Raw genomic sequence first — 69,983 nt, 5'->3', positions numbered from 1 at the left:
TTTAGCATTAGCTCTCTGTTCAGCTTCCCTAGACTTTTGTTTAAGAGTTTGAGACAGCTTATAGACTAGAGAGCTAACTGTGAAATTTTTTCATTTTCCCAATCTAATTTTCTGTGTTTGGCTAACTCAGTGAGCTCTGGATGGAGGCCATTGACAAAAAGGGAATTGAAAGCAATATGGGATCCAGACTCAAAAACTAGAGGATTCTCGAAAAACTTTAGTCAAATGGCCCCTATAATCAAAAACATTTTCATCTTCATTTTGTTTGTAACTCTGAACTGTGGTCCAATCTATTTTTCAGGGGAAAACCTTTAGGATCGCTTCAAAAAAGTTTGTGACACTAATTCTGGTGGAAAAAAAAAACAAAAACAAAACAAACCCAGTGCCGTCGAGTTGATTCTGACTCATAGTGACCCTATAGGACAGAGTAGAACTGGTATGTGCTGTTAACTCCATGCCAGGGACATTAGGCCAGATGGTTAGGGATTCTGTAGGAGTTTTCCATCAAGCCTTTCCAGCCACCTTTGAGTGTCACCTGGTCCTATCAGTGAATTTATTAGATATATGTATCTACCAGACCAGGTTCATAGGCATCAGCTAAGATTCTAAATTCTTGAGTGATTTTGTGAGAATCTTCATGAAGGTTAGGAAATTCCTTAACAATAGCACAAACTTCTGCTTTTGACCAGAGAACAAAAGTAACTTGTGGTGGTTTTTGAGCCTCTTCAGGGAATTTAATTTTAAAAAGCATTTCACAAACAGGTTTTACTTCTTCTGGAGATTCCTTGAGGTAATAGGTAAGTTCAGTAGGGGGGTTTTCAGTGGAGTAGGTAGGTAAAGAGGGGTTTGGGAGAGTAACTGCTGGAGGGCCAGAGGCAAGGAAGGGTGCCAGGTGTTGGAGACTGGGGGTGGACTACAGGTGCCAGGGACTTCATCATTTTGAGAAAGGGAGCCATTTTGGGAAAGGGAGCTATTTTGGAGAGGAAGGATATAGGAGCTGTTGCTGGGGGAGTAGTTATTGAGGTTACAGCACTCTGACACTGTAATTCTTTAATTTGTTTAGCTTGTTTCTAAATGGTCTCCTGCAAGGAGGCAAATTTAGCATTGTGATTTCTTTCAGAAGCTTCCAAGTACAAGTTAAAAAATGCTTACTGTTGCTTTAGTTTTATTCATAAGTCCTTAGCCTCTAATCTACTGAGCAGAAAATTCAACTTAGTTAACTCAAATGGCCCCACAATAGCCATTGATCCTTTAAATTTCTCTCCATAAGTGCATGCCAGACTAGAACGGGGCCATAATGTTTAGTCTTATAATCATAATCTGTAGGAGTTCCTTCAGGGGGTCCTGCTTCAGCCTTGCACATGACATTTCCCATATTATGGAGAAAACTGCAAGTATTAAAGACCTAAATGCGTGTGAAAATCTTATGGTCCACCAGAAAGAAAAGGGAGTTCAGTGAAATATACTGGCCATGAGCTGGCAGCCCCAGCAAACTTAATTTGGTAATGAACCCAGCAAGATGCTCAGGAGATGAGTAGAAAATGAAAATATAGAAAAAAGAGAGCTAATAAATCTCTCAAACAGCCACCTTAGCAATAAGCAGAGCCTTCAACCTGAGAGGCTTACTTCCAGCAAACCTGGAGAATTTGAGGAGATATTTCTGGGCACAAGGGGCCCTTGCTAGTACCAGGGTAAGCTGGTTCCACGACTTCCTGGGAATGCATAAATAATATGCTTTCAGAATCCTGCTAACTATACCAATGAATGTCGAAGAGTAATAACTGGTGCTCTGATTAAAGTAAAATTGAGAGATTTCTTGAAAGTAAAGAGAGAGCTTGAGCTGGAGATAGAATGAATTCCACATGAAGGAATCCAGCAATCCAATATGGCAACTTATTGATGACATTTTACAAAGGGGGGGACAAAGGACATGACACACATTACTTGACTGGCAATTACAGGCTTACATCATTAAAAGGCATTACTTGATTGATACCCATAAACTTGATTGATAGTAGATCATTATAAGGCAGGACATCCTGTCACAGGAAGTCATATGGTGATTAACTTAAACAGACACAGATATCTTTCTTAGATTGGTTACCCAGCACCCCCGAGTCAATTCCGACTCACAGTGGTCCTACAGGACAGAGTAGAACTGCCCCAGAGTTCCAAGGAGCGCCTGGCGGATTTGAACTGCTGACCCTTTGGTTAGTAGCCATAGCACTTAACCACTATACCACCAGGGTTTCCTTACAGTGTGGTAATTACAAGGGTATATGATGGGAGGGGAGGTAGCAGAGTAATTGTGTCAATCATTACTGGATATTCCTCTCTTAGAAACGCCATGAAAGATGGCTGCTGCTAGGGCGAAAATGGAACCAGCAACCAAGGAATCACATCCAAATCTCAAGCCAGCCATTTCAAATCTTATCAGGTACCTCAATTTTTAAAAAATTCCCTTACACATACCTGCTTTCATGAAACTGAAAACCATATACAAGTACATATACAATCAGTAATTAATAAAGTCTAAATCCATGTGTCTACTACACCTTTGCATGCAACAAGTTCAGCTAGGTTTGTGGTGATCAGACAGGGGTGGATTTAGGTTTAGTGGGACCTGAAGTTTATACAATTTAGAGAACCCTCTTTTAAAAAAAAAAAAAAAAGTAGAAAATTATGAATATAAAATTAAGTCCAAAAGTTAATGTTTAGGTTGAGAAAATGTTACAAATGTAACAAATCCAATCAAAAAAATCCAGAAAAATAATATTTGTAGTAAATCACTGCCCAACACACTTCTACAGTACTTTTAGCTCCTATCTTTTTCTTAGATGTACATATACTTTTTGATCACCTCTTTATATAATAACAATTTGGTAACATTTTCTATTCTCTATATCTCAGTCTTTGCTCTAGTATGGCTGATTAACTTTTTTCTTTTATTATTGAGAGTTTACAAACATTTCTTTGAACTTCACAACTCATTACTGATAATGTCAAAACTTTTAAAACACTTCTTATGTTTCTTTTCACATAAGAGCTGTAAGGTTTCAAGCCATTTCACATCTTCTCATGCTGTGACTCACTTGAAAAACCATTTATATTTTCAATACTCACTGCTCAAGGCTGTGAAAGAAGCCAGATAAGTGAGGGGTACTGAACCCAACTTTGTGAGAGTCAAGGTAAACTCAACCCTGGGCCTGACACGGTTAGGTGGGCCAGAAGAGGGGAGGCGGGATGTAGGAAGAGGAAGAACAATTTACATAATTTACGATGAAAAGGGATGATTCATTGTTTTTATTACATATAGTAAAAGTCCTAACTACAAAACTGCTCAAAACGGCTGTAGCAATGTGAAAAGCAAAAAATACAACTCACTGGCTGTTCAAGGATGTCCACACAAGTACTGGCAGGAAGCGTGTGCTGGCAGCAGATTGATAGTGGACGAGGAACAGGGGTGATGCCTAACATTTGGGGTGGGGGGACAGTGAAATGTTCTAATAATGAGGAAAGGGAGGGCCCCGAGATTTGTTTGGGTGGCAGGGATGCTCACCTGTGTAATTAATATCCACTGGAGTCGCTTGCCTGGGAAGTGGTCCTGTGTGGTCTGAGGGTTGAGGTAACAACCTCATATCCAGAGGACAGACCTCACACTTTCTGAGCATTAGAGTAAAAATCTCATATGTCATCTCCATGGAAAGAGGAAACGATAGGATTTCTACCACAGTATGAGATCTTTAGAGTGCGTGGGTAGTACAAACTGTGAACACAGGACTGATAATGAAAATGTTGGAAGTTCCAATCCACCTAGAGGTACCTTGGAAGAAAGGCTTTACCATCTACTTCTGAAAAACCAACCACTGAAGACCCTATGGAGCACGGTTCTACTCTGACACACACACAGGGTATCCATGAGTCAGAGCTGACTTGACGGCAACTGTTTTTTTTTCGAGGGGCATTGGTGGTTTAATAGTAGAATTCTCACCTTCCATGTGGGAGACCAGAGTTTGATTTCCAGTCAGTGCATCTCAAGTGCAGCCTGTCGTGTCAGTGGAAGCTTGTGTGCTGCTATAACACAGACTGGGTTTCAGCAGAGCTTCCAGACTAAGACAGACTAGGAGAAAAGTCCTGGGGATCTACTTCTGAAAGTCAGCCGATGAAAACTCTGTGGATCACAATGGTCTGATCCACAACTGATCACAGGGATGGTGCAGGACCAGGCAGCACTTTGTTCCATTGTGCATGGAGTTGCCTTGAGTCAGGGGCCAACTTGAGGACAGCTAACAATGACAACATAAGATCTTTGAGACTAAGAAACATGTTTTACAAATCTCATTCTACATGTTTTACAGAGTGATCAGCTGGCACATAACCAAACCCATTGCCAGTGATTTTTTTCTGACTCATAGTGACCCTGTAGGACAAAGTAGAACTGTTCCATAGGATTTCCGAGTAGCAGCTGGTGGATTTGAACGGCCAACTTCTTTGTTAGCAGCCATAGCTCTTAACCACTGCACCACCAGGGCTCCAGCTGGCACATAATAGATGTTTAATAAAGGTTTTTGTGTTCTTTTATTCCTGGTGGTGTAGTGGGTAAGTGCTATGGCTGCTAACTAAAAGATCGGCAGTTTAAATCCACCAGGCGCTCCTTGGCAACTCTATGGGGCAGTTCTACTCTGTCCTACAGGGTTGCTATGAGTCAGAATTGACTCCACGGCAAAGGGTTTGGTTTGGTTTGTACTAGGTACTAGGAACTGGATGACATGCTGGGAGGCGGGGCCTGATGACCCCACCGTATGGGACAAACTGGGCATTTTCTAACCTAGAGCACCATCAGCCCTCTGGTGAGGGGGCCTGGTCCCCAGGAGTCAGATATACAGGTGAGCTGTCACCCTCCTCACAACTGCTGATACCTCTTCACCTCTCTCCCCACCAGCCTCATTTCTTTGAAATTGCCCGTCTCCCCACCATTTGGGCCATGTTTCTCACCTCCCTGCCTCCCCTAGTCCCCATGATAAACTGCATCCCCACCAAATGAAAAGTTCAAGAGACCAAGGGCCTGAAGGGGTTGAGGGCAGAGCCTGGGAGGGGAGAGAAGACACAATTTCTAGAGGCTAGAGAATCAGGGGTGCTGACTCTCTGGGGAGGAGGGGGTGGATAACCTGGAGAGAGACGCCGAGTAAGTAAAGGGGAGACTGGGTTTAGAGCAGGTTGGTCAGGAGGGAGGTGGGGATTCCCAGCCTCAGCTTGGGCTGTCTGGCTCCAGAGATGCCGGCTGTTTCCTGCCCTCGGTGACCCCCCCACCCTAGAGCAGGACCCAGGCAGGGCAACGAGGAAGGCCAGGGGTGTGGGGAGCACCTCTTGTGACAGGAAGATAAGTGCGCTGGGACAAGAGGTCATTGCAGGCCTGGCTGTCCTTTTTGGAGGGTTGGAGGCACTTGGCAGCTCCCCAAGCATCTCGAGACTCCTCCTTCCCTCTTTCTCAGCTCCACAGCTCCTCCAGATTCTGGCCGCCTAAATCACTTTCAGAATCTAAGCCGTTTCCTTCCAGACCTTCCACAGGCAACTCCTGTAGTGATCCCCATACACCCCACGCCCACGCTTTAGGTGCCCTGCAGGAGAAGGGGGCTGGTGGGAGGAGCGCTGCTTTCCTGGACCCTCCCCGTTAACTGATAGGACTGGGGTGGGGGGTGGAATTGGCAGTGAAAGGAAGGGCCCCTCCCAGCCATCCCGAGGGCCCCCAGGAGCCAGACAGGAAACAGCTCCAGGAAAGACAGCAGAACCAGCCACAGCGACGCCCCCCCGGGGTCAGGGCTGCTGGCAGCGGGAGAGCCCCCTACAAGCGCGAGAGTGAGAGGGGAGTGATTTGGAAGTCGGTACCCTTCGGATCTACACGACCTTTTACTTACCCTCACTTCGTCGACTTTTCTATATTCTTTCTCTCAACCCATTTGCCCCTTATCCTCCCCGGTTGCGCGCACAGTAGGTCCCTACTACCTACTGTTTATTGGAAGATTGCGCGAAGCTTTACTCCAGGGTTATCTAAACCAAGTTCACTGCCTCGGGGCCTGCTGGGCGACTCTCCATCATCAAAAGCTTCTAGCCCTTTCTCTTTCCCTCCAAAGTCCCCTGCACCAACGAGAGGGTAGTGGGAATCCAGGGTTGGAATCTGAAGTCCGCAGGAAGTTCAGAACTGGCTTTGTGTGTGTGGTGCACATTTTCGCGCACGCCTGCGCGGCCCTCAATGTCGCTGGATGTGTTTCTCCGCTCCCTCGTGTCTGCTGGGTTCGGACCTGCCACGGAGGGCCCCGGCCCCGGCCCCGATACGCGGTATCCCGGGCCAGGCGCACGGCCACTGAGCACGTCTGGGCGGCCCCCGGGCTCTTTGCCCGCCGCCCCTCCCCCTTCTCCAAACTTTCTCCCAACTTCCCGACCTGCTCCGCTCGGCGCCCCGCTCGCTTTCCTCATGAATTATTCAGCAGTGCGTGCTCCAATCAGGGTGCCCAGGCCCCCTCGCCGAGCCCGGGTCTGCGGGAGGGGGGCTCGCCACCGCTCCCCGCGCGCCCCTCCCTCCCCGGCCAGGCGCCGCCCGGCCCAGTCCCCGCTTGGCCCAGCCCCGGCCCGGCCCGCCCGACCGAGCGCCGCAGTCTCCCTCCCTCCCGCTCCAGCCCAGCTTGGGCTCCCACCTTCCCCGCCGGCGCAGCGCGCACTCGGCTGGGCGGCGCAAGCACCGCGACTTTAGGGAGGGGGGGAGAGCGCGAGGGCCGGCCCACCCCCAGCCAGCCGGGGCGGGACCCCTAGGCCCCAAAGGGACCCCCGACTTCAGCCACGTCTCGCTCTGCGCTCCTCCGCGCGGCCGCTGCCAGGACGTCCCCCGCCCGCGCGGCGGAGACGCGGGGCCACACCTGGGCGCCGCCGCCGGGTGCCCGGCGCGCCCCGCATGGCCCCGCACTGAGGGCCCGGACGGAGAGTCTCCGGCGGAGAGTCGGCTTCGTACCCGGTCGGGGGGGGGGGTCAGACCTGGGGGGGGCTAGCGCCCCCCAAGCTAGGATCAGATCCAACCGGAGTGAGGCGGCGCCATGGAGCTCCGGGCGCTTCTCTGCTGGGCTTCGCTTGCCGCCGCTTTAGAAGGTGAGTCTGCTTAGGGGCACCCCGCGAATCCTGGGGCCCCCAAAGTTGGGCCTGGGAGTGGAGGGGCTGACCTCTGTCTACTGTCCTGGAACCACAACCCCAAACACTTCTGACCCGTGGTGCTAGAACGGGAGGGGGGCGGGGAGGAGGCGGCCCAGCGGGGGAGTGGAGTTTTCTTTTGTTTGGGAAAGAGATGGAGTCGAGCTCTGTCCCGGGACATTCCCCAACCTCGCCTCCCCAAACGCTTACTCCAAACTCCAAACGGCCCTGGCAGCCTTTCCTTTTCTCCCCACCCCAATCTTCAAAACTCCCCCAAGTTTCTGTTCCACTTCCCACCTCACGCCAAACATGAGGAAACGTTTCTGGACAAGGCAGACCTTCATGCTAGGCCATAAAACCACCCCCGCCCAGTTTCTGAGGGTTCACACCTTGATCTTACAATTCCATTCCCCTCCGCACCAGGCAAGAGGCCCACCTTCTGCACTCACACTGCAAAACTCCCCGACTTCTCTAAAAATCCTAGGGCTTGCTGCAGAGGGTCCCTCTCCCTGTTTTTCCCAGGCTGCACCCCGTCTCTTTAAAAGCCATCTAGACTCCAGACCAGCCTGAGTCCTAGAGAAACTGGCTCTTTATCCAACACTACAACCCAGCAGAGACCGACCTACACAGCCCCCCAAGTCTCACTAACAGCCCAATTACCACCTCTTGCTGCAATCAATGGCAACGGGTTTGGTGTTTTTTTTTTTGTTGTTTTAATTTGGTCTCTCCAAAAGAATATTGTTTTCCATATTCCCCCAAATGTTTCTTCCTTCATGTGTGTCTCTCTCCCCTCCTTATTCCCTTGAGGGGGAGCCAAGAACCCAGCAAGCCCTCCTATGTCCTTAATCTCCATTCAGTGAGCTGCCTCCTCCCTCCTTTCACTGCCTGGAATCAAAGGGGGTCTCTGGGGAGTGGGCCATGGGGGGCTGCTGAAGGGGAGGAATCAAAGGCTGTTAGAAAACCCTTTTCCCCTAGGCTGGGCAGTACTGCTTTGGGCTAGGGATCAAAGACTGGGTGTGGGGAGGGAGCGAGGAGAGGCTTTCCCAGCTCACAGAAAGGAGAAGGGGAAAAACTGGTAGAGGGAGAAAAAAAGGCAAGCAGGAGAAGAAAACCCTGCCAGGATGAAGTATGGTGAGAGGGAAAGAAAAATGCAAAGTGGCAAAGGGAGTAATACTTCCAACTCATTACCCAAGTGCTTTCTAAGCCCTAGGTCTGTGCAAAGCACTTTACAAGTGTTATTTTTCTCATTCCAGTAACCCAGGGGGTTGGAGGTATTCATGGCCCCATTTTACAGATGAAGAGACTGAGACTGAGAGAAGTGATTTATCCAAGGTCATTTGCTGCAGGACAGGTGAAAAGAGGGAGACAGAAAATGGAGCGATAGTTACAGTCGGAAAGGGAAATGGAGACAGAGAGAGACAGGAAAGAGAGGTGAGAAGTAAGAAGACAGAGCTCTAAGAAGGCTTGAGGCAGGCAAGATTGATACAGGGTGAGATAAAGTGAGTGTTCAGAGCTCAGCAGACAGTCCTGAAACAGACAGTGTGTAAATTGGAGACCGGAAAACACTATCCAGGCTGGAACAATGGAGGGTGGAGACAGCTGCCTCTATCCACCCCCTTCCCAGAACCCTGGCATCCTGTCCCCAACCGGCTGGGCTGTCTCCCGCCACCCATGGGGGCCCTGGGACTCACCTCGGGCTGGCCAGGTTCCCCCCGAGCCCCGTGGACACCATTTGGTTCCGGGGAGGAGGCTACATCGCCTGCCCCACCTTCCCTCCTTTCCTGCAACCTCCATGGGGGAGTCCTGGGCCCAGGTGTGGTGCTGGCCCCTTGCTGACTGCCCCAGGCCCCGGCCTCTGCCCCCCACATTGCCTGGCTTCTGAGGGGATTCCTCTACCTGCCCTCCTGCCCTCGCTGCCAAGAGCTGTTGTTTCTCCTAATCCCCTCTTCCACCAGCACCCTATCCCCTCCCCCAATCCAGAGCAGACCCAGGTGTGTTCACCCCCCCAAACACCCCTAAAATCACCTCCCCTTTTTCTTCCCATAACCAAATCCAGATGTGGGGCCTCAGTGGGGGCCAGGGCAGGAACCCAAGCATCCTGGCCTCCAGTACTTCCTCCTCTCCTGGCCAAAGAAAGGCAACTAACTGGTGGGAGAGCCTTGGAGTAGGGGCTGGGGTGTCAGCAGGGCTGTGCTCCAGGCCTGAGCACCACCTCCCAGGAGAAAACCAGGATCTGAAGGACCTGTGTATTTTGTCTAAAAGGGGGTGAGGACTTGGAAGAGGAGTAGAAGTTGGGGGGTAGGGAGGTAGTGACTTTGGTGCAGAGAATGTGGGGCCAGAGGCAGGGAGGGGTGTTCCCCTAGCCAGCAGCCCTTTGCCCTTCTCAGGGTCAGGGCCAGGTCAGGGATCGAATTTTAACCCTTTTCCCTTCCTACAGCAGTGGTCTCTCAATTCAGGAAAGCTTAGACCTTGGAGTTCTGGGTTGATGCTCAGAAAAAGAGGTGAACAAGGAGGGTAGGCAGAGGGTAGGACTTGCTCCCCTCCTTGTCTCAGCTGCCTCCCAAACCCTCTAACTTGGAGCTAGAAGGATCCCCCTATCTCCGTTCCTGGGCTCTGATCTTCCTGGTCTCTCCCCAAGCACTGACTGTCTGTGGGTCTTTTTGTCTTAGAGACCCTACTGAACACAAAATTGGAAACTGCTGACCTGAAGTGGGTGACGTACCCTCAGGTGGAGGGGCAGGTAAGGGCTGGACCCAGGGCCTGGGGCTTGGGAGGGACATGGAGGAGGAGGAATCCTGAGTGGGTGCTCCTCTAAGCCCTTGTTCCTCCGAGGTCCCCCCAATACTGCTGCTCCTTCCTCAATCCCTCCCCACTTGATGAACCCCCTCAGCAGCCGTCCCTTCTGCAGTGGCCCTCTCCCCAGCATCCCCCTTGCTGACACCTGTCCTCACAGTGGGAGGAGCTGAGTGGCCTGGATGAGGAGCAGCACAGCGTGAGGACGTACGAGGTGTGTGACCTGCAGCGGGCCCCAGGCACGGCCCACTGGCTACGCACCGGCTGGATCCCACGGCGCGGTGCAGTCCATGTGTATGCCACGCTGCGCTTCACCATGCTTGAGTGCCTCTCCCTGCCCCGGGCCGGGCGCTCTTGCAAGGAGACCTTTACTGTCTTCTACTACGAAAGCAATGCTGACACGGCCACGGCCCTCACGCCAGCCTGGATGGAGAACCCCTACATCAAGGTGCCTGGGCACCTAGGGCAGGTCATCTAGAGGCTAAGGGACGGCTTTCAAGGCCCCTGGCAGGAAGAGCTGGGGGCTGGGAAGCAGGAGGCTTAAGTTTGGAGAGAGAAGAAGGGGGTCTCCAAGGTGGTGGATGTTGTTAAGTGCCATCCAGTTGGTTCCGACTCATACCGACCCATACCGACCCTATAGGACAAGGTAGAACTGTTCGGTAGGGTTTCCAAGGAGCAGCTGGTGGATTTGAACTGCCAACCTTTTCGTTTGCAGCCAAGCTTTTAACCACTATGCCACCAGGGCTACCTGCAAGGTGGAGCAGCAGAATAACACCCAGCTCCCTGGCCTGGCACCTGAGGAGGCCCAGGCCTCAGGCTGCTCCTCCATCCCACTGTGCTTGGGCCACACTACACTTCTCCCGTTCTCTGGCTCTGCCTGGCCCTTTTACAGCCCCACGCCTTTGCTGGTGCCTTCCCTAGAATGCCTTCTCTCTGCCTTTGCTACCCTGCTCCTACCTGTCTTTTAAGCTCCAGCTCAGAGGTCTCTGTGACGTCTTTGCTGATAATCCCTGCCCTGGGGCCTACATCACTCTATTCATATTCCTGCCCTAGCACTCAGCATATTTTATAATTTATTCGTGTTTCATTCATTTTCGTTTCCATGGCACTGAGTTCAGGGCCTGGCAAAGAGTAGGTGTCAGTAAATGTTTGTACAGTGAGTGAAAAGATGGCAAAGGGGGTGCAGGGCAGGGGCTTGACAGATCATAGGTGCTCAGCAAGTCTTAATAGATAATGTTGGAACATGCAGGAAAGTGCATGTTGGGAAAGGTGGAGAGAAGGTTCCAGAACAGGAACGGAGGAGGCTAGGAAGAGGGTGAGCTGGAAGACATCCTTGGGGAGAGTGGAGGACAGCAGCAGTGAGTCTCTTCCCCATCCTGGCAGGTGGACACAGTGGCTGCTGAGCACCTGACCCGGAAGCGCCCTGGGGCCGAGGCTACAGGGAAGGTAAACGTCAAGACACTACGCTTAGGCCCACTCACCAAGGCCGGCTTCTACCTGGCCTTCCAGGACCAGGGCGCCTGCATGGCCCTGCTGTCCCTGCACCTCTTCTACAAGAAGTGTGCCCAGCTGACCGTGAACCTGACCCACTTCCCGGAGACTGTGCCTCCTGAGCTTGTGGTGCCTGTGACAGGGAGCTGCGTAGCCGATGCTGTACCTGCCCCTGGCCCCAGCCCCAGCCTCTACTGCCGGGAGGATGGCCAGTGGGCCGAGCAGCCTGTCACTGGCTGCAGCTGTGCTTCAGGGTTCGAGGCAGCCGAGGGGAATACCAGGTGCCGAGGTGAGGGTTGGCGACTCCCTTATAAAACTTGCTCCTATCCATAGTGGGGGAACCCTTGGACCCCCAACCCCAGACCCACTTCTTAAATTTCCATTTCGTACATTTTTCATTTCCTTGGCCCTCAGCTAGTGGAGGGCCTGTTTTCATAACCCCCACCGTAGTTCTGAGTTCTTCCTCACTTCTGTATTCTTCCCTCAAACCATTTCCAACTCTTTCTCTTCATTCTGGACGTAGGAGACTGACCTGGGATACAGGATTGTGCTCAGGTTTGGGGCTCAGAGGACAGACAGTGGCATCATGGTCTCAATGCTTGTTTGTTAGGGGGTTTTCTCTAATTTATTGGTATTTGATTTCTTTTTATTATGATTGTGCTTTAAATGAAGGTTTACAGAGCAAATCAGTTTCTTGTTAAACAACGAAAACATATATATTGTTTTGTGGCATTGGTTGCCAACTCCACGACACTTCAACACCCTCCCCTTCTTGACCTTGGATTCCCCATTTTCATTCATCCAGCTTTCGTGTCTGTCCCACCTGCCTTCTTGTTCTTGCCCCTGGGCTGCTGTGTCCATTTAGTCTCGTATACTTGGTTGAGCTACGTGTATTATTGTTTGTTTTCTGGGCCTGTCTAATCTCTGGTTGAAGGATGAACCTCAGGAGTGACCTCAGTCCTGAATTAAAAGGGTGTCCAGGGTCCATACTCTTGGGGTGTTGAACATTTTCTCTAGAACAAGGTTTCTTAACCTAGGTTTTGTGGCTAGAATTTATGGGACCTGTGAACTTTGATGGAAGAATAAATGACTTTTTTTTTTTAATTGTGGTAAAAATATATGTAACAAAACATTTGTTATTGGAGTATAAATGACTTTTTATCTTCACTAATCTCTCCGTGGAATCTGGCTGCTCCTTCCATGTGGATTATAGGGCCAGCAGCCCTAGCACCAGACTGGACACCGTACAAATCACAGACATTCCCACCTTCCGGTACACGTCCCATTACAGCTACTTCAAGAATCTCAAAGTACTGTTTTCACTCATCGTAACTCCAGTATTATAGTGGTGGTTAGATCAGCAGCTGTCTCTTATTAGTAAAGAAAGTCGTGCATTGTTATATCATAAACTTGTTTTCTTAATGTTTTAGCAATTATATTTCATAGTGGGTCCTGTGTATTCTTACGTGTTTTGTGGTGTGCATTTAAAATCCTTCTGAGCAGGAATACGCGGGCATCACCAGACTGCCCATGGGGAGTCAGGGTCGAAAAAGGTTGTGACCTCTGCTCTGGAGGGAGGGTTATCCTCTTAGAGGTGAGGTTTCTGAGACCCTTCCTCCCTGCTCCCTCCTTAGAACTTCATGCAGCCTTCAGAGCAGCTGAATCTTCTTGGGGACTAGGGGTGCGTGATTTTGATGAACGCTTTCTCTTTCTCAGCCTGTGCCCAGGGCACCTTCAAGCCCCTGGCAGGGGAAGGGTCCTGCCAGCCATGCCCAGCCAACAGCCACTCTAACAACATCGGCTCATCCTTCTGCCAGTGCCGCATCGGGTACTTCCGGGCTCGTACAGACCCCCGGGGTGCACCCTGTACCAGTAAGTGACCAATGACCAGGTTTGGTTCGCTGGGGAGGGAGCTCGGACCCCTGGGATGGGCCCTCAGCCAACACCACAGGCCCCATCCTCCCAGGACTTCTCCCTTGTGACCCTGGCATGCTGGTCCTTCCAGCGGAGAAGCCATGAAATGGGCCACTGCCAAGATAAGGCACCAGAGTGGCCAAGGCTCTCCCACTGCCCCCTTCCTACCCACCTGGTGGGCCTCCCTGACTCCCTGGTCTCTCGCAGAGCCTCCCTCCGCACCTCGCAGCGTGGTTTCCCGCCTGAACGGCTCCTCACTTCGCCTGGAGTGGAGCGCCCCCCTTGAGTCCGGCGGCCGAGAGGACCTCACCTACGCACTCCGCTGCAGGGAGTGCCGCCCTGGGGGTTCCTGTACACCCTGTGGAGGAGACCTGACCTTCGACCCCGGCCCCCGGGACCTGGTGGAGCCCTGGGTGGCAGTTCGGGGGCTGCGTCCTGACTTCACCTATACCTTTGAGGTCACTGCCTTGAACGGGGTGTCCTCCTTAGCCGCAGGGCCTGTACCATTTGAGCCTGTCAACGTCACCACCGATCGTGAGGGTGAGATGGGGAGCTGGGGTAGCCTGTGGTCAGACAGAAGAGGTCAGTGGGAAAGGCCAGGGCGGGAGGTGGACAGACTAAAGGCCTGAAGGAGAAATGGCAGGAGCTGGGGAGTGGGATTCCTAGGAGAATGGAAGGGTTAAGACTTGTAGGGTAGAAGATGGTGGGGACAGAAAGAAAGCGAAAGAGAAGCAAAGGTAGGCTGGACAAGGACAAGGGTCTTCCTGAGAGGACTGGGGTCAGAGAGTCAGAAGGAACTACTGAAGCAGCCAGAACACTGAGACAAGTGTACCCAGCAGAGAAGGAGTTGGAAAAAGGTAAGGGACAGACCTACCCAACGTCTTTGTCTCTTGCAGTGCCTCCTCCAGTGTCTGACATCCGAGTGACACGGTCATCACCGAGCAGCTTGAGTCTGGCATGGGCTGTCCCCCGGGCACCCAGTGGGGCTGTGCTGGACTATGAGGTCAAGTACCACGAGAAGGTGAGGCCAGGCTCTGGCCCTCGTGGTGGGGGTGGGCAGTGGGCCGAGCACTGAGAACTGGGACAGTCCCAGCTCTGCCCCTTACTAGCCACGTCGCCTTGGGCAAGCCCCTTGGCTTTGCTAAGCCTCAGTATCCCCATCTATAAGATAACAGTACTTACTGTACTGAGGTGCTGCAAGGGTTAAATGATACAACGAATGTAAAACATGGCGTGGTGCGTAACTGAGCACAAAAGCCTTGCCTGCCCCACAATAGGACTGAGATGCTAGAGATGGGGGGCAGAGAGTGGGGGGCCACAGGAACAGCAGTGGAAACTGAGGGCCCGGGCTTACGGCCAGCTCCTCCTTCTGCACAGGGTGCAGAGGGCCCCAGCAGTGTGCGGTTCCTGAAGACATCGGAAAACCGGGCAGAGCTACGGGGCCTGAAGCGGGGTGCCAGCTACCTGGTCCAGGTGCGGGCACGCTCTGAAGCTGGCTATGGGCCCTTTGGTCAGGAGCACCACAGCCAGACCCAGCTGGATGGTGAGTAAGCCTGGGGAGCAGGGCAGGGCAGATGTGTGGCGGGAGGCCTTGCCTGTGCACTGCAGGACCCTCAAAGTCACACTGTCACGCGCCTCCCTTCTCAGCCGCATGGCATTATGGCCTGTCAAAAAGAGCCTAGAGACCACTGCTCAGTGTGAGTCCTGCTCATTGCTTACCTGCTGTGCGGCCTTTAGCCAAAACTTGACCTTCTGATCCCTATCCAATGAAATGGTATATAATGAAGCCTCTCCTGCGGCGCTTTGAGAGTTAAACGAGATAACCCATGCTTTGAGAGTTAAACGAGATAACCCATGTTAGTTGTAATGTGCTGGATCAGTGGTTTCTAATAGCTTTAGTTTAAAAGCTTTATTGAGAAGTAATTCAAATACCATAGCATTCACCCATTTGAAGTATATAATTCAATGGCTTTTAGTACATTCAGAGTTGTGCAACCATCACCACAATTAACTTTAGAATGTTTTCAGCACCCCCAAAACAAACCCCGTATCCCTTAGCCTTTCATTCTCAACCCCTCCATCCTCCCAGCCCGTCAACCACCAATCTACTTTCTCTCCCTATGGATTTACCTTTTCTGGATATTTCCCATAAATGGAATCATACACTATGCAGTCTTTGGTGTCTAGCTTTTTTCGCTTAGCATGTCTCCAAGGTTCACCCATGTTGTAACATGTGTCAGTACTTCATTTCTTTTTATGACTGAATAATATTCCGTTGTATGGATATACCACATTTTATTTATCCATTCCTGGGTTAATGGACATTTGGGTTGTTTCCACTTTTTGGCTATAAACCCAATTTTTAACCTTTGGAACCTTTCACTCAAATGAAACCTATTGTGGACACCAGTATGTATAATAGAATAAAATCAAAAGTGCTCTGGTGGTACCACAGTTGGGAAATGTCCCCTCCTGCTCATGGGCCTGTGAGAGAGAGTTTGAAAACCACTGTGCACTTCTGAACCTGCCTGGCTTGTGTCCTCTATCCCCACCGTCACAGCTGCTGGGGCCTCTTCTCAGGGGGGCATGCTTAGTCCTCGGAGGCTGCAGCTGGGACCTCAGAGGGCTTTTGTGCCTTCCTGACAACAGGCTTTTTCCTCCCAGAGAATGAGAGTTGGCGGGAGCAGCTGGCTTTAATCGCAGGCACAGCAGTCGTGGGTGTGGTGCTGGTCCTGGTGGTCATCATCATCGCTGTTATCTGCCTCAGGTGAGGGCTGTCGGCACTTGGAGTCCCCTATGAAGCCCCCCTGTAGGTGGCCCCGCCCTCTTGCTTCAGGACAACCATCCTGGGTGCCCATGAGCCAGTTTCCACTTGGAGTCCTCTATGACCCCACCCCTTCCTTCCCACCCTGTCCCTCTGGGAACATAGAGATGTGTGGCTCAGTTTACCTTTTGCTTCTATCCCGTGGGCTACAGGAAACAGAACAATGGGAGAGAAGCTGAATACTCAGACAAACACGGACAGTATCTCATTGGGCATGGTGCGTGGGCCTATCCTGGAGGGAAGAAGGGTTGAGGGGAGGGAGCTATGAGCTAGGAACCTGGGCATCTGAGTCCAGTAGGAAGTTACTTCTTTGCTCATGGGGCCCTGAACAATTTCTCAGGTACTAAGGTCTATATTGACCCCTTCACTTACGAAGATCCTAATGAGGCTGTGAGGGAATTTGCAAAAGAGATTGATGTCTCCTATGTCAAGATTGAGGAGGTGATCGGTGCAGGTAAGAGGAAAGATGCTGGGCACCTGGGGACAGGGACGGGAAGGACGATGAGGGAAGGAGAGCTGACCCTTAGTGCCCCTCCTGAAGGTGAGTTTGGTGAAGTGTGCCGGGGGCGGCTCAAGGCCCCGGGGAAGAAGGAGAGCTGTGTGGCCATCAAGACCCTGAAGGGCGGCTACACGGAGCGGCAGCGGCGTGAGTTTCTGAGCGAGGCCTCCATCATGGGTCAGTTTGAGCACCCCAACATCATCCGGCTGGAGGGCGTGGTCACCAACAGCGTACCTGTCATGATCCTCACTGAATTCATGGAGAATGGCGCCCTGGACTCATTCCTGCGGGTGAGCCCCCAATCTGTGACCTCTTACATCCACCCCCTGCTCCCTCCCCTGCTGGCTGGAGCTGTCAAGGAGCAGAGGCCATGGACAGATGGCCCCATGTCACTCTCTCTCCAGCCTTTCTCCTGCTGCTGTGTTCTGACCCTCCAGTTGCTGTTGAGTTGACTCCAACTCATGGCGACCTTGTGTGTATCAGAGTAGAATTGGACTCCATAGGGTTCTCTTGGCTTTAATCTTTATGGAAGCAGATCGCCAGGCCTTTCTTCGTTGGTGCCGCTGGGTGGGGTCAAACTACCAACTTTCTGGGTTAGCAACCAAGCGTGTTAATCGTTTGCACCTCCCAGGGACTCCTGTGGCCCCCCCAGGCCCTCCCTTTTCCCTCCAGAAAAGCTTGAGTTCCTGCTCCAGGCCTTTCCTTCAGCAAGGGTTGGACTGGCCTCTCCAGGGAACAGCTGCCCTCGGGTTACTGAGGGGTTGTCATTTGTTCTTTTGGCAAATATTTACCAAGAGCCTCCTATGCATTTAGCCACCGATCTCAGCACTGGGGTCAGAGCCCTGAACAAGACAGACGGAGTTATCTGCTCTTGGGGAGCAGTCAGTCTAATGGGGAGACTGTGAATTCAAAAGCAAACAAATGGGCATTTTAAAAAAGTAAACAATTTCAGATGTGAAAAAAAGTTAAGATAATGGAAAAGTGTCTGGGGATGAGTTGGGTAGAGCTTATTTTATTTTTGTCACTTGATTTAACAGGCCTTACTGAACGTTAGTATATTTTTAACTTTACTATGCAGCTTTTTTAAAATGTCAAAACCTTTCCCTCCATAGCAAAATAACATTATTGAACTGAATAAAATTACAGTGATTCCTTAGTATCATCTAATGCCCGTTCAATATTAAAATTTCCTCAGTTGTCCCCAAAATGTTCTTTACTCCTGGGTTTCCAGTGGAAGATCCTGTCAGGACCAGGCATGCAGCTGGTTTTTATTTTTTTACGCCTCTTTAAACTCAGAGAAGTTCCTTGTCGCGACACTGATGTGCTAAGGAGCTGGGCCAGTCGTCCCTTTGGATGCTACCTCTGGATTTATTGAATTCTTCCTTGTGGGGTCATTTAGCTTGTTTTGCTGTATTTCCCGTATGGCAGTTATAGCTGACCTTTTGATAAGTTCACAGTTGAGCACTGTGGCTTGACTGTTAGAGGATGCTGTGCTCTGCAGCCTGGGTCCCATTGGGAAAAGTACTCTTGCTCCACCATGAGCAATGTGGAGACAGGCCCCTGGAGTAGTGTAATGTCACCTGTTCCTCCCTTGTGTGTTGTTACGTTGGTACCATACAGAGGCCCAGTTGTTGGTGTAGAGGGAGGCCTATTTTAGAAGAGTTGACATTTGGGTAGATGAGAAAAAGCCACCCTTGAGAACGCTGAGGGAGTGTATTTGGGGCAGAGAGTAGAGACCCAAGCGGGAAGGAACTTGGCATGTTTCAGGAACAGAAAGGCCGGGTGGCCACCATTAGTGAGCAGAGGAATGCTGGTAGGTCATGAGACAGGTGGTAGCCCAGGCCACAGTGGGCCTCATGGCCTTAGTCAGGAATTGGATTTTATTAGGCGTGGAAGAAGCCATCAGTGGATTTAAGCAGGAGAGTGAGATATTTCAGGTGATCCTTTTGGCTGTGTGCTAGGGCAGAAGCAGAAAGGCCAGTGAGGAGGCAGTTACGGTCATTCAGGCAGTGGGTTTGCAGTAGGGTAGAGAGAAGTACATGGAGTGGGGATGGGTTTTGGAAGCAGAGCCAGCAGAGCTTGCTGGTGGATTGTGAGTGGAGGGTGAGGGAGAGAGGGAGTCACGGGAGACTCGGGTCTAGGCCCGAGAAGCTGGGTGAGTAGTTTCCAAGAAGTGAGATGCAGCTGGGATGGGGGTAGGTTTGGAGGATAGATTAAGAATTCGGGTTTTGGACTCTGTGTGCCTGGCCCTGCAGGGTCCCCTACATCTTAGCTAAAACCAGAAGATGGGATTAGCTAACCATCTGGGACTGGCTGGTTTAGCTGGTAAGAGTAAACTCTATAAAGGTCAAGGTTGAGCTTTAGACCCTTGGTTTTGGCTCTGTGGGAAATGATCATACCCCAGTTCCTTGATAAAAACCAAAACCGAACCTGTTGTCATCAAGTTGATTCCGACTCATAGCTACCCTATGGGACAGAGTAGAGCTGCCCCATAGGGTTTCCAAGGAGCGACTGATGGATTTGACTTGCCAACCTCCGACCTTTTGATTAGCAGCCATAGCTCTTAACCACTAAGCTACTGGGGTTTCCGGTTCCTTGATGCTGTCTTGTAAAACCATACCCAGTCGGTCCATGAGGGCTGAGCGAGGTTGCAGCTGGATCAGCACAAATCCATCTCCACCTGTAGGCAGGTAACTCAGAGTACAGGAGTGCACACCTAGCTGACAGAACTCTGTTGCTGTCAAAGGAGCTTATTAGATAAAAAGCCCTTGTTGAGTGTTTCCTGGGTGTAAAGCACTCACCTAGGTTACATGAAAGAAAAATTGTCTCCTTATGATGTGATTAAGAAAGACTAAATATAAATGCATATGTTTGAAATCGCAACAATTACAAGCATTGTGATAACACAATAAGAGAAAAGAGCAGGACTTTTCTCACTGTGTGGGCAGGTCTCTCTTACAGGCGAGCAGGAGCGGGGCCTAGAAGTGAGAGATACGGTTTAGAAAATAGAAAGAAGAGGGACGGTGGGTGGGCTGTCCTCACCATGCCCCTCCTCCACGTCCAATCTGCAGCTGAACGACGGACAGTTCACTGTCATCCAGCTGGTGGGCATGTTGCGGGGCATTGCCTCAGGCATGCGGTACTTGGCTGAGATGAGCTACGTCCACCGAGACCTGGCTGCCCGCAACATCCTGGTCAACAGCAACCTTGTTTGCAAAGTCTCTGACTTTGGCCTTTCCCGATTCCTGGAGGAGAACTCTTCTGATCCCACTTACACGAGCTCTCTGGTAAGGCTTGGAGATGGGGGTAGGGGTGGTATGAACTGGGTTCTTAGGGCCAGGTGGAGAGGAAAGTGGAAAGGTGGGAGGCTAGGGCATGGACAGTTCTGGTCCAGGCAGCAGAACCAGGAACAGACCAAGAGGTGGACCTGAGGAACCTTAGGAATGTGGACCAGGGAGCAGGATTCCTAGGTGTCTTGGATGAGAACAGAGTTGGGTAGCTGGGTACTTGGGTCCCAGAAAGAATGGAGGTCTGAACTAGGGGAAAAAAGCAAAAGGAAGGGGCGGTATGCCTGGGTCCTGTGAGTCCCTCAGCTCACCTTTCTCTCCCCCTTCTGCAGGGAGGAAAAATTCCCATCCGATGGACAGCCCCCGAAGCCATTGCCTTCCGAAAGTTCACATCTGCCAGCGATGCTTGGAGCTATGGGATTGTGATGTGGGAGGTCATGTCATTTGGGGAACGGCCATACTGGGATATGAGTAATCAGGATGTAAGTGTTCCATGATCATACCAAACTTTTCTATAATATTCTCTCACCTGGGATGTGAGGTTGGAGGAGATCACAGATTGCTCATCACTGCTGGGTCCTTGAGATGGTGAGCGTGGCAGGAAGAATTGATCTTTGTATCAAAGAGCTTGATACAGCATGTTTGGATCCCAGAAGGACACAGAGAAGGAGGGTAGAGTTGGGAGGTTAAATGTCTCAGGCATCCAGTCACAGGCAGCCTCAGCCTCAAGGATACACTGATCTGACATTCTGGGGGGCTCTGGCTCCCATCCCAATATCTGCTAAGTCCCCATTTCCTTGGAGCCCTTTGGCATCTCCGTTTTCCCCAGGTGTCCTTACCCAGTGCTTCTTTCTGCCACCCCAGGTGATCAATGCCATTGAACAGGACTACCGGCTGCCCCCGCCCCCTGACTGCCCTACCTCCCTGCACCAGCTCATGCTGGACTGTTGGCAGAAGGACCGGAATGCCCGGCCCCGCTTCCCCCAGGTGGTCAGCTCCCTTGACAAGATGATCCGGAACCCTGCCAGCCTCAAAATTGTGGCCAGGGAGAACGGCGGGTGAGGACCCTAGAGAACGGGCCCACCACCCGAGAGCTCCCTCTCTGGAAGTATCCATCCCTTTGGTGGTATGTGGGATGGTCTCTGTCCGTCTCTAAGGTTGGCCACGGGGCTGGGCTCAACTTCCCCACCCTGACTCAGGCCTGGTGCTCAGGGTGTCCTCCCATCCCCACCTCTCAGGGCCTCACACCCGCTCCTGGATCAGCGGCAGCCCCACTACTCAGCTTTCGGCTCTGTGGGTGAGTGGCTTCGAGCTATTAAGATGGGAAGATACGAAGAAAGTTTTGCAGCTGCTGGATTTGGTTCCTTCGAGCTGGTCAGCCAGATCTCCACCGAGTAAGTCATGGCAGGATCTCGGGGGGAAAAGGGGCAGTGGTCAGTGCGGAGCAGCCAGAGGGAAGTCTGGGAACAAGGAATATGGGAACCTGAACTAGGCCCACAGATTCACAGGGGTCTTTGGGGTCACCTCCTGTGGCCAGCTCTGTTTTCTCAGTGGAGCAACGCTAGGGAAGAGTTGTTTTGCACCATACCCAGAAGAGCCGCAAAAGCAGTAATAGCTGCTGGGACTGAGAATTCAGAGAGTCTTCCCGGCAGCCATACCCCCTTCTCCTCACATCACAGCCCTGAGCCATCTCCCCCCGCCCCCCCCATCCATATGTATCTTTGTGCATCTATCTACATTCCAGGCCCAGCTCTCACGTTAACAACGTGTCAACACTGGGTCTGCTTTCTCACCCATAAAAGGAGAAGATTGGTCTAGGTTTTGGAGATGCTTTTCAGCTTTAGAGTTAAATGGTTTTATGATTCCTCATCTCCCAAACAATGTTTTTCCCTTTTGGCCTCTCTCTGGCACTCCTCCTTCCTGCTTTCCGGTTTCTCTCCTAAAGTCTCTTCTTGCCCCATGGTAGAATGATAGAAATAGAAGGAATAGAACCCAGAATCACAAAGGTCCTGGAGGCCCTCTTCAGGCCAAGCAAGGTACTGGGGCTGAGCCTTTTATCCCCTGGGCCTGGGCACTCTCCTTCCTAAATTTTTCCAGCTTCCTCTTGACCGAGGGCCTTTCTTCAATTTCTGCCTCTTCTTTTTCCTTTGTGTCAGTCTCCAGGCAGCAGGATAGGAGGGGGCGGATGGTTTTTGCCCCTTCCGTCCTGGCGCTGGTGCCTCCCCTTCCTCCCCTCCTAGCTCTTTTTCCTTCTGGCTTTGCCTTTCCCCTGTAAAGTAATCTGTGTAGCCCCTTTCCCCAGCCTTATTTTGTGGGCCCTTCTCTGGCCTGTCTTTTTTGCCTCCCTGTCTGGTTGTTACCTTTTTGCCCTTTCTTAATCCCTGCTGGAGGATCTGGCCATAGCCCCCACCTCCTTGCTTTCTCGGCCCTGCCCCCTGTGGACCCAACCCTGGAGAGACCTAGCCTCACCTTCTACTGAGGCTATGCAGGACCGTGGCCCAACTGCTGACTCCTTCAGAAACTGCCTGGCGACTATTGACGTTAGACTCTCCTCCCCGTTAGCCTTTCTGATTGGCTGGCAACTTGGAGGGGACAGCATTTCTGGAGCTTAAGGTATCTTGCTAAGGGCGCCCTATGGTCTCACCTAGCTTTCCCTCTTCCCACAGGGACTTGCTCCGAATTGGAGTCACTCTGGCAGGACACCAGAAGAAAATCCTGGCCAGTGTCCAGCACATGAAGTCCCAGGCGAAGCCTGGAGCCCCAGGCGGGCCAGGAGGACCAACCCCTCAGTATTGACCTGGCCTCCTCACGTGGCCCGACAGCCATGGAGCGGCAGGAGCTCTGAACCCCGGGGACGAAGCCTCCCCTTCTTCCTGGGGTAGAGTCGGGTGGGGACTCATAGAGTCCCCCATCCCTGCTCTCCACTGGATTGCACTTTGAACCCATGGGGGTGGGAGCTGGCAATTTGGAGAGACTGGATTTGGGGATTCTGCCATATGGGAGTGTAGAAATCACATGCCCCCAAGGTGGGGAACTCCAGACTACAGATGAGGGAGCCTTCCCTCAGGATTGGGTAAGACCAGAGGGAAAGGAAGGGCCCATAATCTCCTAGCTTCCACAGGGGTGGTTGGGCAGGGATCCCCACAGCACCCCTCCGATCCCCAGTCAGGGCTTCCAGGTGCTCCCCCTCACCTTAATGGGCCTTGTCCCTGCAGACCAAAGAGAGGAGAGTGACTAGCCTGCACGCCCAGGAGTGGAGTGATGTCCCAGGAGGAAGGAAGGGGTGTCATGGCCCAGTGACAAAATCATTGGACTTTGATGTCTTGACCTTGCTGCTGTCACCACTGAACTCATTTTTCCCCCTTGTAAATGCCCCTCCCGCATCTGCTGCCTTCATATTGAAGGTTTTGAGTTTTATTTTTTGTTTTTGGTCTTATTTTTCCTTTTTTGTTTTGTTTTGTTTTTCTATCGTCCTTGTCCTAACTTTTTCTGTTGAGGGGACCTGTTTCACTATTGCCTCCCTTTGCCCAAATTGAAACAGGGACCCATCGTTGTGTCTGTTTCCAGAACAGTGCCTTGGTCAGGCCACAACTCTCAGACGTTTCCCTGCCTCCCAACTCCCCTCAAACTGTGTCCTTGGGGACACAGGGGGATGAGGTAGTGAAGAGGGCAGTGAGGTGGTGATAGAAAAGTCAGACACCGGTGCTTGGGGGGCTTCATAAATTATATTTAAAAATATGTTTTTGTATAAATAAAAGAAAATGGGAAGTGTCCCAGCTCTGGGGATGATTGGGAATTGGGGGGGAGGACTAGGTTTCTGAAGAGAGTGGGGTATGATTAGGGAGGGGCTTGATGGCAGACAGAGGGGTCGGTGGTTTGGAGACAGCAGGGCTATCGGGGGCTGGGTGCTTGTTTCCCAGCCCCAGGGTGTGTTTGAGGTGGTGGGGTGGGGGCAGTGGGAGATGAGTCATTGGCAGCTGCTTCTAACGGCTCCAGCTGGCTCTGCCAAGAGCCTGGGGCACCTCTGGGGTGGGGCAGCCCCCTCCCTTTTCTCCCCTGGCTCCTTAGCCATGGCAAGGGGCTGTACAAGGAGCGGAGGTCTTGAGCGCCTAGCCCTGCACGATAGCCTCCTGAAAAGGAGGGGGAGCGGGGGAGCATAGGCTGGAATAGGGGGCTCAGATGAAGGAGACAGATGTGGGCCAGATGTTGACAGCTGGCCTTGGTTTTGAGGAAATGGGAGCTGGGAGTGGCAAAGGTGGAACCCCGTGTGTGTGTAGACACACACGCATGCACATGCACACACACACACTGCTGGGTTGGGAGGACAATTCCCCCATTCAAGATGCTGCCCAGGCAAGTTTCCCCCAGCCTCTTGGGAAGGGGAGGGGAAAGCACCTGAGTATCTTCCCCAACTTGTCCCTCCCAAACAGGACGATGAGGATGGGGTCAATCCCAGGCACAAACTGCCCATTTTCTGTCTCAATGCCTTCTTTGCTTCCCACTCTGAGCCCCTGAGGGGCACCTGCAGGGGCGGGCCTTGAAGCAACCAGCTTTGTTTAGCTGGAGTGGACTTTCCCATTTCTGCATCTCAGTCACTCCCTGTCATGTTGAGGTTAGTGCAGGACCCCAAATCAGAGCTCTGCCCCCCTCCCCAGCTGAGGGAGCCTCACCATCATCCTGTCCCAGATTTCCTACCTCTACAAACTTCTGGAGTCCCTAATGCTCTTGAGTCCTCTGTCTCCTCCCTTCCTTGATGATATACCCATGTTTTATACCACGGAGAGGGTATGGGGTGGGAGAAACTCAGTCCTCCCAAGGAAGGTGGAGATCTGGGTCCTGAAAGTGGATGTCTTATCTGAAGGATGAAGGCCTAGCTCAACCTCCTGCCAGTCAGCCTGGGGCTAGATAAGGTGATCTTAGGCAGCTGGTGAGGAGAGGCACAAAGGTCAAGGGAGCAGGGCAGAGATTAAGAACAGAGGCAAAGAGTCAAAGACCAGGTGAACAGAGCCAGGATCATCATGGCGGTCACCACGAGGCACCAGGGATCTCCCTGACGTCAGCCCAAAGCATACCCAACCCAGTTCCAGAAGCTGCCCAGAGCCTTCCTGCCATCCCCCAGCCCTCTACCCCACCCTGAATGTGAGCTGCGCCCCCAGCTAAGGGAAGAGAAAGGCAGGGTGGCCTGATTGGGGGGTGGGCACCCCTCCCTCCCTGGGGCCTTTTCACCACCCAGGTTGGGTCTCACTTCCTCAAACAAAGGTGGCTGCAGGGCTGGCTATCCCAGAAGGCCCTCAGGGTAAGGATACCTTTCTAGAACCCAGCGGCCTGTTTGCTTATGCATCCCCAAACCCAAGACCCCTTTCTTTTGGCTGTCTACATCCAGATCCCCAGTTCACAGCCTCCTTTTACTTAGAGCTCAAGCAAGAACTCAGCCTTCTCCCCAAGCAAGGACCTGCCTGGTTGGAGGGGTTGAATATTGGCCCCTTGGGCTCACCCTCTGGTTAGTGGTTTACTCCTACCTGGACATAGCTCCAAACACCTCAGCAAGCCTCCCACCAGATCCCATTCTTGGTTACCATAATAACCATAGGCCCTTTTGGGGAATGGACAAAGGTCAGTGGGATGTGACCTCCCCAGAGGGTCACCGGCCAGTTCATCTTTTGGCAAAAGCCACATTCCCATCCTAGGCTCTGCTTAGAATCACCTTTCACTACACTTGGGGTGCTCAGAGGCCTGGGGTAGAGACTAGAAAAGTGAAGACATTTCTGTATCCCAGACGCCATAGGTGGGGGGCTACACCCCAACCTTCATTCCTCTTTTCCTTCTGCCCCTTCTGCCTGTCCCACTGATAGTGGACTCCCCAGGGCTACATGGCCCACACTAGAGACCACCAAACTTCCGAAAGACTGCCCCACCTCCATGTGGCTTTGTCTAGGACACCCCTCCCCTCCTCACACCTAGGTTCCTGGCCCCCACACACCTCCCTCCCTCATATCCCACCCCAAACCTACTTCACAGACCCAACTCTCTTCCATAATCACACGAAAATTCACACTCCAAAAATAATTTTATTTTATCTCTTCGTTTTTGAGGACAACTCAAAATTGAATGACCTTAAAGGCTCTCTCTGGAACAAAATCTGAGGCGAAAACAAGAAAACTTATATTAGAGGCAAACTCAGCTCAAGATTGGAATCTCTGGCTTTCCCCTTAGCCCACCCCTATTTGGGATGGCCAAAGTTTGGGACTGGGGGGTTGGTTCTCACCCATGTCCACCGGCCCGTCTACATTCTGGCTGGTCATTTTCTCCCTGAATGGTGTTGGGGAACTGATGGCAGCTCAATGTGTCTGCTTCCTCATGCCCTAGGCCACAGCTTGCTCCCCTTGTTTGCTCACCCTGGCCCTACCCACCGCCCCCCCGTCCTAAACTCACCTCCTCCTCCTCTTCTTGCGAAGGTACTTTCTGGTCATGGCCAGCACTATGAATGCCATGGGCACCAGCATTCCCAACAGCACAGCCACAAAGTTAGATGCTTCTGGGGTGCAGGGAGCAGAAATATGGACTTGGGATAGGAAGGGGTGGGGGAGGAGACATTCCCTCACCCTAAATGGACAACATTTCCCCTAAGTCTCTGGGTGTGACTGGTTCTCCCTCCAGGAGGCTGTGGGGGGAGCACTCCAAGGCCCTAGCCACCCCCTCGAGAACCCTGTTTCCGGGCACAATCTCATAAGCCTTTTGGGGAGGCTGCTCCTCCAGCTAGTCCTCTGGAGACCAGGCTGAACTATCAGCTTGGCCCCTGTCTCCAAATGTAGCCCTACAACTGCTTCCGTTCGTCACCTGGGAGCTTGTTAAAATGCAGGTTTCTGGGCCAACTCCAGACCTACAGAATCTGAATCTCTGGGGGGTAAGTCCTGGAATGTATGTTTTAAACAAGCCACCGCTACCCTCCCCAGTCTTAGGCAGGATAAAGTTTGAGAACCACTGGCCCAGAGAATCAAGGAAATTCTGTTTTGGAATAGGTAAAAACAAAAATTCTGTTTTGGAATAGGGAAAAACAGTCAACAGTGTTGGAGAGGCATGGAGGGGTACAAGATGGGGAAATAACAGCAGGGGTGTGGCATTTAGGTCACAGAAGTGGGGAGCCAGGGTTCAGAGAGAAGATTCCAGAATATGTGAGTAGGAGATGAACATGAGGACTCTGATTCTTTGAGAATCCTTGTCCTGTTTATCTCAAGGGATTGTCATATTAATACGTATAATGTAATTCTGTGGCAGTATTGGTGGGAAGGAGCTGTGAGGAGACAGGGCCTGGGATGAAGTTCTTACCTAACTTTTCAAGGGGTGGAACATCCCGTGGTTCAGTGCAGAGGTCTCCCCTGTAACCAAGTTCACACTCACAGGTGAAGTTGGTTCCTTGCTCCCGACAGCGTCCATCATTCTGACAGGGATTCTGTAGACATGGGCTTTCTGCAAGGATGAGGGAGTTGTAAGAAGGTACCAAGGGGAGCCTCCCAATTCTGGCGGGAGACTCATAGCCATAGTCTGGCTGGGGGCTGGGACCCTGGGAAGGAAAGCAGCAGTGCATAGTTAGGAGTGACTGGCAGGGGTCAACTGGCCTGGCTTCCAATCCTGGCTCTGCACTCACTTGCCCTGGGCTTTGGGGAAATTGCTGAACCTCTCTGAACCCCATTCTCTTTACCTGTAAATGGGGATGATATGCTGATCAGCAAGCACTGAAGTAAGCTTAAAGGGGATAATGGAAAGCTAATGTGAGGAAGGAGCCCTGGTGGTACAGTGGTTAAGTGCTAAAGCTGCTAACCAAAAGGTCGGTGGTCCAAATCCACCAGCTGCTCATTGGAAACTCTCTGTCCTATAATGTTGCTATGAGTTGGATTTGACAGCAATGGGTTTGGTTTTTCAGTTTTAATGCTAGAAAAAGGATATAGTGCAGTGCTTGGCAGGGAACGGATGCTTAGGGAATGTTTTGTCCTTTTTTCCCTTTGCCCCTCCCTAAAAAAGGAAGGGACCAAGTGAGAAAGAGCAGATTTAAACAGCACAAACTTTCTGACATCAGTGTGGAGAAGTCCCAGGCATGGGACAGGGACGGCAATTGTCCAGGGCGTGGGGGCAGCTTGCACCCACCTCGGACCAGGCTCACCTCGGAAGCAGCCACGGGTGAGGTTCCCCACGGTGCAGATCTCTCCAGCACTGCAACTAAGGGGCTTACACAGGAGGACCCCAGAGCTGGCACAGGTACAGCGCTGGGAGCAATCCTTGGTCACAAAACTATCGCCCCGCTGGAAAAGGGAGTAGGGTTAGGAACAGAAGATCTGGTTTTCATCCCTAGGCTGGCTCTATGTTTGCATCTCTGCTCCCCCGAGTCCTTTCACACGCAGCCCGGACCTGGTAATACATGCCGTCGTTGATGCAGCCACAGTCGGCCAGAGGAAGGCTCTGAGCACCGCTGTAGACATAGCCAGGGAGGTTGGCGCAGCCTTCCACGCATGGGCCTTCACAGTCCCTGGGCGCCGCTAGGTTGGCACAGGAGGCAGGGCAGGGGGTCATGCAGCTCTGATACACGGTGTTGGCTGGACATGCCAAGGCTAAGGGGACAGAGTCACAGTCAGAAGGTGGCTGGAGCTGGCCAAACAGGTACGGGCAATATGGGGGTGACAGTTGGAAGAAGGGGAGCGGACAGAATGCAGAGCTTGTTACAGGCAGGGAAGCCAGAATTTGTGGCTGGCTCTGTGTGTCTTTTTGTCAGAGACTTCAAGGCCTGTGAAGGAACTGGATGCACAAAGGTGGGCTTGGAGAGAAGGAGCAGGAGGGGTAGCCCCAGTGGGGCGAGGCTTCCCAAGTGGCACTTTAGGGCAACTAGAATGGGGGGCAGAGCAGGAGTCAGGTTGGAAAGGTGTGCTGACCTTAAAATGGGGAGCTGGGGGATGGGGAAATGGAGGGGAATCAGGGTTGAGGGGGGAAATGGAGGGGAATCAGGGTTGAGGAGAGAAATGACAAATGGGGTTAGGGGCCAGCATCCAGGGAAGGGCAGTGCCTCACCACAGCTGGTGCGGTCACGCCAGCCAGCCAGGGCAGCACCTGCCTCCTGGCAGATGAGGGCATACCCACTGAACAACTGGCAGCGCCGCTCCTCCCGTTCCCCAGGGTCCCGGGCAGCACATAGATCAAACACGCAGTGCCTGGGGGGGGGGACAGTGGGGCGGGGGGTGGCTGTCAGAGAGGGAGAGGCAAGGTTACTCAACCCCACAGAAGAGGGCCTGAAACTGCCAAGCAGAAGAAAATTAGGCAGGGGCAGGGAGAGTCACCAGGAAATAAGGCCACAGAAAGAGAGAAAAGCATACTGAACCAAGCACAGGTCAGAGCAGGACAGCAGGACCTGCAGAGAGGACAGGGCAGGAGCCTCTGCCTTGCCCACACACCCTGGACTTCAGACTCACTCCTGGAAGGGCTCCGGGGCCACAGTCTGGTGACACACAGCAAAGGGGCCCTGGGGGTCAGCCAGCACCCTACAGGTCTGGGTGCTGTTTAAGAATTCCAGCTGCTCCGGGCTGCACACTGACGCATGGAAGCCTGAGCCCCCTTCTTCCTCTTCTTCCTCCTGTATGGCCCTGAAGCAGAGACAGCAAATGTTAACTCAGAGGAAGAAGAAGAACCGGGGACTGAAGCTAAGGGTCAGGCATGGGCACATGGCCCCTGAAGGCCTCTCCCTCCTCAGACTGGGGTTTCCACAAAGCAGGTGCCTCTAGTTAGTATGAGAGGAAAGGACAGAATTAGGGAAACCAGGGCAAGTCTCTTTGGGGCTCTCTCCCTCGTTCGTCCTCCTTTGCTGAGGACATGAGGGTACGAAGTGTGGACAAACACTGGGCCGTGGCTCATTTCCCTGAGGGCTGTTTTTACCAGGGCCTCCCCTCATTGCCCAACCCCTCTCACCTTGGAACGCGGGCAAGGGTTGACTGGGCTGGCTTCACCTCCCAGCTGTTGCCAAAGATGTTAACGTTGTGGGTAATGGTGCCATCAGGCAACATTAAGTCATTGCTCTGGTTTCTGTCAAAGTTTCCGCACATGCCACGCACGAGGCCTTGGTACATGCTGGGCATGGAGATCACTGCAGAAGGAAGGAGGCGCACAGAGGTAAGACACCCTGTCCGTGCTCTGCAGCTTCTCCCCTTTCCCACATCCTCCCAGCACCTCCCCAGCTTGCGCCCCACTCCCTGGCTTCACAGGCCCTCTCCCTCTCACTGTCTCAGATGTTGTTTCCCCTCCCCAACACTCAGGTACCGCCATTTTTGTTCCCATCAAAGCTGATGGACAGCCCGAAGTCAGTGATCAGGTACAGGCGGTGAGATCGCAGGGAGACCTGAAGGTGCTCACTGGGCTTGTAGGGAATGGTGACCCTCTCATAGTTGACCTGGAAGAGAAAGACAGAAGCTGCAGATGTCCTTGCCATCCCATGTGGCAGAAGCCTCCTGAGTCTACTCCTGGTGCACCCCCAGCTTGGTCCCTTCAAACACCTGGCACAGTGGGGGGCCTGGTACTTCTTCAGCCCTGGCTCACAGTCACACCAGGTGCTGTCTCCTCCTCTCTCTTTCCATATCTCTCTCCAGCCTTTTGTTTCATCCCACTGCCCTCCTCTGCCTCTCCCTATGAGGTAAGCTTGGTACCGATTCTGACTTTTACACCCAGGCTGCCCCTGCCAGGAACTTCCCAGGAAACAGGGGGTCCTGGCTTCCCTGCTCCAGGCATCTCCAAAGCCCCGGTCTGCCTTCCCAGACCCTCCCAACCTTGGCCCCGCTCTTACCACAACCTCCAGGCCAGGCTGGAGCTGGATTCTAAAGCCATAGACATATACCAACACTTCATGCAAGAAGACTGGGCTCCAGGGCAGGTACATCTTGTTGCGACCCTCCACGAGCAGAGGCTCCACCCCATCAGGGAGTACATCCATGGTCTTTACCAGAATGTAGGTCATGCGGCCCTGGAAGTGGTAGCTTAGGCCATCCAACGTGCGGTAATGGGGGTCCCCAGAGACTGAGCAATGATCCAACCCTGCCAAGAAGGGCAATCACTGAAAAGAGACCCTGCTCAGACAGCAATCCCAGAATCCCCTCACCCATCCTGATGTCTCCTGTCACCCTGCCTCTTAGCCCTGAGCTCCCTGGATACTTGATCTTCAACTTCCTCCCTCTCCCAGTCCAGGTAACAACCATACAGGATCTCCTTGTCCAGTCCCCTCCTTTTGCCCATAAGCTAATGAGTTCCAGAAGGAGTCAGTGCGCATGGCCATAGAGTTGGTGAGAGCTGGAATTAGAACCCAGGCCTCCTGACTCAGCTGCCCAACCCTGATGCCTGTGCTCAGGCCCATCTCTCTTCATAGCTTCTCCAGTTTAAGCCCTTCTTTTCCTGCCTCTTACTCCACCTCCGCCCTGAGCTCTCCTTTCTCCCCTCCCCTTACAATCGGGTACACAGTTGCTGTTGCCCTTGGCATTGGGCTGGCAGTGAGAGCCTGAGGGGCAGTGGAAGGTCCGGCACTGAATGACTCCCTCTGTGCAGACACAGCTCTGGGTACAGCCAATGGACATCCAGGTCTTACCCGCCTGTAGAAACCACAAGAAGAGCAAGGGAGTGAGGAAGGAAAAGCCAATTCTCCTTCCTATTACCCCTTCAGCCTAAGCCCACAGTCTGAATGGTTTAATTGACACTAGCCACATGCTGCCTCAACTGCCAGTTACAGTGGCACTTGGATCCATGTGCATCTGTAGCCCCTTAAGAGGTATTGTCTTACCTTTGTGCTTCAGAACGTACTAAAAAAAAAAAAACTAAGCCTGTTGCCATCGAGTTGATTCCGACTCAGGACAAAGCAGAACTGCCCCATAGCGTTTCCAAGGAGTGCCTGGTAGATTCGAACTGCCAACATTTTTGGTTTAACAGCCATAGCTCTTAAGCACTACACCACCGGAGTTTCCCAGGATGTACTACTAACCTCATTTTACAGTTGAGAAAAGCGAAGTAACAGGGTTCATCTGACTGGTCAGTAGTACAACGAGGATTCAGTCCCAGGTCGGCCTGCACCAAGGCTATGCTCCTTCTACTAGACCGTGTTGCCTCCCAGTTGGTGGATTTCTCAGATCTAAACCTCCCAGCCCAGGCCTGGCTGGAGATCACCCCGCCCTTCTTATCAGCCTCCACACCCCAGAGCCAGCCTAGAGACATGGATGTCCCAGACTGAGAAGCTGAGGAAAGAGGAAGCTCCATCCTCAAGGCGGGTCCCCAACCCGATTTCCTGTCCCTACTTACGGGAAGGATGCCGCCCTCAGCGTCCCTGCAGCTGCACTGATTCCTGAGCACGCACTGGTCATCTCTGAGCACATAGCCAGGGTTACAAATGCAGCCCTCAAGGCAGGTGGAGAGGAGTTTGGTGCCCTCACATTGGCCCTTCAGGTCCCCGCAGGAAGGCGGGCAGGAGGGAACGCAGTGTGTGTAGCTGCTATAGGCGGGGCATTCTAGAGCTGTGGGGTGGAAGGGAACGTGGGGTAAGTGGAGGGGGACAGGGACTGTGAGGCAGGGGACAGGGAATATAGAAACCAAGCTAGGCGCTTTTTCTTTGGGGCTATGAGATTTGGGGCAACTTTCTCAGCCCTGAAGTGGTAGCTGAGTCTGTGATACATGAAGTAATAGGGGTTACAAGATTTGGGGATTTTTCTTCCTTTCCTTATTTCATTCAACAAACAATTTCTGATCACGAACTATATGCCAGGCCCTGAGGGGTGGAAAAAAAAATAAGGACAACTCTCCTAACTGAATGTGGGAGACAGAGGTCAGCCAGCAACATGGCCTTGGTATGGTCAGTTAACGGGGTGACAGGCATGTGTGGACAAGGTATAACAGAACACAGAGCAGGGAGATATGAACTCTGGGGAGTTAAAGAAAGGCCTTCCAGCAAAAGTACTCATGAAAAAATGGAAATGCCTACCATGTTCACGGATAGGAAGTCAACAACATAAAGATGTCAGTTCCTTCTAAGTTGATACATTTAACTTAATCCCAATAAAATATACGAACAAGGTTTTTATTTTTAATAGAACAAGATGATTTTAAAGTTGAAATGAAGAAACTAGAAAAGCCAAGGCAAATCTAAAAATGAAGAGCAGTGAGTAGTAAATATCCCTACCAGAAATTAAAACACATTTGAAATTCTCAATAACACAACGTTGTGTTCCTGGCACATGAAGAGGCAGATGCACCAACGGTACAGGACAGAAAGCCCAGATGTGGGCCCAAATAGGGATTTAGTATACGATAAATTGTGGTGTCTCAAGTCAGTGAGGAAAAGACAGACTAGTCATTTAATAATGCCAAAACAACTAGCTTGTCGCTGTTAGTTGCCATCAAGTCACTTCCAACTCATGGCAACCCTATGTGTTCCATAGGGTTTTCAAGGCTGTGACCTTTTGGAAACAGATTGCCAGGCCTGTCTTCCAGGGTGCTTCTGGATGGGTTCAAACCACCAACCTTCTGGCTAGTAGTCAAGTGCTTAACCGTTTGTGCCACGCAGGGACTTTGGAACAACTAGCTAGACCTTTTACCTTCACAAAAACTAACTCAGGATGGACCGTATACCTAAATGTAAAACATAAAGCTATAAAACCTCTAGAAGATAACTTAAGAGAAAATCTAGGTGACCCTGGGTTTTGTAATGACTTTTTAGATATAACACCAAAAGTAAAATTTGTAACAGAAAAAAAAAATGATAAATTGGACTTCATTAAAATTAACTTCTGCTCTGCAAAAGACACTGTTAAGAGAATAAAAAGATAAGCCACAGACTGGGAGAAAATCTTTGCAAAATACTTATCTGATAAGATAAAGGACTTGTATCCAAAATACACAAGGAACTGTTAAAACTCAACAAATGAAAACAAACGACTCAAATACAAAATGGGCAAAAGATCTGAACAGACATCTCTGCAAAGAAGATGGACAGATGACAAATAAGCATATGAAAAGATGCTCAACATCATATGTCATTATGAAACTGTAAATTAAAACAACGATGAAATACCACTAACTATCTATTGTTGTTGTTAGGTGCCCTCAAGTTGGTTCCAACTCATAGCAACCCTATAGGACAGAGTAGAACTGCCCCATAGGGTTTCCAAGGAGGGCTGGTGGTTTTGAACTGCTGACCTTTTGGTTAGTACCCGAGCTCTTAACCACTATGCCACAAGGGCTCCTACTCACCTATTAAAAAAAAAAAATTTTTTTTTCTCACCTATTAAAAAAAAAATAGAGGGGCTAAAATCCAGAACACTGAAGACACCAAGTGCTGCTAAGGATGTGGAGCAATACTAACCCTTAATCATTGATGATGGGAAGGTAAAATGGTACAGCCACTTTAGAAGACAGCTTGGCAGTTTCTCACAAAGCTAAGATAAGCTTACCATACAATCCAGCCAACGTGCTCCTAGGTTTTTATCCAAATGAATCAAAGATATGTCCACAAAAAAAACTACACATGTTTATAGCAGCTTTATTCATAATTGCCAAAAATTAGAATCAACCACAATGTCACTTGAAAGGGGAATGGATAAACCAACTGTGGTACATCTATGTGATGGAATATTATACAGCAATAAAAAGAAACGAACTATCAAGCCACGAAAAGGCACAAAGGAACCTTAGATGCAGATAGCTAAGTGAAAGAAGTCAGTCTGAAAAGGCTATATATTGTATGATTCCAACTATATGACATTCTGGAAAAGATGAAACTATGGAGACAGTAAAAAGATCAGTGGTGGTCAGGGATCTGGGAAGGAGGGATGAATAGGTGGAGCATTTGTAGGGCAGTGAAACTATTCTGCATGATACGGTAATGGTGGATACACAACTTTATGCATTTGTTAAAACCCATAGAACTGTACAACACAAAGAGTGAACCCTGATGTCAGCTATCGACTTTAGTTAATGCATCAGCATTGGTTCGTCAACTATAACAAATGCACCACACTAAGTAAAATGTTAATAATAAAGAAAATTGGGAGTATGGAGAAAGGATATATAAGAATTCTTTGTGTTCTGAGCAATTTTTCTGGGAACCTAAAACTGCTCTAAAAAATAAATTCTATTAAACATAATAAACTGCAAAATACTAGTATGCTACCATTCATGAGAAAATAAATATATAGATTTATGTGTTTGTACATGCATAAATAAAAGATCACTGGAAGAATACCCAGCTGCTGCTAAGAGCAGGTACCTTGGCAGGCTGGGAACTAGGCAGACTGAGGTCAGGATGGGAAGGAGACTTTCCATTGGGTATCTTTTAATACTTTTTAGTTTTGAACCATGTGAATGTATTATGGACTAAAAACAATTTAATCGTTGTTCAAAAATTTTAAAGATTCTGAAATTAGATAGTGGTGATGGTTGTATAGCCTTACATATATACTAAAAACCACTGAATTGTACACTTTTAAAAGGGTGAATATGATGGTATATGAATGACATCTCGAAAATTATTTTTTCTAAGGAAAGATCTTCGGAAGGAGGCCTATGGATCTGCCTGGAAGGGTGCAGAGCAGTGAATTACTTTATACGGCTCTTCTGGCCAAAGCCTTTGTAACTCCTACCAAACGACTAGGTGGGACTATGCAAATGAAGTGCTTGTGGCCCATCAAGGGGATTGAACAACTTGCTAATGATGCAGATACGGTTCTTGACACCCTTGTGAGGGTAGGACCATGAAAATAAGACGTATGGAACTCTAAGGAGGTGATTGGGCAGTTTTGCCATCTTGCTAGGCTTAAAATGAGCTCTCCCAGAGGCAGACAGGGGGACCTCATGACCATCAAGAAAGAAGAGCTGGGAGTGGAGCAAGTCCTTTGGATCCAGGATCCCCATGCTGAGAAACTCCTGGAACCAGGAGTCCCAGAGAAAGTGAGAGCTGTAACACTGAAGATAGCAAGAAGCAGTGGCAGAGGCAGCAGAACCAGGAGACCAGCAGCACAGCCCGATGGGTGTGCTGACCCACAGAGCAAGAGAGCTGAGCGCCTTCAGGCAGGAGGCTTGCTAGCAGAGTTGGGTGCCTCTGGGCACTGGACGGACTTAGGTTCTCTGACCTGTGACCCACCAGCAGGAGATGAGGCAGTGGATGTGCCGTCCCACAGAGGGAGAGAGCTGAGCGCCTTCGGGCCACGGTTTCCAGGTGGAGTGGGGTGCCTCTGGGCACTTAATGTCAGAGCTAAAAGAGCTTCATAACACTTGCTTGAGCATGGCAGAGGCCAGGCCGAGGGGCCAAAGGCCAGGGAGAGAGGCTTGCCTGTAGCACGACCGAGAAGAGGTTGTCCTGATCGAAGAACTGTATCCTGAGGGTTTCTGAACCTGAATTGTACCCTGTTACTTCCCTAACAAACCCCATAACTGTGGGTATGGTCTGTGAGTTCTGTATGACCATTGCAATGAATTATAGAACCCAGCAGAGAAGTAGAGAGTGCTGTGAGAGGGATGGTTGGTGTCAAAATTAGAAAAAAGGTTGGAGAGAGGAAGTATGGCTGATCTCTGTCTCATAGGAATCAGCCTTGGGCCGTTGATCTTGATTCTCCTTCTTATTTGTGAAGTTAGTTGAGGAGGTCAGGTGCCTCCACCATGCCATTTTTACAAGGGGAGAAGACAGAAGAGCTTTCCAGGCACAGGGAACAGTGCATATAAAGGCAAGGAGGTGTGGGAAGGCAGTGGGAATGTTGGGTGCAGGCTGATGTGAAGATGGACATTCACTTGGACTTAATCTTGCAGGCAATAGCCATGCAGGGGAGCAACCCAATCATATTTCCTTTGGAAAGACAGCGTTGGCAAAGGAGTCAATGAGCAGCAGCCAAGAGGCAGTCCTGGTGGCAGCAGTACTGGTGAAGAGGTTACTGGAAAGAGCACACGTGAGGGAGAGAACACGGTCAGACTAGGTTAGAAGCAACTGGAAAGGAGAGTAGGAGAGCCTTAAGGGATACACAGAAACAAGATTTAGAGCGTTTCTGAGGTGACCATAAAATCAAACCCATTGCCATCAAGTTGATTCTGACTCATAGAGACCCTATAGGACAGAGTAGAAATGCCCCATAAGGTTTCCAAGGCTGTAAATCTTTACGGAAGCAGACTGCCACATCTTTCTCTCACGGAGTGGCTGGTGGGTTCAAACCATTGACTTTGCAGTTAGCAGCTGAGCGCTTTAACCACTGTGCTACCAGGGCTTCTGAGGCGACCATAGGGGACGTATTATAGGGGACACTCACGGCAGAAGCTATTGTTTCTCCAAAATGGAGGCGTAAGCCCCTGGGCCTGGCAGGCGACTCCAAAGGCTTGCAGAGCATCACAGATGGCACGGTTTTCACCTCTAAACTCACAGAGATTGTAGGTACAGCCAATCAGGAAGGGTTTGGGGACCACTTGGGTGGCACATTCAGACCAGCCAGAACCCTGAAAGGCTGCTTGGCATTGCTGCTGGGCCCTCACTAGGTCATCTGGCTTGCAGTTCGTATTCGGGTTCTCCCGGTGTTCTAGCCGAGCCTCCCGGTCATCTCGTTGGCAACTGGGAAGGGAAAGGGGTAAGCACAGGCCAGCCACTGCCCTACCTATGAAAACGATTTGGGTCAAAGACCCTGGGAGAACTATCGACTACTCCCAACCCTGTTTCTTCTCACTGGGAAACCTGTCCCAGCTCTGACCAACCTTCCATGGTAGCCTCAGTCTCCTTCCAAGTTTTGAAGCAAAGAAGGGAAGACTGTCATGTTTCCCCAAATAGGGTCCAGCAACTCTGGAACCCAGAAGCCATCCCCCTTCAAATTATATACATAAAGGAATGTTCTGGTCTTCCATTCCCAGGTATGCCAGACAGTCTAGATTCCCAACTCTTGTTCCTATGAAAAGGTAGAGAGTCTTAGGTGACAATTACCTTGGATCAGAGTCATCCTTATCTTTCCAACTGTTGGCAAATTCTATGTCATTCTGGGCTAGTTCGTCATTAGGCATCATTAGTTCATCCTCTTCCTCACCATTGAAGTTTCCACACATACCACAGACCTGGGTGAGCAGAGGGATTTTCCTGTGCTGAGGAGGAAATACTAAATAACAAGGTCTTCCTCCTTTCTGGGGAGTGAGCTCTATGGTCTGGGAGGATGTCAATGTCCCTTCCTAGGGTACCTCCCCTCACAAAGAGCCAGATTGTGTCTTTACCTTTTGGTAATAGGCTCTGGGGATTTGGATCTCTAAGAGATGTTCGCCATCAAATTTGACCATCAGCCCAATGTAAGCACTGACCACAGTATAGATGCCATTGGCAGTAATGGTGACCCGCCGGATCTGGGTTTTTGCAGGAAGAGTGACCGGTTTGCCGTCGATCTGTGGAGGAAGGCAGGGTGTATGAGTAGGAAGAAGGACCAGGGCTCTCCCCAGAGCTCGTGTCCTCCCTCCCTGCCCTGGTTACACTGCCCAGCTCACCAGCACATGGTGGTCCTTTTGTAGGGTGATATTGTAACCACTGATGTAAATGTTGACATGGTGGAGGTAGAAAGCTGGGGTTTGGCCACCCTGCTTCTCATTCTTGGCACTGATCTTGAAGAAAGGCAGCTCCCTGTTGGGGTGGCACACTTTTACCAGGATGTAAGTACAGGTACCCCTGAAGGAATGATAACTGCCATCGAAGCTCACGTAGTTGGGGTCACCTGAGACATGGCACACTCCCATACCTGTGAGAAGAGAGAGAGAAATGGCTGAGGAAGGGCCGAACTCTGGAGGGAAAAGGATCCATAGGGAGGTGGCTTTGAGTTCTCCCTGGATGTGGAGGATGTGGTAGAGGCCAGAGAGCCTCAAAAAGGAAGGAAGACAAAGTTCAAGAAAAGAATCAAGGTACAAGAACTGGGGGGGGAGGTGGGGGAGGTGAGGGGCAGTGAGGCTTGGGGGTAGAGGGGATGTGGTTTTGCCAGGGAGAGATTTATAACACTCCACCTAAGGGTCATGGACATGACAGGAGAACAATGGGTAAACCTCAAGGAGCTCTTCCTAGCAGTGGGAAAGATGACTTCAGTACAGTTGGGTTACCAACCTGAGTGCCAGAGAAGGCAGAAAGGCTGTGGGAGGTATGGACGGAGTTCATCTTGGTGGCCTTGGGGTTCCTCGGCAGTGCTCCCCCACCCTCCTACCTGAGGCCCTGCAGCGGAGGAGCCCATCAAGGGGCCAGCACATCTGGTTGGGGCTACAGCTGGTATGGCTGCAGGAGATGTTGTTGTGGCTGGAGCAGGTGCAAAGCCTGGAGCAGGTGCTATCTGCGTACCAGCGCTCCCCGACCTGTGGAGCATGGGGGTCAGGAAAGCCAACAGACCTTTGGAAGCTGGAGATGGATGGAGGCTCCCAAGACCTTCTTGGGGCTTACTTTACTTGGTTGCCCTCTTCCATCTCAGCCCTTCTCAGCCTTTTGGCCTCTAGGCTTGCTCTTCAACCCATCAGACTGGCCTACCCTACCCCTTTTTGGGCTCTGAGCCCTCCTGCCCCCTTGCCTGGGCTTGTCCTGCCCCCACACTTGCGGAACTGGAAAGGGAGGACACCTGCCGTGCCCGTCCTCTCACCGGGTGGTAGGAGCCCTGCCGGTCAGTGCAGCCACACTGGCTGAGGGGCACACAGGAGGTCCCGCTTAGAACATGGCCTTTCTGGCACTCACAGCCTTCAGCACAAGGCAGCGTGGCTGGGCAGTCTGTTGGAGTGTCCAGGCTGAGGCAGGTGGCTGGGCAGGGGCTGGTACAGGGGCTGTAGCTGCTGCCGGACGGGCACTTCAGAGCTAAGAAGAGAGACCGCATCAGGAAGGGCAGGGTGGCATTTCCAGCTCCCTGGCCTTGGGGGGTACCAGGAGTTACTGGGAGTTGAAAGAAAAGAAAGGGAACAGAGCTGGCCCAGGGAAGAGGGCAGTAACCAAATGGGGGCAGAACTTTTGGGTGGGGTGAGAACAGACAGAGAAGGTTCCACTGCAGGGAGACAAGTGGAGGACGGGGGTAGGGCTTGGAGAAAGACTAGAGAGTGGAGAGGAGGGTCCCATGAGGGTGCAGAGGGCCAGGCTGTGAAGGGAAAAGCAGAGGGGCAGAATGTGGGAAAAGAAAGAGAGGGCAGGGGGCTAGGGGATTCCTCCAGGCTGTGGGAGCAGGTGGTCAGGTCACTCACGGCAGAAGGTACTATTCCTCCAGGCAGGGGGCCGACCAGCCTGGGCGCAGAGGGCCGCATAGGCCTGCAGGGAGCGGCATAGGGTCAGGGTGTCACCCTGGGTCCCACACTGCCCATACACACAACTGTTGAAGCTGGGATGCGGGGACACCACCGCATGGCACTGGGAAAAGGGTCCTGGAGGGTGAGACAACACAGGTGTGAGACAGAAGTGTGGGCCAGGGAGGGGAGCAGGCCCACGCAGCTTCTCTGGGGCTAATTCTACATCCATTTCAGTCAAAACTCCTATTTACTGAGAACCTACTGTCTGTGACACAAAGAAGGACTAATCAGTCATAGTCCCCAAGAAAGCGACCCCCTGTCCCAACATTTCCTTTTGCCTTCTTCCTGACTTTTTCCTATTCCTGTTTCATGCCTCATACTCTTTCTTCCTTGATGACCAGTCTCCCTCCTTTGTCTCCTGTTCTGGGGGGAGGAGAAAGGGACCAGGAAGGGGTGTGGCTTACCCTGAGGGCTGATTAAGATCTCACAGTTCTTATTCCAGCCGTCTGCCACATCTTTCCCTGGGCAGCTAGGGGACTTGCCACCAGCAACAAAGCAACTGAATGAAGAGAGAAGGATAGAAACCTAGGGCTGCAGGAACCTTCTAAAAAGCAGAGGCAAAGTGTAGAGGGGAAACAGGGAGGGGAATGGGGATGGGGAAGAGAACAAAATGGCAACCTCAAGTAGGAAGGCCAACAAATGCAGCAGGAAGGGAAAAGGTTAGATCTCAGGGTAGACTTCCCAAGAGGGTTCTCCAAAAGGGTAGGTCATTTAGCATTGGAAAAATCAACAGGCATGGACGTGGGAAGTTGGAATAACTTTCCACCAGTTCCAATCTCAGAGAGAGCAGGAGGAAAGCTAGCTCAAACGGAGTGGGAATGCACAGGGCACATCTTTAGGCTGCTCTGTAATGCCCAGCTCCCCATCCTTGGCTCCCCAGGTCCCTACTTACCCAGGTTCAGAGGCAGAAGATAACACCCAGGCTGCGCCCAGTTGGACAGAGCTGTCTGCTGGCTTTCTATCTGGGCGCAGATTGTCATCCAAGCTGTTGTTGTTGTAGTTCCCTGGAGGAGGGAGAAATTAGCAGAGGCAGCAGAGGTACCCACCAGCGACCCAGCTCCAGTACTTCAGTCCTCCTCACCCTTCACTCAGCATATTAAGGTTAACCCTCTCAGCTTCCCTCATGCGCAATGTCCTCACCAACTCTTCAGTTGACAAGCACTTAAACCAAAAAACCAAAACTGTTGCCATCGAGTCAACTTTGATTCATAGCAACTCTATAGGACAGAGTAGAACTGCCCCATACAGTTTCCAAGGAACAGCTGGTGGATTTGAACTGCCAACCTTTTTGGTTAGCAACCAACGTGACTAGGATTAGAGCCTGGCTCCTGCAGGTGCCCAGGAGACTCACCACACAGCCCGCAGACCCGACCAGCGAGGGAGGAGGGCACTGTCACGTCTACCAGGTGGTTCCCGTCATATCGAACCCGAAGCCCGAAGTCCGTTCGGAGAAGGATAAACAAGCCACTGAGCCCCACACTCATTCGGCCTTCAGCAAGCCACAGAGGCAGGGACACCCGGCGATCATTCAGCTACAGAAGCAGGGAAGGCATAGCTGGGGCGTCAGAAAGGAACTTGGGACAAGAGTAGTGAGGGCAAAAACATGAGCGCAGGAGGGAGATGGCGGGGGTTTCACAGCCGGAGGAGGGAGGCCAAGAAACAGGTGCTCTCAGAAGCCAGACAGGTAGGTGTGTGAGCAGGAAGGAGCAGAGAAGAGGAGCTACTCAGGCTAGGGTAGTGTAGGGTCTAGGGAATGGGGAAACACGCACCATGACTTTTCGGCCCTTGATCAATGAGAGCCGGAGGTTGAAGACCTGCACATGGACGGCCTTGATGTAGGAGACTTCAACATTCCCACCCCGGTTCTCGTTGGTGGCGCTCACAGCGAAGTAGCTCTCTCGGGCTCCAATCCAGCAAAGCCGGGTCAGGGTGTAGGTGCAGGTGCCCATGAAGTGGTGCAGGGCTCCATCAAAGGTCAGGTAGTGGGGGTCACCTGAAGCAGTGCAGGTGCCAGTACCTAGGGAGGAGTTCAGAGACTTACTGTCCCTGAGGGACCCCAGAAAGCCCTGACTCAAAGCTGCCATCTTGGTGAGTGCACATTGGGATGGTACCCATGCCCCTCCACAGACCATTGGTTTTTCTAGAACATGTGGTCTGCTTGGCTTAGAGATGACAATGAACCTCACTCTCCGGATCCCTGAAGATGCTGCTCCTACTCTCTCTGGGGAGCAGATACTTCATGGCCCTGGTTATCCTCAGCTCTCTGGGGAGGCTGTTCTAGGGCGGGCCCATGCCCTGGCTCAAAGCTATGTGGGTGCCGCCCCACTGCCTCTCAGTCACCTTCCCCCCTCACTGCTCACCTTTAGCATGACATCCATAGGTGCCGTCCTGCAGGACACAGATCTCCTGAGGCCCACACGTCCAGCGCACACAGCGAACTTTGTTGTTGCTCTCACAGAAGCAGCGCTCCTTGCAGTCTGTTTTATACCAAGACTCCCCTTCCTAGGGGAGGGAAAAAGGGGAAAGAAGTTATTCCCAGTCCTGCTTCAATAAGCCCACTACCACTCAGATCGCTGGCCTACTCACTAGGGGGGCGTTCTTGCCATCCAGAAGCTCAGTGCTTAATTGGGAAAGTATGACATTCATTCGCTTATCATTTTTTCAGTCATCTGTTAGTTCAGTATATGAACAAATCTTTATCCATTTGTGTCATGCTAGGTGTTAGGGATTCAGTAAAGAGCAAGATAGACAATGTACCTGTCCCAACAGAACTCACAACCCAGTGGGGGACAGTAAACTAGTAAAAGTGTACTCAGATATGACATGCGCCCAAACGAGACAACCAAGGCACCCGACAGTAGTTCCCTGCCATTGACACAGACAATATGTACTTGCTAAAGAGTTTAGAAAAAATCGGAAGTTGTCAAAATGAAATGGAATGCATGAACATTGATATCTTATGCATTCTCATTCTCGTTATGGTGGAGTCAATTCTGACTCATAGAAACCCTATAGGAAAGAGTAGAACTGCCCCATAGCTTTTCCAAGGAGTAGCTGGTAGATTTGAACTGCCGACCTTTTGGTTAGCAGCTGAATTCTTAACCACTATGCCACCAGAGCTCCATTAGTGACCTGAAATGGACTGGTATTGGCCATCTTGAATCAGACAATCATATGGTATGCTATGTCGGGAATGGTAAATTGAAGAGGAATGGCATTACATTCAAGGTCAGAAAGAAAATTTCAAAATCTATCCTGAAGTACAATGCTGTCAGTGATAGGATAATATCCATACATCTACAATGAACACCAGTTAATACAAGCATTATTCAAATTTATGCACCAACCACTAATGCCAATGATGAGGAAATGGAAGATTTTTACCAACTTTTTTCTTTCTGCAGTCTGAAATTGATCAAGCATGCAATCAAGAGGCATTGATAATTACTGGTAATTGGAATGCAAAAGTTGGAAACAAAGAAGAAGGGTTGGTAGTTGGAAAATATGGCTTTGGTGATAGAAATGATGCCAGAGATTGCATGACAGAATTTTGCAAGACCAAAAATTCTTCATTACAAATACCTTTTTTCACCAACATAAACAGTGACTATACGTATGGACTTCACCAGATGGAATACACATCTGTGGAAAGAGACGATGGAAAAGCTCAATATCATTAGGCAGAACAAGGCCAGGGGCTGACCGTGGAACAGACCATCAACTACTCATTTGCAAGTTCAAGTTGAATCTGAAAAAAATTAGAACAAGTACACAAGAGCCAAAGTGTGACCTTAAGTATATTCCACCTGAATTTAGAGACCATCTCAAGAATAGATTTGATCATTAAACACTAATGACTAAAAACCAGACAAGCTGTAGAATGACATCAAGGACATCATCTATGAAGAAAGCAAGAGGTCATTAAAAAGACAGGAAAGAAAGGAAAGACCAAAATGAATGTCAGAAGAGGCTCTGAGACTTGCTCTTGAACGCTGAGTAGCTGAAGTGAATGGAAGAAATGATGAAGTAAAAGAGCTAAACAAAAGATTTCAAAAGGCAGCTTAAGAAGACAAAGTATTATAATGAAATGTGCTAAGATCTAGAGTTAGAAAACCAAAAGAGAAGAACATGCTTTGTGTTTATTAAGCTGAAAGAACTGAAGAGAAAATTCAAGCCTGGAGTTGCAATTTTGAAGGATTCTACAGGGAAAATATTAAATGATGCAGGAAGCATCAAAAGAAGATGGAAGCAATACAGTTACTGTACCAAAAAGAATTGCTTGATGTTCAATCATTTCAGGAGGTAGCATATGATCAAGAAGCGATGGTGTTGAAGGAAGAAGTCCAAGCTGCATTGAAGGCTTTGGCAAGAAACAAGACTCCAGGAATTGACGGAATACCAATTGAAATGCTTCAGCAAACAGATGCAGCACTGGAAGTGCTCACTCATCTATGCCAAGAAATTTGGAAGACAACTATCCTGTCAACCAGCTGCAAAAGATTCATATTTATGCCCATTCCAAAGAAAGATGATCCAACAGATTTTGGAAATTATCAAATATTATCATACACAAGTAAAATTTTGCTGAAGATCATTCAAAAGTGGTTGCAACAGTACATTGACAGGGAACTGCCAGAAATTCAAGACCAATTCAGAAGAGGACGTGGAACAATGGATAATATTGGTGATGTCAAATAGATTTTAACTGAAAGCAGAGAATACTAGAAAGATGCTTACCTGAGTTTTAGTGACTATGCAAAAGCATTCGACTGTGTGGATCATAACAAATTATGACTAACATTGTGAAGAATGAAAATTCCAGAACACTTAATTATGCTTATGAGGAACCTGTACATAGACCAAGAAGGGGTCCTTTGAACAAAACAGGGGAATACTACGTAGTTTAAAACCAGAAAAGGTGTACTTCAGGGTTGTATCCTTTCACCATACTTAGTTAATCTGTATAAAAAGTATGCTGAGCAAATAATCCAAAAAACTGGACTATAGGAAGAAGAATGGGGCATCAGGATTGGAGTAAGACTCATTAACAACCTGTGATATGCAAATGACACAACCTCGTTTGCAGAAAATGAAGGGGACCTGAAGCACTTACTGAAGAAGATTAAAGACTACACCCTTCAGTATGGATTAGACCTCAACATAAAAAAAACAAAAATCCTCACAACTGAGTCAATAAGCAACATTGTAATAAATGGAGAAAAGACTGAAGTTGTCCAGGGTTTCATTTCACTTGGATCCACAATCAACACCCATGGAAGCAGCAGTCAAGATATCAAAAGACGCATTGCACTGGGCAAATCTGCTGCAAAAGACCTTTTTAAAGTGTTAAAAAACAAAGATGTCACTTGAAGGACTAAGGTGCGCCTGACCCAAGCCATGGTGTTGTCAATCACCTCAAATGCATGTGAAAGCTGGACGGTGAATAAAGAAGACCAGAGCAGAACTGATGGCCTTTGAATTGTGGTGTTGGTGAAGAATACTGAACATACCATGAGCTCCCAGAAGAACCAACAAATCTGTCTTGGAAGAAGTACAGCCAGAATGCTCCCTAAGAAGCAAGGATGGCAAGACTTCATCTCGCATACTTTGAACATGTTATCAGGAGGGGCCAGGCCCTGGACAAGGACATCATGCTTGGTAAGGTAGAGGGTCAGGGAAGAAGAGGAAGACCTTCAATGAAATGGATGGACATAAGGGCTGCAACAACGGGCTCAAGCATAACTACAATTGTGAAGATGGTGAAGGATGAGGCAGTGTTTCTTTCTGTCGTACATAGGGTCACTACGAGTCACAACTGACTCAATGGCACCTAACAACAACAACAACAACAGAGGAGTTTAGACAGAGAGGCTTTCTGACTTTGCTTATCAAGGAGGCTTCAAGAAGGAGGTAGCATTGTGGGGATTGCAACCAATGTCACAAAACAATTTGTGTATAAATTTTTGAATGAAAAAACTAATTTGCACTGTAAATTTTTACCTGAAGCACAATAAACTTTAAAAAACGGACAGAAAAGGGAGGGAAAAAAAAAAGAGGCAGGATTTCAGCAGGGCCTGGAGGGAGGTGAAGGATTCCAATAGGCAGACATGGCTGGGAGGCAGACCAAGGTGAAGAGGGGCTGGCAAAATGGCAAAAGTGGGAGAAGAGCAAGGTGTGGACCCAGAGCACTAGGTGGGCCAGACTAGAATGGGGGTGGGGCACAGAGCAGGAGAGCTGAGAGAAAGTCACATAGTGGAGGGCATCCAGGGACACCAGTTCCATCTCTGGGACTTATGAGACAAGGGCACAGATGAGGAGCTGGCTCCAGTGCTGCCTCTGAGAAGCCTGAAAACAGGGGCCAAGGAAAAGGCTGAGGTCCTTTAGGGGAAAGAGACCCTTAGGAGGAGAGGAGAGGGGGTTTGGAAGGAGCACAGATGAGATACAGAAACACAGAGCAAAAGGACCCCATCTGAAGCCAAAGGCAGGAAAGATGGAGGATAGGGAGCCAGGGGTCTCAAGTTCCGCAAGCCAAAAAACAAAAACAAAACTGTTGCCGTGGAGTGGATTCCGACTCATAGCGACCCTATGGGACAGAGTAGAACTGCCGCATAGGGTTTCCAATGAGCAGCTGGTGGATTTGAACTGCCGAGCTTTTGGTTCTGTAAGACGGTTGAAAAACAGCTGTGCTGGCATGCAACCCCTTTCTGCGTGAGGAGAAAGAAGGAAGTTGGCTCTGAGCCAGAGTGTTCTTAATCCCAGCCCTAAATCACCTGGTTGTTTCCCTGGCCGCCTCTCTCCTGCCTCTCGCCCTTGCCCAGGGTGTTCTCTCAGATTTCAGAACAGGAAGGAGTCCTTTCTGGCTTCAAGGGTGAGAGGACCACCTCCAGCTGCTTACCTCAAAGTAGGCCCCTGGAGCTTGGTAGCACCCACACCGGTTTTTGGGGACACACCGGAGGCCACTGAGGACAAAGCCCGGGTTGCACTCGCAGCCCTCCACACAGCGGTCCGGGCAGGACAAGCCGGAGAGTCCTGAATGGCAGGTCTCTGGGCACGACTTGGCACACAGGGAGTACCTGCTGTTGGGTGGGCAGGCTAGAGCTGGTGGAGGGAGAAGCACAGGGGAGAAAGGGGTGAGGCAAGGCAGGGAAGGGAGAGAGTATGTTCAGAGAGCCCACCACAGAGGCTCCTGCCTGGTGCAGGAGGGCAACCAGACACGTCTCACTGACTGTCCTTCCCCCCTCTCTCATCACACTCCCCTGGTAGCTGTCATTTGCTGTCTCCTCTGTCCCACACACCCGTTTGTGACCACTTCTAAATAACTGGCTTTGCAATCAATGCTGTGGAGGATTAAGCACGCTCAGGTAGAGCCTGGGGTTAAAAGAGCCTTTGTGCTTCTTTGTCTTGCTCCCATATCAGACTGCTGCCCCAGCTTTACACACGCTCTGTTCCCAAAGTGCGGGCTAGTGGCTCTGTGCCTGGCTCATTACAGGGGGCGTGGCACCCATTCCTCCGAGTCACAGGAGTCCTCCCCCCACTCAGCTGCCCAATTTTAAGGAGAGAGAGGGGCTGGGAGTAGCATGACTGGGATTTGTTCCCTAGGCCCAGAGAAACGGGTCTCCAGGAACCTGACCAAGTGTCCTCCAGGAACCTGACCAAGCTTTGGGGCCAAAGGGCCACCACAGACCTCAGTGTGAGCAGACTGACCAAGGGCAGATGAGCCTCACGGTGTTGCTTCCGGGACCCAAAGACCAAGGAAATGGAGCAGTCCCAGTGCATCCCACACAGCATGTGTTTGGACTGCGTGTATGGCTTTGGTGACTTGGGCACACAGAGAAATCTATACACATTCACTCCACACAGCCTCTTGTCACTCAGAAGGCTTTCTGAGTTCTCAAGTGTCTTTGTGGATTTCTCAGTGGGAGTTAATTCACGCTACAGTTTTCACTGTCTTTGTGTGAACGTGAAGGGGTTCGGCTGGGCAATGTCCAAGGTCGAGCTAACACACATGCTACTTCCCGGGACTCCGCTCATGTCTGTGTCTGAAGGAAGGGGTCCTGCACTCTCTCCCCGGTTCTTGGCACAACTCACGGCAGAACTGGGGGCTTCTCCAGGGCTTCACCATGAGGCCAGCAGCCTGGCAGGTCTCCGTCAAGGCCGCCATCTGGGCACACAGCATCTGCTGCAGCCCCTGAAAGTTGCACATGTCAAACAAGCAGTTCTCGTAGTAGAAAAAGGCCTTGAGGTGAGGCAGACATGCTCTGAGAGGAGAGGCAGAGTCAGATGGAATGAGGAGGCAGACGCTCGTGTGACCCCAGGCCCCAAGTTGCCCTGCACAGCCTTTTCTGCTCGCCTTCATACCCAAATATTCCATTGGGGTCAATGAGCCGTCCACAGAACTCTGGCCCCAGTAGGCTGTTATGCAAAGCTGAGTCACAAGATGGGGGACTTGCCGGGTTCCTATGGCACCTAGAAGAGACCCACCCCAAATCCACTAAGAGCCAAGGCTTGCATCCAGCTGTGGCCCTAATCCAGCTATTGGTGAGGCTAAAATAATCATCTCATGGCTCTCGGCAACTCCTGGTGGAGAATATTTGAACACCAAATCCTAGGGGAGGAGGAAAAGCCTGGCAGCCTTCAGAGACTGGCAAGAAGGAGGCTGGGCTTCTCGGAAAGGCTTAGGCTTGAGTACAATCATTGGTAGAGACCCTGGGTGGTACACGCTCAGCTGCTAACCAAAAAAGTTGGAGGTTCGAGGTCACCCAGAGGCACCTCAGAAAAAAGGCCTTGGCAGATCTACTTCCAAATAAATTAGTCACTGAAAACCCTATGAACACAGTTCTACTCTGACACACATGGGGTCAGCATGATTTCGAATCAACTTGACAGCAGTTGAATCAATGGAGGGTATGAGAGGGATGGTAATGGGTTCTTGAACTTGAGAGGGGAATGGAGCTGGGAGAATTACAGAAGGTAGGGGGATAGACAAGAGTACAGAGGAGAAAGAATACTTGGATCTTAAAAGGGCAAAGGAGCAGGAGGGCAGAAACGAGATGCGGAGCCCACCTAGACCACCCAGGAAGGGTCCTCACTCACTCCTTATCCTCATCCCCGGCTATCTGCCAGCTGTTCCCAAGCTCCTCATCGTCCAGTGCTAGGTTGCCATCCGGTTTCTTATTGTCGTTGCTGCTGTCACCATCATAGTTTCCACAGAAACCACAGAGTTGGCCAAAGTAGGTGCTACCAAGGACAGGAGGAGGTGTAATGGGGAAAAAGAACCAGTCATTTGAGGGCCCACAAGCAGACAGCAGCGTGAGCTGGGTGAGTCAGGGAACGGAATTAAGAGATTCCGACCCTGAACAAGGATCCCATGCCAGACACCAGGCCCACGAGGACTTAGCAGGCCTCACCCTCCTCCCCAAGGCACCTTCACAGTCTCTGTTTTCCCCTTCTGCTCATACCCCATCTTCCAGCCATCATAAACCTCTTGCTGGCCCTAAAACACATGAGTTTCTTTTTGCATTCATGTTCACTGTTCTTGTAATGTCTTTCTTTCCCTTGTTTGTCCCTCTACAGAATAGCCCTTCCTTGAAGACTGGAATCAAGTGACCACTCTTCTGAAAGCCCATCAGGGCCTATCAACAACTCCTTTCTAGCACATTCCCAAAGCATTGTGTGTACATCCTGATATTATCACCCCGCTCTGAGACCATTTCCTCCTGTCTGCTCAGCCTAAAGGAGGAGGGCTCCCATAGTATTCCCTCTCCCCATGTTGAGCTAAGTGCTTTGTACCCGTTGGGAGGTTGATAAATGATTGAAAATTGTTAGGCACGTGGAAGCAGAATAGAAGGGGAAGGAACTGGAAGGGTCCTGGAAGAGAGGAGGCAGCTGCCTTGTTGGGTCATCCCCTTACCTGGGCACAGTCACATACAGTTGCTGGTCGCCATCCCACCTCACCCGTAAGCCAAATGCTGTTTGCAGTTCCACAAATCGCCCACTTTGAGTCAAGAAGGTATCTTGAAAAGGCATAGCTGGGAGGGTGATTTGGTGGCCTCCAACCTGGAAGGCATGGCAGAGGCAGGAGACAGAGAGACAACCTGGAGGTCAAGGAGAACCCCAAACAGATTCTACATTCATGGCTGGGAGGCAGAACATTCTCCATGGCAATCAAACCTTTCCCATTTAGAGTGGTTTGGAGGTCACAAAGATCTTTCACCATCATTATTTTATTTTACTTAAGCCCATCCCTAAGAAGGTTTGAGGGCTGAAGGAACTGGCAAGTACAAGGCCACAGCAGCCCACAGGAGGAGGCCACAGCCAGGCTGGTGGCCCTGGGAGGGATGGTGGAGGACGGGACTCACCAGCGTGCGTCTGCCCTTGAGCAGGGTGATGGTGGTCTGGGCGAGGGTCACATAGACTTTGTTCAGACAGGAGACGCCTTCCTGTCCTTGTTCCTCATTCTTGACTGTCACCCTGAAGTATGGGTCTGGGTGGGAAGAGGGATAAAGAGAACCCAGAGATTCATTCAACAAGCATTCCTGGGTGCCCACTGTAAGCTGGGCCCTGAGTCTGGCACAGAGGGGATAAAGGCCATGGAGACATGGGCCCTGCAGTTCAATAGGGGAGGCAGGACACAAACATGCCCATTGGGCATAACGTCTCCTCACGCCCAGAACAGCCTCTAACTGTGAGCTGCCTATCTGTCTTCACCTGGGGGGACTGGGATATCCTTGGGAGCTGGAGTGTCTGTGCTACTTCTTTGGTGTCTTTCACAGTGGTCACCAAGATGCCAGGCACACAGCAGTCCCTCAATAAAAGTTTGCCAAGGAAGCAACTGATGAAGAGAAGCAGGCTCAACTGCATTCTCCCCACTAGCCGGTCTGGTCCTGAGAAAGTTCCTGCTGCTGGGGTGGACCTCTCAACCCTTACCTTCTAGAAGACCTTGCCCCCATCTTGCCTCTTTCCTCCCATTTGCTTCTGCCACTGGGCTCCCAGGATCAGCAGTTCTGACCTCAGACAATTCACTCAGGGCATGGAAGGCATCTCCAGGGCCCTACCTGTGGAGTTGTCACAGGGATGCGTCAAGATGTAGGTGCATTTGCCCATGAAGCTAAAGTGCCTTCCGTCAAAGGTGAGATAATGAGGGTCTCCGTAAGCCAAGCAGGTCGCAGTGCCTGCCAAAGGGAGAAAGGGAGACACATGAAGCTGGCTCCACCACCCTACCAGGCTGGGTCCCACATCCCACTTCACCCACCCAGTGACACTCCCCAGCTCCTCTGGTCAAGGGAAGGATTAGGGCCCTGGTGTCACACCACTGACGAGCGGTAGACAGAGGTAGCATGAAGGAAGGATCTCACCATAGGGGTGGCATCCGTACTGGCTGTTCTGCAGTTGACACACTTTGTGTGTCCCACACTGAGAGGCCTGGCACTCCAGGTGACTTCCAGATGAGCAGCGGCAATGCTCTGTGCAGTTGGGGCTGAACCACTCTGCCCCGGACTGGGAGCAAGGATTCCAAGTCACACACTATACCTCTTGGGACCCTTTCCCCTTCTCCTCCACATCGTGCCAGGAGAGAAGATGCTCAGACCATGCACAGACCTCACCTTACAGACCTCACCTTGCTCATACTCTTCCCACCATCTACCAGATACCCCATCCTACCACAGTACAGTTGCACACACTGTTCTCTCATCTTGGAATGCTCTTCTCTCCCATCTTTCTAAACCATTCCTTTCACAACCAGCAGAACTCACTCAAAGGTCACTTTCTTAGGAAGACTCCCAAACCTCCCTAACTAGGTCATCCTCATACCTCTGGGTACCCTTCCTTCAGAGAACTTACTAGAGTTGCACCTTTACATTTATTTTTGTGATCGTTTGACTGTGAGCACTCTGTGTAAGGTACCATGTCTGTCTGCTCACCATCTTGGCCCCAATGTGTAGCACAGTGCCTAGCAGAGTATTCTCATTCAATAAATGCTTATTGAATGAAAGACAGGGCCTAGACCCAATGTGTTCCTTAATCTGAGAGCATCGTGAGGGCAAAGGCCATGTCACTTTCATAGTAACCCCAATACCAGGAGACTAGACATTTGTGGAATGCACAAATGAATATATAAGTCAATGTATGTCTCCAAGGGCAGAGGGAAGAGATGGTTGATGCTGATGGTTGTGACAGGTCTTTCTCCCCAGGCTGTGTCTGAAGCTAACCATAGCACTGCCACAGAGAGACCCAGAAGACTAGTTAAAGGGGAGCTGGAAGAGGAAGTGGCCCCTGAAAAGACAAGCAGCTCTGAACACCAGTGGAAAGAACACTCGGAGCTAGAGAAGAGGCACTGTACACTAATGAATGCTTAAAGCACTTGTAATTAATAGGTTGCATATAATATTTATCATAAGTAGCTAATAATAATAATTAGCATTTACAAGAAATGGGTATGTGTCAGAATCTAATTTCATCTTCACAACAGTCTTATGAGGTAGGAAAAGCTATTGTGCACATTTTATAGGTATGGAGACAGAATTAGAGAGGTAAGTGAACTTGTCCAAGGTCACCAAGCGAACGAGTGCTGGAGCCAGGATTCACACGTGGTTGCCTGACTCTAGAGCTCACTGTCCAGTTTGGTGTCCACCAGCCACATGTGGCTACTGAGCTCTTGAAATGTGAACAGTCCACATTGAGATATGCTGCAAGTGTAAAATGCACACTGGATTTTGAAGACTTAACATGGGGGAAAAAAAAGAATGCAGGAATAATAAAAATAATGAACGTAAGAGGTTGTTGTGAGAAAATTAAATGAGAGAATTCTTTAAAAGACCTTCACCCAATGCCTAACGCATGTTGTTGTGTGCCATTGAGTCGATTCCAACTCATAGCGACCCTGTAGGACAAAATAGAACTGTCCCACAGGGTTTCCAAGGCTGTAATCTTTAAGGGAGAATATCCTTAGGTCTTTTCTCCCGTGGAATGGCTGGTGGGTTCAAATCGCTGACCTTTGGTTAGCAGCCGAGCCCTTAACCACTGCACCACCAGGGCTCCTTGCCTAGCCCCTAGAAAAGGATAAGTAAATGTTAGCTATCACTATTACTGAGATTAAAACTGAAAGTGACTTGCATGTTACTTGGCTTTCATTTCTCATAATGTCTTCCTTAATGATAAAACTCAAGAAGCAACATGAAGAAAATCTCTGATGAATCCAAAAAGCTGAGCCAGACCTTAAATAGTCTATAACCCACATGCCCTATTTTCTAGTTCAGCTAGGAAACAAACAAAAAAAAAGAGAATGTATTTGGGACTCTTTCACCTTCTCCACCCTGTGCCAGGAGAGAAGATACTCTCCCGTGTACATCCCTCATAAATCTGTATTGATTACATGCTGAACCAATATATTATTGGTTCGTTATTACAGTATAATACAGTACTGGTTCATTATTATATTACAATATATTATCATACGTTATTACAATTAATTCAACCTGTTCCTTTTCTCTTGTTTAATATAGTGACCGAGAAATATAAAATGACATCTGTGTGGCCTGTAGGCGATCCCTATTGAATAGCACTGGCCTGCAGCCTGGGCCCCTCCAGAGACCCAGGAGACCGATTAGGGGAGACAAGAAGAGTAACTGCCCCCTCTTTTTGACTTCTCAGGATTTTCAAGTTCCTTTGGAAGAAAAGTCCAAGGCTTTGGGGTGCTGGATTCTGCCCTGAAACATGTCAGATGTGCTACTCTGTGTCCAGCACCCTCTGTGTACAGACAAACCTTTAGGCTTTCCTCAAGATGAATATGGAGGGTCCTTTATCATATGGTTGGTCCAATCCCTAATGCATCATTAAGGCTACCATTACAGGGCAGAAAAGTATAGAAATATGAGACTCGAAGGACCACAGGATCCTGATCCTTCTCCCCAGCCTGACATTATGCCAGACCAAAAAGGATATTTAACAAATACGTGTTGTATGAGCAAAGCTGGTCATCAAAAACCCCATGCTGAATGACTCCGAAACTGTGTAACTGCTGCTTTGGAGGTGACCCCCCCAGGAGCATCCCATTGATCCAAATTCACCTCACCTGGGGAATAGAGAGGGAGCCCTGGTGACGCAGTGGTTAAAGTGCTCAGCTGCTAGCCAAAAGGTCAGCGGTTCAAACCTACCAGCTGCTCCATGGGAGAAAGATGTGACAGTCTGCTTCTGTAAAAATTCACAGCCTTGGAAACCCTGTGGGGCAGTTCTACTCTGATCTATAGGGTTGGTATGAGTTGGAATCCACTCAACAGCAGTGGGTTTTTTTGTTTGTTTGTTTGGTGGAAGGGGACAGTACATGGAGCCGGAATCCAGGTATTCTGCTAGCAATCGCCCTCGGAGGATCCAGGCATCCCAGTGGTCTTACCTTGTAATAGTTGTTGTTGTAGAAGCAACTGCAGGACGAGGCTTTGATGCAGTGGGAGTGACTAAGCAAAAAGCCGGGATTACAGACACAGCCTGGCCTGCAGGGGAGCTGACAGGTGGGCTTGGGGTTCTCGCAGGTTGCTGGGCAGGCACAGGACTCGTAGTGGGCATCTGAGGGACAGGTCACTAAGGGGGAAATACAGCCTTAGTTAATCAATCCTCCACTCCACAGCCTCTCTCAGAGAGCTTTCCTCTACCCTCAAACTCAAGTTCTTCTCAAGAAGTAGGCCCGTATCAGCCATAAAAAGGAAGGAAGGAACTTTCATCCATTGTTGCTGGTAATGTAAAATGGTACAGCAGCTGTGGTAAACAGTTTGGTAGTTCCTCAAAAAACTAAGCAAGAGTTACTCTAGCAATTCCACTCTTCACTATATACCCAAAAGAATTAAAAGCAGGAATGCAAGCAGATACTTGTACACCAATGTTCACTGTAGCATTATCCACAATAGCCAAAAGGGGGAAACAGCTTAAATGCCCATCAACAGATGAATGGATGAACAAATATAGAGCATACATACAATGGAATACTATGCAGCCATAAAGAGAAATGAAGTCCTGATACAGGCTACAACATGGATGAACATTGAAACATGCTAAGTGAAGTAAGTCAGTCACAAAAGAACAAATAGTGTATGATCCCAATGATATGAAATACCTAAAATGGGCAAGTATATAGAGACCAAAGTTTATTAGTGTTACCAGTGATGAGTGGGAGGGAGAGGGAAAGGAGGACTCATTGCTTAGGGGACACTGAGCTTCTATTAAGGGTGATGGAAAAACTTGGAAACAGTAACGGTGATAGTTGAACAACATGGCGAACATACTTAATGTCACTGAACTGTACATGTGAAAACTGTAGAAATGGCAAATGTTCTGTTAAAAAAAATTGTTTAAAAAAGGAATGAAGTATTAAACATGTTACAACATGGATGAACCTTGAAAACATTACACTAAGTGAAGAAGCTAGACCCAAAAGACCACAGATTGTATGATTCCATTTCTATGAAATGTCCAGCATAAGCAAATCTATAGAGACAGAAAGTAGATTAGTGGCTTTTTTTTTGTAGGGCTGAGGAAAAGATAGGTGGGTGGGTGATAGCTAAAGGGTAGGGGGTTTCTTTCTGAGATGATAAAAATGTTCTAAAATTGACTGTGGCAATGGTTGCATATATCTCTAAATACACTAAAAACCACTGAATTATACAATTCAAAGGAGTGAATTTTATGTATGTGAATTATATCTCAAAATAAAAAAGGAAGAAGTAAGCCAAGTTCTTGGTTTCCAACCACCCCTACCCTCGCCCCCCCGCCCTGCTTCCCCTCACCGAGTGTAGTCTTCATAATTTCTTCTAAAGTCTCTCATAGTCTGATTCATCTCTCCTCTAAGACCGCAATTTTTCTGCCAGAAGTATCCCTTTCCCTAACTCTCTCTCCTACACTTTCTTATTTTCAGCTGTTTCCCCAATGCTCCACCTCATACCTGGAGCAGGTCTACGGGTTGCAGTGGTGCCGAGGGTTACACTGGTTGTGAAGGCACTTGGAGCAGTTGGAGTCATCGCCAAGACCATTGGCCCAGTGGGTTTGAGTGTTGGGCTGGTGTGGGCTATCATAGGAGCTGTGTGCTTTTCTGTGGGGAGGGTGAGTTTTTCCATGGGGGCAGTGGGCTCCTCAGTGGGGATAGTGGGCTTTTCAGTGGGTTTTTCAGTGGGGATGGTGGGTTCCTCAGTGGGGGCAGTGGGCTCCTCAGTGGGGATGGTAGGTTTCTCGGTGAGTTTTTCAGTGGGGACAATGAGCTTTTTAGTGGGGATGGTGGGTTTTTCTGTGGCAAGGGTAGGCTTTTCTGTGGGAAGGGTGGACTTTTCTGTAGGGAGGGTGGGTTTTTCAGTGGGTAGAGCAGGCTCCTCAGTGGGGATGGTGGGCTTTTCTGTGGGGAGGGTGGGTGTTTCTGTGGGGATTGTGGTTTGTTCTGTGGGGAAGGTGGGTGTTTCTGTGGGGATGGTGGGTTTCTCTGTGGGGATGGTAGGCTTTTCTGAGGGGATTGTGGGTTTTTCAGTGGGGATGATAGGTTTTTCTGTGGGGATGGTGGGTTTTTCAGTGGGGATGGTAGGTTTTTCTGTGGGGACTGTGGGTTTTTCAGTAGGAACAGTGGGCATTTCAGTGGGGGCAGCGGATTTTTCAGTGGAGACCATGGGTGATTTTGTGGTGACTGTTGACTTTTCTGTGGGGATGGTGGGTTTTTCAGTGGGGACTGTGGGCACTTCTATAGGGACGGTGGGCTTTTCAGTGGAGCTGGGGAATTTTTCAGTAGGGATAGTGGGCTCTTCTGTGGGGACAGTGGACTCTTCAGTGGGGATAGTGGGTTTTTCAGTGGGGACAGTGGGTTTTTCAGTGGGGATGGTAGGTTTTTCAGTGGGGGTGGTAGGTTTTTCTGTGGGGATGGTGGGCTTTTCTGTGGGGACAGTGGGCTCTTCAGTGGGGATGGTAGGTTTTTCAGTGGGGGTGGTAGGTTTTTCTGTGGGGATGGTGGGCTTTTCTGTGGGGACAGTGGGCTCTTCTGTGGGGATGGTTGGTTTTTCAGTGGGGATGGTAGGTTTTTCTGTGGGGATGGTGGGTTTTTCTGTAGGAACTGTGGGTGTTTCTGTGGGGTTGGTGGGTTTTTCAGTGGGGATGGTGAGTTTTTCTGTGGGGACTGTGGATCCTTCAGTGAGGATAGTGGTCTCTTCAGCGGGGGCTGTGGGTTCTTCAATGGGGGCAGTGGGCTCTTCAGTGGGGATGGTGGGTCTTTCTGTGGGAACAATGGGCTTTTCTGTGGGGATGGTGGGCTTTTCAGTGGGGGCAGGACATTTTTCTGTGGGGATGGTGGTTTTTTCTGTGGTGGTGGTGGGCTTTATAGTGGGAGTGGTACACTTTTCTGTGGGGATGGTGGTGTTTTCAGTAGGGACAGTGGGTTTTTCTGTGGGGACAGCAGGTGGTTCAGTAGCAACGGTAGGCAGAACTGGGTGTTTCACAGGAAGCACTATGGACATAGGTCCTGAAAAAAAAAATCCCTGAAGTTTAGTCAAAATCATACTACTACCCTCTTCACTCATGCCTAGTTAGAATGGGTGGGCTCAGAAGTATAACTTATTCACAACCGTTCCTCTACTCCCAACCTTCACTCACTCAACAAACAATCTGATCCTAACATATGTCAGATATTGTGCTAGGCAAGAAACACAACAAATGAATAGTAAGATATGATCCCTGCCTTCAAAATCACCATTCACTGGGTGATGCATTCTGGATCCAGCCACAAAAATTCATGGCATCAAAGTTACACTCAGTCAAGCATCCTCATGGAGTCAGGGAAGTGGAAGTGGGCAGAATATAGAAAGCTAAAGTCAGACAGGAACAGAGTCAGCAGTGTGAGAATCAAGTGCAAGAGAAGGCTCGTGTTTTAAGCAATTTATAAAGATGGCATAGCCTCCTTTCCAGGACCCTGGGTTTCATCTTACCTGGACGACAGGCCCCACGATGGATCAAGATTAAACCCACAGCAACATCAAAGGTAGTGTTGGTGCCCACGACAGCCTCAAGTATCAGCTGAAGGAAAGGAGGGAGAGAGAAGGAAAAGAGAAATGAAAATGAAGTCCTGGCAACTCAGTGACTCTGCTGGGCCTGAAGTCTGTCCTCTGTCAAAATGGCACCTTGTTCTGGCCTCAACAGTCCAGCCCTGCTTCTTCCCTTTCAGGAGCCAGATACCCTTCTCTATAACACTAAGTTTATCTCTTCCCTGCCCCCTTTCCAGCTTTCCATCTTCTCAGCCCTTCCTATCCCAGACATCACGTCCCCCCTCACCAAGCCCCGCACAGACACACACACAGCCCACTCTTTCCATCTCTTACCTGCATGGGCTGTTGATGTCCTGAAGGGATGGTGATGGAGGCCTGCTGCCAGGCAGGGTTCTGAGACCCCACACGGCTCCAGAGAGAACTCATGGCACTACCTCTAGGAGTCCCCAGCAGGAGCTTGAGCATAGCACCCTCTCCAGAGCCATATATGTGGTAAGTAAACTCCACACAGATCGCCTCAAGTGCACAGAAGGACCTGCTCACTAGTCTGACAGGCTGCCTTATCTTGTCAGGCTTTAGGTAGATGTAGTGATGGTCTTCTGGACAAAAAGAGGGAATGGGCAAGATGAGAAACCTTGGCAGGACATTCCTATTGCCGCTTTAGCAACTCCTTGATTTCCAAATGGGGGTCTGAGGCAGGTACCCAAATGTCCCACATTGTAGCACTGTTTTCTGCTCATTTTGGACTTCTAACTCAAGAAGGCAAGATCAGAAAGAAAAGAAAACCAAACCAACAAATCTTTGTCAGCTCCACCAACAAACGAATTGACTGAAAATGAGACAGTAGATTTTGAAGTCTTCGGCTCAAGGGAGTGAGATGCCTGGCTTTTGTGGGAGTTTCAATGATCCCCAGAGCCTTGAGAATGCCCAACTAAGTCTACCTCTGTCATCTCCACAGCTCTGGCCACATGGCAGTTTCCCAGTCACCACCTGCCGACTGATCTTCACCGTCTACAGCATCCCCTCTACTGACACTTCCTCCATCAATCACACTAGCCAGGACCATAGCTGGGAGCAGATTCAGTGATTTGTGGGCTTGAGGGGTTCTCAAACTCCTCACCTCCATTAGGGGAAGCTCCAGAGGGGCCTGTGCCCTGGGTGGATGTATTTCTACTTCCCCGGGTCCAGTGTCCGCCATCTCTAGATGCCTGGATCCAGTCACAGAAGGGATGGGCATCATCTTCAAAGTCACATTGAGGGAAGTTCTCTAAGGGATCAAAATGGGAGATTTCAAAAATTTTGATCAAGCTCTCCATTCGTACCCCCATCTCACTCCTGATTCAGAGATATCAGGGCCTCCCAGGCCCTGCTCTTACCTTTACAGGGAGCGATGCTGATTGCATCCACGGCCACAGCTGGCTCTGGGATTGCTCCAAACACACCCACTATGATGAACTGGACAGAGGGAGAGTGGGCCAGGTGTGAGCACACAGTCCAAACCCCCAAGTCTACAGTCTGACAATTCCATTCAGAGACCCAGGCACCCTGCTCCCTGTGCCCAGACCCTCAATTCATTTCAACACTGGGAATGCCTACCATGTGCAAGGAAACCAACCCCTTAATCCTCTGTACCTGTATCTGCCCCTGGCTTGTATAATTGATAGAAACAGGCTGCCAGTTGGGTCCAGGCTGTCCTGAGAATAGAGTGTGTTTCCGGATACTGCCTGCAAGGGAAGGAATCAGAGAGAGAAGTGAGATTAGGGAGATTGGGAAATGACTTCAACCCTGTCCTCGGAAGGTCGAGCACCAGAATACTTGGGGTATCCTCCCCCAAATGGCAGCATACCCTTCTTTCTCACTCTCCTGTCATCTTTATCTATTTTTTCAGAATCCAGGGTCCGTCCAGCTCCCCAATTCCAATCCATGGAATAATCTCTCACATATTCTAGACTTCTCTAGACCCTGAGGAATGCCCCATGTTCCCCCCTCAACCCAGCCCTGGGAGATGAGCCCCAGGGTAAGTGTAAACCCTGTGAGTTCCCCGTTCTAACCCAAGGCTGCAGCCTTGACCATGAGGGCTGCACCAGCAGTCCGGGCCCGGAGGACATAGTGGAAGGAGAGGCTCAGACAGCCAGAGGACTGGCTCAGCGGGCTCAGGAGGATTGATTTCTGCCCTGATTTTGCATCCCTGGGGTCCAGGAGCATGTAGGAGCCATCTGGGAAGGAAAAGAGAGACAGGTAGGTGGAGTGTCTGGAGTTGGGAGAGTATGGCAGCAGGGACAGGTATATGGGGGGCACCTGGCCCTGAGGAGCCCCAACAGCTGCCCAGAATCATTAGCCCTGAGGGGTCTACATCTGCCTCACTGGCTGATTGACCGTCAATCCTCCTGGAAGTGCTTGGCGGGGCTGGGTAAGGACACAGACTCTGCCATGTAAACACGGGCATTCTCTCAGAAGCAGCAGCTAGAAGGCCCTTGTCCTTTGAAGGCTGACTTTTTTAGGTCCCCTAGAGTCACAGGAAGAAGTCTTGGTGGTGCAATGGTTAAGTGCTTCGCTGCTAACCGAAAGGTGGACAGTTCGAACCCACCAGCCGCTCCGCAGGAGAAAAGACCTAGCCATCTGCTCCCGTAAAGATTACAGCCTAGGAAACTCTATAGGGCAGCTCTACTCCGTCCTGTAGGGTCGCTATGAATCGGAATCAACTGGACGGCACACGACAAGAGTCATAGACTCTTTCTTTTCTTGCCTGACATAGCAGATTCACTCACACAAAGGCGTGGGCAAGCGCCTGCCGTACACCGAAAGTCCCCCTCGGCCCCACCCCCCGCTCAGGCAGCCAATCAGCCTGGGCCTTGCTCCCTGACGCAACTGGTAGCCAGGTCTAAAGCCTAAGATGCCGCTGCCACGTGGGAAGCGCCCTAGCGCAGGACACCGCCTGGCCCAGCTGTGTGAGCGGCGTGAGCGAGCCACAAGGCCCGGGAAGGTGGGCCAAGGGAAGGGAGACGAGAAAAGGGCTGAAAGAGAGGGAATGGCGGGAGTTGGGTAGAAGAGAAAGGAGAGTAAACAACTGGGAAAGAGGAGGGACCGGGAAGGAAAGGAAGTGGTAACGTGGTGAAAAAGAAAACAAGGAGTGGTGACACTGGCACGGATGAGAAATGGAAAAGAAGCGAGAGGAGAGGGGAAAGATATGAAAATATAAGGAAATGATCAAGGTTGAAAGGGAAGGGAGAGAGTGGGAAAAATGAAAAATCAGCCGACACTGAAACTGCTGGGACTCTGCTGAATAGTGGGGGGATGCAGAGATGGATTGGGGCCTCCTCTCCAGGAGCATAGGATGAAGGTGGGGTGGGGTAGGGGTTGTCAAGGCCTTTCAAGAAAGCACACCTCAGGTGGCAGGAAAGATCCAAGGAAGGAGGGCGTAGAGTTGGAGTGGACAGAATGGGCTTATGGAGTAGTGGGAGAGAAAGATGGAGAAAATAGGAAAATGAGAAGGTAATATGAAGGGAGAGGATTGGGAATGGAGAAACACAAAGGAAAAAAAGAAAGAAGGGATATGGACAAGGAAAGGAAACTAGGGAGCCTGAACCTCTGCGTCTGATCCACAAAGCCTGTTGTGGTCCCTACTGAGGGCTGGAAACAGGCGTTATATAGAGAGGATTGACAGAGGAGATGGGAGAGAAAGGGGCTGAAGAGCAGGGAAGGGAGAAAGGAGGGAAGGAGGAAGGAAAGGAGAGGAAAAAAGGAAGGACAGGAGGCAGGGAGAGGTCAGTGGTAGAAAGCCTGGCAAGGGTACGAGAAAGAGGTGAAAAGGAAGCTGGGGATAAACATGAATGGAAAAGAAGAGGCAGAAGGACTATCACCTGGATTATTACCAAAGCCTCCTAAACGACCCCCCTCCATCTAGCCTAGCCTGTTCCCTCCAGTGGATGCTCAATACAAAAGCCAGATGATCCTTTTAAACCTAAGTCAGGTCAAGTCACTCTTCTGCTTAAAGTCCTGCAAAGGCTTCCATTCACAGGGTAAAAGCCACAGTCCTGACAATGGCCTTCAGGCTCTTCATGATCTGCCCCTCTCATGATGCCTCTGAGGCCATTCTCTATCACTCTCTCCTTCACTCACCCCATCCCAGCCACCCTGGCTCCTTGCAGATCCTCAGACCCCCACCCTACCCCCATCAGGCTCACTGCTACCTCAGGGCCTTTGCATGGCTGCCCCCCTACCTGGAAAGCTCTTCCCTCAGATATCTTCATGCCTCACTCCCTGTTATGGATTGATTTGTGTCCTCCAAAAAATGTGTGTCAACTTGGGTAGTCCATGATTCCCACTATTGTGTGATTGTCCACCATTTTGTCATCTGATGTGATTTTCTGGTATGTTGTATATTCTACCTCTATGATATTAATGAAGTGGGATTAGTGGCAGTTATGTTAATGAGGCAGGACTCAATCTACAAGATTAGGTTGTATCTTAAATCAATCTCTTTTGAGATATAAAAGAGAGAAGTAAGCAGAGACAGGGGAACCTCATTACCACCAAGCAAGAAGAGCCAAGAGTACAGGTCCTTTGGACCCGGGGTCCCTGCCCTGAAAAGCTTCTAGACCAGGGGAAGATTGATGACAAGAACCTTCCCCCAGAACCAACAGAGAGAGAGAAAGCCTTCCCTTGGAGCTGGTACCGTTAATTTGGACCTCTAGCCTCCTAGATTGTGAGAAAATAAATTTCTCTTTGTTAAAGGCATCTGCTTGTGGTATTTCTGTTATAGCAGCACTAGGTAACTAAGACACTCCCTCACCTCCTTCAGGTTTTTGCTCCAGTATGACCTGAATGAGACCTACTCTGACCTACTCTACATTTTGCAACCCACTCCATCCCTGCACTCCCAATCCCCTTACCTTAGTCAACTTTTTATTTTTCTATTCCGTCCTCTTGGCTCCGCCTCTTCAACTTTTTATTTTTCAATAGCACCGCTCACCTTATGACTATATAATTTACTTGATGTTTCAGTAACTATCTCCCCCTGGCCCCTTACCACTCCTTGTCTGTTTTGTACACTGATGTATGTATCTCAGGTGCCTGGGACGTTGCCTGGCATGCATAGGTGCTCAATAGATGTTTGTTGAATAAATGAATGAAGAAAGAAAGGTGCCAGGAAAAGGAGGTGAGAGGTAGGCTGTGCTGGGACTGCTAGGTAAAGTCTGCAGGGTGGCAGTGGTGGGAGCTGGGTGCATGCTTGGAGGTTGTTTCTGCAGTGAAACTTGTGCTGATAGAGGTTTGAGGTTGCCGGACTTCTCCCCAGCCTTCCTGAGGGTTACTGTTGGGTTGAAAAGCAAACACTGTATGCTCCCGCAGAGGACACTCCTATCTGTCCTGTTGCTGTCGAGCCGATTCAGACTCATAGTGACCCCATAGACCAAGTAGAACTGCCCCCATAGGGTTTCCAAGGAGTGGCAGGTGGATTGGAACTGCCAGCCTTTTGGTACTAGAAGCCCTGAACTGAAGGTCAAAAGATGGAGGCATGACCGTTACTCACTACCAGGCCTGGAAAAGTCGCCCACGGGCCCCACGTCTGGGTCCCCTGATGACCCCGTCTTCTGGATCCATTTGGCCCCAGTGGGAGTTGGGATCCAGCTCCAGCCACAGAGGTCATTTGGAGTGTCAAAGTTGCAGGTTTGCATCACACAGACTGAGGGGAAAGAAAGGAGGGGAGAACTTAGCTCAGTAAAGAATGCCTCAATCTGGAGTTAGAATACTGAGTTCAAATCTGGGTCCTGTTGTGAGCCTGGTGAGCTTTTGAGGAGATATGGCCCTCTTGCTTACTGGCTGCATTCCTGGTGCAGGTTACTTAACCTGACTAAGCCTCAGTTTCCTCATCTATAAACAGGATAACAGTGCCCACCTCATCGAGTTGTTGCTAGGTGTAAATTAGATAATGTATGTGCTGGTGCTCGGTAAGTGTTGGCTCTTTTCACCCAGCTTCTGGAGTTTTCCATCTCTTGAATTCCCTCCCCTCACATCTCTGACTTCAGTTTAGAAAGCTAATCTGGTTGGATGTGGGGTACCAGCCAGGTTGGCTAAACATTCCAGTTTGCCTGGGCCTGATGGTTTCCCAGTATGCCCGAGATAACCGAGATAGTCCAGGGCAAACCAGGACAGCTGGTCACTCCAGAACAGGAATCAGCACAACCCTATGCTAAAGAAGAACCTCTCTTTAGATGTGGCTGCTTCACGGGTCAAAGGTGTGGGGTGTGGAGAGAGAGAGGAGCAGGTAGCCCCAACTCTATGAGAAACCAGGATCATGGACCCTGAGCTACTCCTGCCACCCTGGGCATGGGTAGAGGTGGGACAGGGGCTCACCCTGATGGCAGGCGCCCCGAAAGACAGAGAGGGCATCCAGAGCGATGGCCAGGTAAGCGGTGCTGCCCCTTACTGCCTCAAACATCAACTGCGGGAGGAAGGAGAAAGGCCACCAAAACACTGTGAGCCTCTTGGCCAGGCCTCTGCCTCTGTTCCCAGCCTCCTTCCTGAATTCAGATGGCCTGGCCCCCAGCTCCCCCTCCTTACTGCAGCCCTCTGCAGGCCTCCCAACACCCAGATTCCCACTGGGAGCCCTGGCTTTGCCCTTGGCCTCACCTGGCCGGGCTGGGCCAGCCCCGCAGGCACTGTGATGGCGGTGGGCATCCAGGAAGTACCCTGGGTATTTCTGTGCTTCCAGAGCAGGAGGGGGCGCCTTCCCTGGGTGCTGGGGAGCAGCAGCAGTTTGAGCTGGGCGCCCCACGACAACCCGAACATGTGGTAGGCGAAGTGCACACACAGTGGCCCAACCTCCCAGATGGTGGGGCTGCGCAGGCGGGCCACCCCATCCTGGCGGAAGGCGCGCGGGTCCATGTACAGGTAGTAGCCCTCTGTGGGAGGGAGGCAGAGCACAGACATGAGGCCCACCACCCTGAGGCTGCCCCTCTCACCCTTGGCTTCCAGCTGCCCCGTCTTCTCTTCACCCAGATCTGCCAGCGCCCAGCTCCCAGCTGCTTCCCCATCCACCCACCCTCCTCCCTAAACCCAACGGTTCCTGTAAGCCCCTCACCTTTGTTGGGGTACCCCCCAGGCGGCCTAGTGGTGTCATTATGCCCAGACCCTTTGGCTCGAGTCCAGTCCCCATCATCTGCAGACACTTGGGTCCAGTTGCAGAGGGGGTTAGAGTCATCCTCAAAATCACACTCAGTGAGAACAGCTGAGAGGAAAGGGGCACTGTGAGGCCAAGGGGAAGGGAGAGGGCAGGTGCCGAGCCCAGCTGGGGGCTCTCAGGAAGAATTCAGGGCTGGGGGGGGTGGGATGAGCAGAATGACTAGGTCAAAGGTTGCAAAATGGGGCCTAGGCGGGCTGAGTTCAGCTGGGCAGCACACATCTTACCGTTCTTTTTTAATAGTTCTCCACCCTGATCATCTAAGGGTGTCCCATCACACCTTTATTACATGTATACATCATCGACCGTGCCGAGGGCACTTGAGCAGGCCACCCTGGAGCTCGGGGACTTGGCTGGAGATAAGGGCTGAGTTAGTTTCCAACTCACAGTTGTCCTCAGAGCGGGGAACCACCAGCTTCCAGTCCAGAGGCGTCTCTGTCCTTGGGGTTGATTTAGAGAAGGAGAAAAAAGTAATACTTGTCACTCTCAAGAATTAGAAGGCTGGACAATTGTGAGCCTTTCTGAGTGGTGATTTGTGTATGAGTTTTCTTTTCTTTTTGTTTGTCAATATTATGTTAATACGTTAATGCCTTCAAGTCTGGCTCGCAGGGATCAGTCTGAAGGATGGAGTAGAACTGCCCCCTGGGGTTTCCAGGGCTGTTAATCTTCACAGAAGCAGACTGCCACATCTTTCTCCTGTGGAGCGGCTGGTGGGTTCTAACCTGATCTTTTGGTTAACCACCAAGCGCTTTAACCACTGCGCCACCAGAGCTCCTTAATGTTTTATGCCGTGGACATTTATTACTTGTTTTAAGTTTTTCGGAAAGGTCACCCACCGCTTCCTCACTTTGAATTCTTAACTCTCTCCTAGAAAGTGGCGCCTCTGAGTTCCTCATACCTCCACAGGTGCCCTCACCTGGTGGCACTGTGCCCTGCGTGCCCTGATTGTCAGTCTCACACAAGGAGGGACCCATCCCCCCATCTAGAGGGATTCTCATGTGGTACTTAAGAGACTCTGGGGAGCTCCTTCTGTAGGAGATGAGCTCATTTTTGAGCTATAGCCCCAATTTTTCCCTGTAGAACAAGGACAGTATGGGTCCTATGTTACCAGGGGGGTGGTGGGCATGGTATTTCATCCACTACAGGCAGATGAACATATAAATGGGTAACAAAGAGGAGCTAGTCCTTGGCCTCCCCTCTTCACCTCACAGATTCCACAGAGAAGCCAACAGCCCCTCCCCAGGTAGTGTGGGTCACATAGAACAGCCCTTCGTTTTGTGTATTCAAGTTCTCCTTGTTCAAATTCGCCCAAAGCCATCTATCACTTCTCTCTGCCTCCTACCTGCGGTCTCTCTTATCACTGGGTCTAACCTGGGCTTGTTGATTTTTTTCGGGCCTGACCTCCCTGCCCTCCCCTCCCATCCTCAGACCTTCCTTTCAGCCTCTGCCCCCTCCCTTGCTCCTCGGGTTTCAGCTCTGTCCTGCCTCCACTCAGTTTCTCCCACCCAGAACCCGCCCGTCAGACTCAGGCTCTAGGACTGTGGGGCTCTCCCCGTTCCTATTCACCAGTCTTCCTCCCATCCTGTGGGCTCCCTGCCCTCCGCCCTGGGGCTCTGCCTTCCTCTAGCTTTGCCTCGGTTCTTCCTCAGAGCCGCCCCCAATCGTAGTCTGCCCCTGGTTTATCCTTAATAAACCTGAGCCCCACTTACCAGACAGGGGCAGGCTTGTGGTCCTGGCCCCAGGCAGCCCCCAGCAGCAGCACCAAAGTCCAGACCGAAGGAGCCATGAGGGACCTCAGAGGCAGCTCTCAGGGGAGAGGGGGAAGGGCACAATGAGGCACCTGGGCCGCTTTATCTACCCGTGACCCTCCTTGCCTGGCATCCTTCCCATAATGCCATGGAAAATGGACAGCCAGGAAAGAAGAAAAAGCTCACAGAAATTAAAGCTATGATAGTTAAAATGTAAAGTCCAATAGGAGAGTTACATGTGAAATCAAGGGAAGAAAAACAAGAGAGAGGGAAAGAAATTGAGAGAAAGGAGATTTTGAGGATCAATCCAGGAAGTCTAACATCCAATAAAAATAGTTAAAAAAAAAAAAAAGCAGAGGAACAGAAATTATTTTTTAAAAAATACAAGAAAATTTCCTAGAACTGAAATACACAATTGATTAAAACGTGGCTAGTACAACGAATGCGAAGCGACCCGTGGAAGACATGTGACGAAGTTTCAGAATATCAGGGGTAAAGAGAAGACCTTTTTAAACAGAAAAAACCAGGTCACATACTACGGATCAGCAATCAGCATGGCAGCGGGCTTTTCAATAGCAACCATGGATTCTAAAAGGCAGTGGAATTTTGCAGAATTCCAATAGAAAATCATTTCAAGCCTAAAATTCTATACTTGGCAACGGTGGCAGAAGCAACCGAAAGGCCAAGCAAAGGGAGGACTGAAAGTGTCTGTTGGCAAAGATGTCAAACAGACAAGTCACAGAGGAAGAAATAAAGTAGCCAGTAAACATTTAAAAAGATGTCTGCTTTACTAGTAATAAACTGGTTGCCATGCCATCGAGTCAGTTCTTTCTGACTCATGGCGACCCCATGTACCTCAGAGTAGAACTGTGCTTGACAGGATTTTCAATGGCTGATTTGGGGGATGTAGGTTGCCAGTAATAATGGAAATACTAATCAAAACTACAACTGTCATACTGACAAAAACTTAGAAGATTGATAACATTGAGTGTTGGCTGGGATGCAGGTACCCTCTGAATACATTGATGATAAGACTCTATGTTGGTGAAAACTTCTTGGAAGACAGCAATGACCATTAAACAGCCACATGCACGTATGTTTTGACCCAGTATATTCCTTCTAGGAATCTTCCTACAGAAATGCATGTTTTCACAAAGATGTACCTTAAAGACGTTCATTGTGGTATTTTTTAAATAGAAGGAAAAAAAAAAAAAACCTGAGATTACCCAAATGTTTACCGGTAGATATGTGAGTGAATCATATTCCCCTTGGCATCGAGTCAATTCCAACATATAGCGACCCTATAGGATAGAGTAGAACTGCCCCACAAGGTTTCAAGTCTGTAATCTTTATGGAAGCAAACGGCCACACCTTTGTCTCGTGGAGTGGCTGGTGGGTTTGAACTGCTGACCTTTCATTTAGCAGCTCAGTGCTTAACCACTGTGCCACCAGGGCTCCTTTGAATCATATTAAGGCATATTATTCACATTAAGGAATAGTATGCAGGTACTAAAAAGAATGGGGGTAGACCCATATATTCTGATGGCGGAAAGAACATCTAGACATATTATTAAGTGAAAAATGCAGGTCACAGGAAAAAAAAAATTTGTAGTATGCTCGCATTTATGTAAACTCTCAAAATAAAGGTAGGTATTTATGTACATATATTTAGGTAAAGATATAGAGAAAGGACTAGAAGAACACACACCTTAACAGTGGTTAACCGTGGATATCTCTGGGGAGGGGCAAACCTGGATTTTCATGTGACCTGCTTATTTATGCGTTATGTAAATCTCATACAGCAAGAATGTATCAGTGGGTCCCTTGTGTAATAAATTTGGTACATTAGAGACCTTAATGACAGCCATCTTAGAGGCCTGGTTAAGAGGAAGCCAGGCTGGAGGGTTTGAGGAGGAAGTGGAAGTTGAAGGGAGGGACAACATTTTAAACTATTGGCTGTGAAGGGGAGGAGACCTGGAGAGCAGGTAGGGAAATTGGGGCAAGGTAAGTTTTCTTTCCAAGAGGAGAGAAATTTGAGCCTGGGTAAATGCACACAGGAAGGGTCCAACATCTAGAGAGAGACGAGAAAAGAGCTCCTTAGAAGGTGGGCGGGAGGAGTCCAGAACACAGAGACCAAGAGGGACCAGCCAGTGGCGCTGTAATGGAAGGGACCTGAGAGGGGACCGTGCCTGTTTAGCAGCCTCTATGTTATCTGTGAAGGAGGAGGTGAATGGGGAAGGCGCCATTGGAAGGAAGGCCATGGCAGTACCCATATTCGGCCGAGCTCCACACCAATCCTGCAGGCAGCCAGCTTGTGTTCACCTTCCTGCCTACGTGAATGCCATCTCTCTTCCCCACCCCACCTTATTCCATATTTTACAATTCCCCTCAAGACTTCACTCCAAGCCTGCTTTCCTCAGGTGGACAAACAATGACAGCCCAGATGGGTCTGAGCTTTGGTGGGGGAGCATGTGGAAGGAGTACCTAACCCTTCCCTGGTGAAAGCAAGGGTTTTTCTAAAGAACGGAGCCATGTTAATTTGGCAAGAAGGAGCAGGGAGGAGCATTTCAGGCAGAGAGAATAGCAAAGCTCAGAAACTTGGGGGAAGAATGCCACCTTTGGGGTGTGTATGTTGAGATATAAGACTGGAGGAAAGCAGGGGCTCTATCTTGAAGGACCTTGAATGTCATGTTATTAGGGGCTGTCAAGCAGATTCCAACTCATAGTGACCCTATGTGACAGAGTAGAACTGCCGCATA

At 50.2% G+C, this 69,983-nt stretch overlaps 2 protein-coding genes across 2 annotated transcripts; one reads left to right on the top strand and one right to left on the bottom strand.

Annotated features, from left to right (window-relative positions):
* The first annotated feature begins 6,692 nt into the window (after positions 1-6,692).
* Positions 6,693-23,755, top strand: EPHB4 (EPH receptor B4). Its single transcript, XM_003422485.4, has 17 exons — positions 6,693-7,137; positions 9,846-9,916; positions 10,130-10,417; positions 11,353-11,749; positions 13,177-13,332; positions 13,582-13,914; positions 14,271-14,395; positions 14,752-14,917; positions 16,039-16,141; positions 16,351-16,415; positions 16,539-16,652; positions 16,740-16,987; positions 19,769-19,984; positions 20,317-20,466; positions 20,849-21,042; positions 21,223-21,378; positions 22,651-23,755. The coding sequence occupies exons 1-17, from the start codon at positions 7,086-7,088 to the stop codon at positions 22,778-22,780; spliced, it is 2,964 nt and encodes a 987-aa protein (XP_003422533.4). The 5' UTR covers positions 6,693-7,085; the 3' UTR covers positions 22,781-23,755.
* Positions 23,756-28,263: 4,508 nt separating this feature from the next.
* Positions 28,264-67,262, bottom strand: ZAN (zonadhesin). The gene is given in 43 exon segments (XM_064294808.1): positions 28,264-28,428; positions 28,430-28,587; positions 29,042-29,181; positions 29,440-29,610; positions 29,933-30,107; positions 30,281-30,410; positions 30,801-31,048; positions 31,455-31,596; positions 32,297-32,508; positions 37,282-37,577; positions 37,941-38,068; positions 38,222-38,386; positions 38,486-38,733; positions 39,187-39,331; positions 39,610-39,818; positions 40,196-40,372; positions 40,702-40,796; positions 41,190-41,301; positions 41,649-41,829; positions 42,067-42,314; positions 42,658-42,799; positions 47,193-47,395; positions 48,386-48,555; positions 48,656-48,763; positions 49,391-49,534; positions 50,208-50,353; positions 50,656-50,780; positions 51,352-51,468; positions 51,652-51,793; positions 54,687-54,871; positions 56,226-57,836; positions 58,159-58,327; positions 58,630-58,892; positions 59,417-59,563; positions 59,673-59,751; positions 59,929-60,020; positions 60,348-60,512; positions 63,827-63,979; positions 64,651-64,738; positions 64,927-65,198; positions 65,378-65,524; positions 65,864-65,909; positions 67,197-67,262. Coding segments are annotated over 43 exon segments (8,250 nt in total). The 3' UTR covers positions 28,264-28,338.
* Between the last annotated feature and the right edge of the window lie 2,721 nt (positions 67,263-69,983).

This window comes from Loxodonta africana, chromosome 12 (assembly GCF_030014295.1).
Source record: "Loxodonta africana isolate mLoxAfr1 chromosome 12, mLoxAfr1.hap2, whole genome shotgun sequence".
Taxonomy (NCBI): Eukaryota; Metazoa; Chordata; class Mammalia; order Proboscidea; family Elephantidae; genus Loxodonta; species Loxodonta africana.
Note: the sequence above shows the minus strand (reverse complement) of the source record. Positions and strands in the feature narration are given on the sequence as shown.

What these genes read in the sequence shown, in the direction of transcription:
- EPHB4 (XM_003422485.4), top strand. Translation starts at nt 7,086, where the DNA reads ATGGAGCTCCGGGCGCTTCTCTGCTGGGCTTCGCTTGCCGCCGCTTTA. An exon ending in TGAGGAGGTGATCGGTGCAG is followed by an intron (nt 16,653 to 16,739) that starts GTAAGAGGAAAG and finishes CCCCTCCTGAAG; the next exon opens with GTGAGTTTGGTGAAGTGTGC. An exon ending in CCACTTACACGAGCTCTCTG is followed by an intron (nt 19,985 to 20,316) that starts GTAAGGCTTGGA and finishes CCCCTTCTGCAG; the next exon opens with GGAGGAAAAATTCCCATCCG.